The sequence below is a fragment of the Phyllobates terribilis genome, unplaced genomic scaffold, assembly GCF_046119375.1.
Source record: "Phyllobates terribilis strain yellow unplaced genomic scaffold, ASM4611937v1 Scaffold_1__5_contigs__length_1240528914, whole genome shotgun sequence".
NCBI classification, from domain to species: domain Eukaryota; kingdom Metazoa; phylum Chordata; class Amphibia; order Anura; family Dendrobatidae; genus Phyllobates; species Phyllobates terribilis.
Window position 1 is genome coordinate 1,170,987,278 of NW_027362761.1, and position 72,089 is coordinate 1,171,059,366.

Below are 72,089 nucleotides of genomic sequence, written 5' to 3' on the forward strand. Positions count from 1 at the left end.
GTGCGTCAATCCTCTTTATGTCAAAGTTCCTCCACTGCTTCTGCCTCCTCAACCTCCTCTCGGTCTTCCACCTGCACCCAAAGCCTGTCTGGTCATTCCACAAGCTTTCTAACTGCGCAGAAGGGATCCTGCACACCTCCTTACTATGCTGGCAGTAGGGCTCAACGTCATCAGGCGGTTTTTACATTGAAATGTCTGGGAAATGTGAGTCACACAGCTGAGGAGTTGTGGTCAGCTCTGGAGAACCAATTTCATGAATGGTTGTCTCCACTGGACCTGAAACCAGGGAAGGCCGTGTGCGACAATGCTGCAAACCTGGGTGCGGCCCTTCGCCGGGGCAATGTCACACACGTGCCTTGTATGGCTCACGTGTTGAACCTGGTTGTCCAGCAATTTTTAGCCCACTATCCCAGACTAGATGGCCTTCTGCAGAGGGCACGGTCGCTGTGTGCTCACTTCCGCCGTTCGCATCCCGCAGCTCAGCGACTTACATCTCTACAGAAGTCGTTGGGCCTGCCACTTCACCGGCTAAAATGCGATGTGCCTACCCGGTGGAATTCAACTCTGCACATGTTGCAGCGACTGTGGCAGCACCGACAAGCCCTGGTGCAATACGTTCTGACGTATAGCCTGGGCCATCGAGATTCAGAGGTGGGGCAAATCACGCTGGAGGAGTGGTCTCAGATCAGGGACCTATGCACCCTTCTGCACAGTTTTGAAATGGCGACGAAGATGTTTAGTGCTGACGATGCCATTATCAGCATGACTATTCCGGTGATTTACATGCTGGAGCACATGTTAAACAGAATTCGGAGTCAGGTGGTGGCACAAGAGGAGGTGGAGGAAGTAGAGGAGGAGGAGTTGTATGCGGAAGGGCTAACATCTGCAAGGTCCAGACGGTCGGCAGCACCAAGGCGGCAGGCATGTGAGGGTGGGGGAGATGGTTTTACCAGGGCGCATGGTAGCAGCCAAACTAGTGAGGAAGGTGCAGGAGCCCAGGAAGAAGTGGAGGACGAACTGATGGAAGACTCATCAGATGAGGGAGACCTTGATCACATTTCTGTTGTGCGAGGTTGGGGGGAGAGGACAGAGGAAGGAAGCATGATTGTTACCTCGCCACCAACACAACAGGGACTTGGTGCTCCTGGATGCGCAACACACATGAGTGCCTTCTTGCTGCACTACCTGCAACATGACCCTCGAATTGTGAGAATTAGAAATAATCCTGACTACTGGGTTGCCACACTGTTAGATCCCCGGTACAAAAGTAAATTTGCAGAAATTATTCCTGCCATAGAAAGGGATGCACGCATGCAGGAGTATCAGCAGAGACTGTTGCAGAATCTTACATGTGCTTTTCCACAAAATACCAGTGGTGCACGTAGTGAATCTCACAGTTCCAACTTGCCAACCGTGGGACCGTCAAGTGTTCAGCACTCAAACCGTAACAGAACCACAGTATCTGCTGGTAACATCAATTTTGCGGAATCATTTCACCACTTTTTTAGCCCATCCTTTGCAAGGCCACAGGAGACAAGAAGTCTGACACATAGTCAACGCCTAGAGACGATGGTACAGGAGTATCTCCAAGTAAACATTGAAGCCACGACTGTGTCACTGGACCCTTGCTCTTTTTGGGCTTCCAATCTGGATAAATGGCCGGAGCTAGCCACTTACGCCTTGGAGATCTTGTCATGCCCCGCAGCCAGCGTTCTGTCTGAACGTGTGTTCAGCGCTGCTGGTGGTGTGCTGACAGATAAGCGCACGCGGCTCTCCACTGATAATGTAGACAGACTCACGTTCATAAAGATGAACAAATCATGGATCCGAAACGACTTTTCTACCCCTGTGTCATCCTGGGGAGAGTAAAAGCTTGATGATTGGTTAAAATCACCCTACCAACCGTTTTAAGCTTTCAAATTACTAATCATGTTTATCTGTATCTTGACTGGAAAATAATTTGGGCTTTGTAGCAGTGTGCAGCACTGATCCTATTAGGCCATCTATACTAAAGCTTCACCAGATTTAAAATTAAAAATAATTTTTAGCTGCATCTAGCCCGGAAAATAATTTTGGGGCTCCGAGATGCGCAAGACACATAAGTGCCTTCTTGCTGCACTACCTGCAGCATGACCCTCATATTGTCAGAATTCGAAGTAATCATGACTACTGGGTTGCCACACTCTTAGATCCCCCAAACTTTTCGATCAACCTTTTCATTTTAATAAAGACCAAAAAAATGGTCATTTTTGAAATTATAAGCATTAGCAGGTTGTTAGAAACTGAAATCAAACAGTTTTCAACTCAAAACTTTATTCTAGGTGATGTTACATTTTCACATAGGACCCCTTGTTCGAAAGGAGCTTCTGAACTCTCTCGTCCATTGAATTTGTCAGGTTTTGGATGGTTTCTGCTTCAATTGTTATGCATGAGGACAGAATACCCTCCCAGAGCTGTTGCTTAGATGTGAACTGCCTCCCGCCATCATAGACACTCCTTTTAATGATGCTCCAAAGGTTCTGAATGGGGTAGAGGTCAGGGGAGCATGGGGGTCACACCATAAGTTTGTCCCCTTTTATGCCCATATCAGCCAGAGATGCAGATGTTTTATGTGCAGCATGAGATGGTGCATTATCATGCAGAAAAATGATCTTGCTGTGAAATACACGGTTCTTCTTCTTGAACCATGGCAGGAAGTGCTGTTTGAGAAAATCCACATACATTATGTAGTTCATCTTTAGCGCCTTCAGGGATCCTAAAGGGGCCGACAATCTCTCTCCCCATGATTCCAGCCCAAAACATTACTCCACCTCCTCCTTGTTGGCGCTGTAGCCGTGTTTGCGTGGGGTGTCCATCAACCAGCCATCCTCCACTCCATCCATCTGGACCATCGAGCGCTGCACGGCACTCATCCGTGAACAAAACTGTTTTGAAATCAGTCTTCATGTAATGTTTGGCCCACTGGAGCCGTTTCTGCTTGTGTGAAGTGGATAGAGGAGGTCGACAGGATGGCGTATGCACAGCTGCAAACCTCTGAAGGACCCTGCATCTTGTTGTTCGGGGGACGTTGGAGGCACAAGCAGCTTCAAAAACTTGTCTGCTGCTATGACAAGGCTTTTTGGCCGCTGCTCTTTCAACCTGACGTAATTGCCTGTAGGAAAGAGTCCTCAATTTGCCCTTATCAGCACGCACACGTGTGTACTGTGAATCAGCTACATACTTCTTGATTGCCAAGACACTTCATCCTGATCATCGCACAATGTTGATTGTAGTCATGCCTTGACCTAAACACTCCACAATTTGTTGCTTCTCAGCAGCCGACACATCCTTTTTCTTTCCCATTTTGGCAGAAAATGTAGGCTGCTTAATAATGTGAGAGAGCCTTCTTAAGTAGTCTTGCCTTTCATTGGACACACCTGCCAAACTAATTAGCACAGGTGTCTGCAATTGCTTACAGTGATATAAAGAGCCCTGACACACATCACCATCAATGAGTTTAACTGACAAACAAACAAATTCTTCCCTTATAACTCCTAAACACTTTTTGCATAATAATTTGGAACGCAGTGTACATGTGCTTTTCCACAAAACACCAGCGGTTCACGTAGTGAATCTTACAGTTCTAACTTGCCAACCGTGGTCTGTATGGAGTTGTTCAATAAAGGGCCCAAAATTAAGATAACATAGATGGGAGAGGTCTCTATGAATAGGAATTCCTAAGTATTTGATACCCTGTGAGGGACAGGCAAAGGGAAAGTTGGACTGGATGGAATCCTATATGGATTTGGGGAGGGAGACATCGAGGGCCTCAGACTTCGCTGCATTGATTTTAAAATTTGACCATGTAACAAAGTGATCTATTTCAGCCATAACAGCAGGGATGGATATATGTGATTGAGTGATATATACTAGGACATCATCAGCAAATAGAGAGCACTTGTACTCGGTGCCTCCCACCTCAATCCACCTAATATTGGGGTTATGGCGAATTGATGAGAGCAGGTGCTCCATCACTAGGATGTATAAGAGAGGGGACAGAGAAAATCCCTGCCTTGTCCCATTGGTGATTGTGAAAGGTGATGAAAATGTTCTGATGCGCCCCCTGGGCCTTGGGACACCCGGAGCCGGACCCTTTTTGGTGGATGCTGGTAGTTGTAGTCTCCGTGGTGGCAACCCGGTTCCGTGGCTCAGGGCGGTCAAACCAGTGGCGGAACTATTTATGTGGTTTTGATGTTTAAATGTCCGACTACGCCACCCGTGGATTGTGGTCAGAGTGAACCGCCGCTCCAGGGCAGACCGCTGAGGCTGGTGTTGTGGGTGCAGCAGAGCGTAGCATAACTCCCCACGGGAGGAGTATAGCCTCAGGGCAGTGTATGCGGAGGATGGGGGTGATGGTGCAGGGCAGCAGCAGTAACGACACGGAGTCAGTGATGCAGTCCAGGGCCTTTACTCACAGTTCTTATTATCCAGACCACGTCTGCAGGTAACGGCTGCCCACGTCGTACTGTGCTCACCAGGTGAGGGGCTCAGACAACTCCCAGATAACTTTGGAGCACTTCACAGGACCCCTTTTGTGTGTCCTTTGTCTGGCCTTTCTTACCAACACTTCTGTCCGGCTGACTCGGGCCTCCTCTTGGTAAACTTGGCGCCAGTTTCCCTGACCCTATGTGGTGCCTTCCTAGCGGGTGTAGCGAGGGGCTGCGCCAGATAAAATGTCAGAGCCTCCGGTTTCTAGCTGAGGGTCGTTTCCTGCCTCCACTAGTTCGGGGACCGGTCTCCCCTTTTGGCCTGACCCCTCCACGCAGGTGGATTCGGGCATGCGGTGGCGACTCGCCCGTCTGCACCCCTGGGATCCCTTCATTCCTCGTTCCTGGAGCCTTCTCCGCTCCTCTTCCTTCTTTCTCCCTCTTCCAGGCCTGGGCCTCTGTTACTAGGCCCGCCTCCGGAGAAGAGCTCATGCAGAGCCCCTGCTCCCTGCCACTTCTGCTCAGACTTCTCTGCACTGAACTAAGATGGTGCCCACCTTTTATACTCCCTTCTCAATGCACCCAGGAACTGCTTCCTCCCTGCTCCTGCACTACAGGGTTCCCCTTCCTCAGTGTTCCCTCCCCCCACTCCAGCCAGGGACAGGGACTGTCGTGCCCATCTCAGGGGCATATTGGTCGCCCTGCCCCACGGCAATGTGGTGTAATGCATGCAGGTGTCGGGTCCTGATCCACACTCCATCCTTACTTGAGAGTGAGATATCACACCTCTGGGTGAGGTGCAATACGTCTGTAGCAACCGAGCCCTCAGGGTGCTACAGTTCCATTTATCTTCAGCCTAGGTGACGTATTGCGATACAGGGCCGTGATTTTGGCTATAAAAGGGTCCCCTAGACCCCTACCCCAAGCTTTTTAAGAGAATCATATATGGCGTGCCAGGAGACTCTATGGAATGCTTTCTCAGCATCCAACGAGAGTATCTAATTACAAATTTTTAACTGCATCTAGCCCAGGAAATACTTTGTGCCTAGTAGCAGTGTCTGCTAGTCAGCGGATTATCCCGGCTGTTAAGCAAGCTACACCACCTGTAGTTTAGACACTTAATTTTTCAAAGGAAATGATTCGGGACCATGGGATACTTAGTGAAGAGCATCAGGAGGCACCCCAAGGCATAGGGGCAGGGACTGGCAGTAGGATGCCTTGCGGTGGACAGCCGAGCTCGATCCTTATAAAAGCTTTTTAACTGCAGCAGCTTTAGTGGACGCTACTGGAGCTGGAATTACGCGGCTGCTGGCATGAGACTTGCCCTCCAATAGATCCTTGTAAATGGATTTAAAGTGTATTCATTCAAATTAGAGAGACAATTTAAATTAAAAAGCTTAGAGCTGCCTCCACCACAGGGGGGCTCGCTCGACCCACCAGCGGACAGGCACCAGTATTGGGAGAGGGGGGCTGGCCGTCAGGGTTCACCGCGGCTCTGGCACAAACCCGGCGACACGGAGGTGGCACGGGCAGGAGCGGACTGGCCGTGTCGGCTTCTCACTTTTTGGATTTTAGAAGGGCATGACATGCCTATATCTGTGTCTCCCCCTCCCTTTACTCCTCCACCTCTTTTATTTTCGCATGACTATATGTACTTGTCACTTTTCCATGTGTTAGTTATGTCTTCTGAGCAGTTTGTCAGCTTTTGGACACCTTTGAAGGTGTTTTCTATGTGTTTCTATGTGTTTTTGTTTGCCTGCCATTGTTTTTAACGGTGTTCGAAGGTGTTCGACGAACAGTTCGACGAACAGTTCGGCGAACACACGGGTGTTCGACGAACCGAACCGAACTCGAACACTACGGGGGTGGCTCAACACTACTCAAGAGCCCCATAGCAGCTGCAAAGTTAGCACTATCATGAACTCTCCTGAGGTAGAAGCCAAGACACACCAGAGGATTCTCTGGTGGGACCGTCCAACCCTGCCAAGAAGCAGTCCTGGCTAAGAAAAGTGTGTGGAAAGGTTCCAGGACACTCTATGGTTGCATTTTTACTGAGGAGCAAACACGGGAGAACATACAAAGTCCTTGTAGATGTTGTCCTTGCTGGGATTTGAACCCAGGATCAAAGCGCTACACATCTTCAGTGCTAACCACTGATCCAATGTGCTGCCATTCACTCTCTAATATCTAACAGGCTGGAGAAACTTGCACCTACTGCCACTCTATCTTCAGCTCTTTTGTGAGAAAATGTATTTGGGCAGCCACTCAGTCTACCAAATAAAATTCCTGAGAAGGAAATTGGGGATGGCTTCGCTACTGGTACTGGGGGCAGTGCTAATACCATGGCATCGTACCATAGTTTGCTGGAAATATTCCAGGCTGGTAGGAGGCAAGCTCATTCCCACAGAAAAGTACCAGCAGTAATGGTCAGGGACCCGCGCTTGTAGAAGATGGAGACAACACGGGGAGAAATAGTGATGGCTGGGGACCGAGTATGGACACCTCCACAAGCCTAAAAGACCACATTTCAAGTGAAAGCAGCTTTACAAGACTTCCTGTGAGAAATGACAAGCAGGGTATATACGGTTTCCCTCTATGCCATTCCTTTCACTGAGCTAAATACAACTGTCAGCAAAAAATGTTGTGGACTGGCTCCGTACCGTCACTGGCCACATTCACCTGTCCACGTGTTTGTGGTTAGGCGGTCTGTGACGCCTCTACTTGTAAAGCCCGTGTTTTTACCCTGGGTGTTGGGGGACTCGGCCCTGTGATGGAGAGATGGATGTAGCCGTGGCCCGGGCCCGACCCGTGCTCAGGGCCGTCACAGTTAAAAAAAGATGGTGAGGGCTCGTCCGGGTTGAGTGGCTTATTAACGACTACCCCACCTGTGGTGCCTGGTGAAGGGCCACCAGCGCCGCCGCAGTCCGCTGAGGCATGTTGGTATGGCGGCCAGAGTTCTTTCTACTCCCCACAGGTGGAGCAAGGCCTCAGGGCAGAGGGACAGGATGGAGGGGGTAGTAGTTGAGGAGAAGGGATCCCGCATCCCGCGGTGTGGCGCAGAAATAATAGTCCGGAGGCCATAGGGGTGAACTTCCAAGGCTTTACTCACTTAGATGGCAGAGGAAGGTGACTCCCTGCTCCCCGCGGAGTCCTGCGCTCACCAGAGACGGGGGTCCGATAAACCTCCGAGTAAGTCCAGCATTCAGTCGCGACCCTACAGCAGAGTGTTCCTGAACTACAGACCGAATCCTTTCCTGTCCGTGTGTGAATAGGCCGGGACTCCCTCTGAACTCCTCTCAGAACAAGGGCACGGTTGGCAACTCCGCTCCGTCCGATACCCGATGGGATCCTCTGGGCCTACCGACAAGGACATAGAGTAGCAAGGTCGGGTGTCGGGGGCCAGTACCCCTTTTGCAGCCAGAGTCCCTCTGAATATATCAGCATGGCGAGGACAGGTGGCGTACACCACTCCGTCTGCATCCTGCCTGGGATCCATTTGCTGTGGAGCCACACTCTTAAGCTCCGGGCCTTCTTGATCCTGGTCATTGGCCGGGTTGAGACATTCCCCGTCTACAACCTGCCTCTCGTCCCAAGGCCGGGGTACGAGGGCCGCATCTTCCTCCCCTGCAGGTCCACACAGGATCCACGCTCAGGGTGGGAGGCCACAGTAACACACAGTAATTTGGCAGCACAAAGACAGCCGAATATGAAATTTAAAGTGTAACTAACTTGTAAGTCCTCCACCCTCACCCACTAACTGGTTCCCCTAACTCTTGGTTTCCAGTCTCCCTGTAACCAGGGGAGCAGCACCTAGTGCATACTAGCTCCCTCTGGTGGAGAAGTGTGGTGTTGGATGCAAAGGCTGGGTCACGACTATCACACTGGCCTTACCTCAGAGGAGGAACACTACACTCCATTAAAGAAGTGCAGCATCCCTGTGGCGGTCGAACCCTTAGGGGCGCCACAGGTCATTCCCAGAAAGTGCACTGGGAAGGGCACGGGTAATGTTGTGGGACCCGTGCACTTGCATTCGAAGTAAGAGAAAACTAAGCAGATGGTGGCCTGTATCATCATCATGGCCTTACCTCGGCACTAGGAACTCTCCTGAAGGAGAAGCCAGGGCCCGCCGGAGGAGTCTCCGGTTCTCTGGTGGGCCCGTCCAACCCTGCCGAAAAGCAGCCCTGGCTAAGAAAAGTGTGGGGGAAGGTTCCCGGACGCTCTATGGCTGCTTTTTTAATGTGGATCGGCCATGCTTATGCATGTTATTTCTCAAACTGCATTACAGATCAGGCCATTGTCCAACTCTGTATTCAAGAAATTAAATGCGCAAAGAAAGATGTGTGTGTGTCAAAGCACCACCGACAAGGGCGAGTTGATGTTGGACGGGCAGCCATTGCTTCTGCAACAAGCTGCTTTACAGGACTTCCTGTGATAAATGACATGCAGGGTAGATAGGGTTTCCCTCTATGCCAGTCTTTTCACCGAGCTAAATACAACTGTCAGCAAAAAAAGTTGTGGACTGGCTCCGTACCGTCTCTGGCCACATTCACTTGTCCACCTGTTTGTGGTTAGGCGGTCCTTCCCAGTAAGTGCCCTGGGGAGGGCACGGGTAATGTTGTTGGACCCATGCTTGTGGAGGGCGGAAGCGATACCGGGAAATATAGTGGCAGCTGGGGACCGAGTATGGGCACCCGGCCGCCGCCGGCATGAGGTTGTGAAAAGCTTCCACCTCCACGAGCTTTAAAGGCCATATTTCAAGTGCAAAAAGCTGCCCAGAAATCTGGCAGTTTAGTGTTGCGGCCTGTGGGTGGGTGGGTGGCTGGCTGGCTGGCTGCATACTTGCGCTTGCATTCCAAGGAACATCAAACTAAGCAGATGGTGGCCTCTATCATCATCATGGCCTCACATCAGCACTAAGAACTCTCCTGAAGGAGAAGCCAGGGCCCGCCGGAGGAGTCTCCGGTTCTCTGGTGGGCCCGTCCAACCCTGCCGAAAAGCAGCCCTGGCTAAGAAAAATGTGGGGGAAGGTTCCCGGACACTCTATGGCTGCTTTTTTAATGAGGATCGGCCATGCTAATGCATGTTATTTCTCAAACCGCATTACAGATCAGGCCACTGTCCAACTCTGTATTCAAGAAATTAAATGCGCAAAGAAATATGTGTGTGTCAAAGCACCACCGACAAGGGCGAGTTGATGCTGGATGGGCAGCCATTGTTTCTGCACCAAGCTGCATTACAGGACTTCCTGTGAGAAATGACATGCAGGGTAGATAGGGTTTCCCTCTAAGCCAGTCTTTTCACCGAGCTAAATATAACTGTCAGCAAAAAAAGTTGTGGACTGGCTCCGTACCGTCCCTGGCCACATTCACTTGTCCACCTGTTTGTCGTTAAGCAGTCCTTCCCAGTAAGTGCACTGGGGAGGGCACGGGTAATGTTGTGGGACCCGTGCTTGTGGAAGGCGGAGGCAATACCAGGAAATATAGTGGCAGCTGGGGACCGAGTATGGACACCAGCTGACGCCGGCATGAGGTTATGAAAAGCTTCCGCCTACACGAGCCTAAAAGGCCACATTTCAAGTGCAAGAAGTTGTCAAAAATTTGACAGTATAGTATTGCAGCCTGTGGGTGGGTGGGTGGCTGGCTGCCTGCATACTTACACTTGCATTCCAAGGAATGGGGTAGGGACAACTGAACCCTGCAGTGGGACAAGGACGTGGACGGTGATTGTTGCAAGTCTGCAACGACAGGTTCATGGCAGGAGGCATCTTCGCATGCGCCAAGGATCACTTATGATGGGCACACTTTTAGGCAGTGACCTTGGAAACAGAGATGCTTCCAGAGGTCTTCCCCATGCTGTTCCCATGTCTTTTCAGCACTGTATGCATGTGTCTGATGATGTGTCACACACCACATGGCCAGATAAGGTTGTAAAATGTTAAAATGAAATTTCCTGGTGAATGCATTTGTCTTGGTTGAAAGCAATGCAAAAGTGAAAAAATGCATCAAAAACGCTACGTGTGAACATAGCCCAAGGTGTGGAGGAGTATTTTTGTTTTTGGCTATTTATTTTGCTTTATATACATTGTACATGTCATGGAAAGGATGTTCCTTAACATACAGTATTTCCCAGGAAAATCCATTTTGGTTTCGTTTTGGTATATTTTATTGTGAGTCCGTAAAAGTGGCGTAATACCTCTGACAATGTTGTTGACAGAAGTGACCTGGGAGTCATAAATGCTTCCAGGGGTCTTCCCCATGCTGTCCCATGTTATTTGAGCACTGTTCCCATCGATTTGGGCAATTTTTAGGCCCTCTGCAGACCACCAGGGGGAGCCGCCTGAAAAATGCTCGAGTTTCCCATAGACTTACATTGGGCTCGTTGCTCTGGTCGAGCACCCGAGCATTCCAATTTGCTCGACCCGAGCAATGAGTACCCGAGCATTTTAGTACTCGCTCATCACTAATCAGAGGGAGAACAGAATTGGGCTTTGCCAAGCTGCCAGATTGGTCTTAAGTCTTATAGATTGCTGTAGGCAGTCTACAGTAAAAAAACAGCCATAGAATGTCCGGGAACCTTCATATAGACTTTTCTTAACCAGGGCTGCATCTCAGTGAGAGTTGTATTTCACCACAGCCATATTCTTTAGGTTGGTAAAAAGACTGGCATAGAGGAAAACCGTATCTACTCTGGCTGTCATTTCTCAGCTACCAGGTTCCGGCCATTGTCACACACGTCCATGCCTGGTGAGAGCCACAGATCTGCCTACTCTGCTACAGCTTTCAACAACTTTACAGCGGTGAGTGGTTTGTCACCTAAGCATATTATCTTCAGCACAGCCTGTTGTCACTTGGCCGAGGCAGTGCTTCCAGATTGCGACTGATGATGTCATTTCGGAGATGGAGGCGGAAGAGGAGGAGAAGGTGCAGGAGCTGTACAATGTGATTACATTGAGGTTACACTGGTTAGTCTGGTTTCTATACTAAAGATCCTGCTGTGTTTTTTTTTTTTTTTACGTCTTTTCAAATGTTTATTGGAGGACGTCCTAAGTTTTGGCAGCCCTTGAAATTGCTGCATAATCAATAACAGTATAGGAGACCCACTCCTTAATAATGGGAAGGACAATTCAAATAGATTCTATATTCTAGAATATTACTTGTTTTATCTGAAATTCATTTACAAGTGAGCTATCACAGTATGAATAGCGTATTACACCGATACAGCTGGGTATTATAGCCTTATACACCGTGCTTCTGGTGCTGCAGAAAAAAAATACAAATCTATTCTAATCAGTATCAATACCGCTGTTAGATGCACTTACGATAGGGACAGGTGATGCTGGGTGGTATCATCAGCTCGAGATGAGTGTTCATTCTGGTCGCATCTTTTCCACAGTCCATTTTTTTTTTGTTATTTATTTGTCCTTATATACAAGTCATGACAATGCAAAGAATGTTTCTTAACAGTTCTTCCAGAAAAATCCATTTTAGCTTTGTTTTTGTATGTTTCATTGTCAGTCTGAAAAAGTGGCGTAATACTCTGACAACATTGTTCCCAGGTATGCAATTGGTCAGCAATCAACTGTAAATATGTGGCACCCCAGGGATCTGGTTTCCACAGTAACAGCAATGTTATGTCTGAGAGCAGGTGGGAGGTCTCTTGGTCAGGAATCCTATGCATGCCACACCTCCTGCCCAGTCCTGGGAGGGGAAGAACTTCCCCTATATAAACCTAGGGCTGAGTCAGGGTTAGTGAGTAGAGAAGAAGTAGAGACAGAGAAAAGAAGCAAATATAGGAACAGAACATCAGGAGCTCTGTGGGAGCAGTGTTACAAGGAGTCAGGGGCTGGCAGCTGCAGAGCTCGCCCTGACTGAGAAGATTTCTTACCGGACCCGGAGTCCGAGGCTGTGGGGACTAACTCCTACCCAGCAGCAGAATCCGTCAGGCAGGGGATTCCAGGTCCTCTGGCCAAGAAACCCGAAGGCACGGTCACACGCATGGGACCAGCACCGCCGTCGTGGAGCGGAAGCTACTAGAAGGCCCCGAGTCACCGGCCATACGGGTGAGCACCACACGGTACACTCAGGGACGTGGGCTACTTATACCCGCCTCTAGCAAAGTAGCCAGAAGAGTACAGTTAGTTTGGGAGGCCTACAACTCCGCCTGGCCAGGGGAGATCCCATCTGCTCAAGGACTGACCAGGCCCCAATCGCTAGCCAGTACTCCGGGAGGGTCTATCTTTGTCACCAGTAAAGACCCTGAACTACACCGTACCGTCTCCGAGTGGTTCCTGCTACCCCCATCATCCACGTCGGCTGCCCTGAGGCCATACTCCTCCCGTTGGGGGTTATACTATCACGCTGCACAATCCTACCACCGGCCTCAGCGGTCTGCCCTGCAGCAGCAGCTCCTTAGCTGTACTCAACGGGTGGCGTAGTCGTCCAACATCTACCGCTGATACATCGCCGCTCAGTTTGACTCCCTGGGCACGGACCGGGTCACCGCCACGAGACTACAACCCTCAACAGATCCGGCTCCGGGTAAGCTCCCGCGTGCGCAACGCAGCGCGACACAGGCCCAGGGGCGCGTCAACCTTTGGCGTAGTCGGCAGGATTTCGTGCCCGCAACCACCGGGTACTGCGTGCCTGAAAGAGACTGTTCAAACTTACCTGTGGTGAAGATTCCCGCCATCCGGCGCCATTTTCAGCCTTCTTCCCGCCTTCCGTGGAGTTTTCCCGCCGTTGGACGCCATCTTGAAGACATCGCGCGGGAAGAAGAGGGGCGTGGACTCCGAAAGCGCGCGAGAACTGAAGCCCCGCCTCACATCCGGACGTCACGTAAGGTCCTGGAAGGAGCCCAGCAGACGCCGACGTCACAGGAGCGCGACGGAAGGTCCTCAACCCTGACGATCTACTGCGGAGCCGCGGCCTACGGAAGAGGATCATCGCAAGGTAGGCCACGGTCCACTAGGGGGAGGAGGATGTCGGATACGGAGGAGAGCTTCACTGCCTCAACCCCCGCCAGCGCCATCGCTGCTGCAGTCATGCCTTTCACCATGCCCTATATCCCGGGAGCGGCCTGGCTACCCCAGTACTCAGGGGAGTCACATACCCTGCATGACTTTAGAGAAAAGCTGGATAGCCTCTTCCAGGTGTACCCCCTCACAGAAGAGCAAAAAGTGAGCATCCTGGTGGCCCAATTAACTGGGGCAGCCCGAAGGGAGGTAAAGTCCTGGCCACCTGGGGGGAGGACTGTCGCAGGGATACTAACCCGGCTGAGGGACACCTTTGATACCCGCACCTCAGCCGAGATCAAGCTTAGATTCTACGGGTGCAAACAGCGGGCACATGAGAGTATAAGGGACTATGCCCTGAACCTACAAGAGGCCCTGAGAGCCATTAAGCAGACCGACCCTGACGGCGTGGGAGACGAGGACAGGCTGTTGACTGAACAATTTATAGAGGGTTTATATTGCAATGCCCACCGAATCCAGTTGCGGGCAATGGCCTTACAGGACCCTCATCTGGGATTTGCACAGTTCAAGGACAGAGCCATCCGGGTGCTCCGAGAACCGGCACCAGGTGGCGTTGTGACCCACAGACGCCCCACTACTACTTACCACCAGGAGGCGGCGCCCTTGTCGGCAGGGCCTGTGGGAGCTGATGCGCAGGCTTTGAGCAATGACCCGGCTCCAGACCTGCACCATCAGGTCCAAGAGCTAGCTAAAAGCGTTGCTGCGCTAACCCGAACTGTGCAGTCTTTACAGGTTTCTACTCCAGGGAAGATCCAGCTGGCATCCGGACCGGAGGACATCCCGTGGCGTCGACCAAGGAGGACCCCACCGGCCAGAGGAAGACCCAGCGACCGATACAACGAGGACGGACGACCCATCTGCCGCCGCTGTAATCAACCCGGACATATGGCAAGGTACTGTCCTTTAAACTGGCACAACCTAGGGTAGAGGGCCAACCCCTAGGAAAAAGATCATCAGGCCCATCGAACTGGCACGACAAATATGTGGGAGGACGTCCAGTCTTGCCTGTGGTACTGGATGGCATTCCTATGAGTGCCCTACTGGACACCGGTCACAGGTCACCACCATCCCGTACGTGCTCTTCAAGCAGTACTGGAATGACTCGGATATTACCCGCTACCCTGACGACGACTTGAGTATCATCGCCAGCAATGGTCAGCCCGTGCCACAGATCGGATTTAAAGAGGTGACCATTAAAATTGGTAGAGTTGAACTGGCAGCACAGGGACTGATCATTGTAGACATTGACAAACACGAGAGTCACCCAAAGATAACTCTAGGAACTAATGTAATTGAAAATTGTCTTGCAGAGGTGATTTTCCTTTTACAGCAGGTTGCCAAGAACGCCAGCTCCGGCGAGCAGCGAGTGCTCCAAAAAGAGATCCGGGCACTGATGCAACGGCAACAGGTGGAACTCTCCGGCGGTGAGATTGGTAGCGTGAGAATGTGTGACCCTTTCCCTATTGCCATGCCCCCAAAAAGTGAAATGATGATTTGGTGCCGGGCAGCTATTGGTCTGAGAGGTAGAGATTACCAGGCAATGGTAGAACCAGTTTACTCAGACAGTAGGCCCACCATCTTGACAGCACGGGGGGTGGTTAATGTACGCCATGGGAGGGTGCCCGTTCGCATAATAAATATCGGGAAGAGGGAAGTGTACCTGCCCCGGTATGCCACGCTAGCCAAATTATATACCATTAACCAAAATGCTATACAATCTGTGGAACCCTTGCCTCCATCTCACCCGGAGGAAGGTAACGGCTCTAAGAAAACAATGGAGGACTGGTGTCAGCAACTACATTTGGGTACTGACTCCACTCCCTCACACCAGAAACAGGGAGTCTATCGGGTGGTTCAAGAGTACGAGAGAGTGTTTAGTAAACACCCGTTAGACTTCGGGCGAGTCAAGGGGGTAGAACACCACATCCCCACGGGAGACCATCCTCCCATAAAAGAGAGGTATCGACCCGTACCACCTGCACACTACCAACACGCCAAGGGGATGCTTAGAGACATGAAGGAGGCTGGGGTGATCAGGGATAGCTGTAGCCCCTGGGCAGCTCCACTAGTCTTAGTCAAAAAGAAAGACAACACCATGAGGATGTGTGTAGATTACCGGAAAATCAACCGTATCACACACAAGGATGCGTACCCCTTACCAAGGATAGAGGAGTCTTTGGCTGCTTTAAGATCTGCTAACTTCTTCTCTACCTTGGATCTCACTAGTGGGTACTGGCAGGTTCCTGTAGCAGAGGCGGACCGGGAGAAGACCGCATTCACCACCCCGATGGGACTTAGCGAGTTTACCTGCATGCCGTTCGGACTCTGCAACGCACCAGGAACCTTCCAACGATTAATGGAGTGCTGTCTGGGCCACAGAAACTTCGAGACGGTCCTGTTGTACCTGGACGATGTCATCGTATATTCTAAGACTTATGAGGACCACCTGAAACACCTGGCGGAAGTGTTCGAAGCTCTGGCAAGCTACGGCCTAAAGGTGAAACCCTCCAAGTGTCACCTCCTGAAACCAAAGGTGCAGTACCTGGGACACGTGGTGAGCGCTGATGGAGTGGCTCCCGACCCTGATAAGATCACCGCAATTAAGGAATGGCCAAGTCCCTCCAGTGTAAAGGAAGTGCGGCAGTTCCTCGGGTTGGTAGGCTACAACCGCAGGTTCATCCCCGGTTTCACCAAAAAGGCAGCTCCTATGCAGGACCTCCTGATAGGCCAGTCCCGGAAGGCCAAGAACCAGAAGCCGCCCTTCAGATGGGAGAAGTTGGAAGAAGAGTCCTTCCGCCAGCTGAAGATGGCCCTCACGGGGGATGAAATCCCTGCGTACCCGGATTACAGCCAGCCCTTTATCCTCTACACCGACGCAAGTAACATCGGGCTAGGAGCCATGCTGTCCCAGATCCAGCAGGGGAAAGAGCGAGTAATCGCTTACGCCAGCCGAAAACTGCGACCCACCGAAAGAAACCCTGAGAATTACAGCTCATTTAAGCTAGAGTTCCTGGCAGTGGTGTGGGCAGTCACCGAACGCTTTAAGCACTACCTCGCTTCTTCCCGGTTCGTCGTGTACACGGATAACAACCCGTTGACACACCTGGACACGGCAAGACTCGGTGCCCTAGAGCAGAGATGGATGGCCCGCCTGTCCAACTACGAGTTCACCATCAAATACCGGGCAGGACGCTCCAATACCAACGCGGACGCCCTGTCCAGGATGCCAAACCTACCGGACGTAGGAGAAGATCCAGAGGGACTGGAAGAAGTCGAACTCCCCGCGTTTCACCGTCATGGGACTATCCAGTATTCCCATCGGGTAAGGAGTAAGCAAGGCGCTACGCTTAACCCCTTACCTCACTACAACTGGGCGGAAACGCAAGACAGTGACCCTGCTGTCCGGCTGGTGAAGGAGATGCTGACTCAGCCAGAGGCTCGCCTTGACCCAGACGCTCCGGAGGAAGCCAAGCAACTGTGGGCAGAAAAGAGTAGACTGTTCCTTTACAAGGGGAAGTTGTGCCGCAGGATGGTTAACTCCCGGACGCATGAACTAATCTGGCAAGTAGTGGTGCCACGACGAGACGCAGCCATGGTGATGGAGGCATACCACGATGGAGCTGGGCATTTCGGATGGAAGAAGCTGGAGTTCCTGCTGCGCGGGCGGTTCCATTGGATAGGCATGAGGGGAACCATCGAGAGGTGGTGCAGAGACTGTGGCCCGTGCAACCTGAGGAGGAAGGACCGTGCCAGCCAGAAGACTCCCCTGCAGTCCATCGTCACCCGGCAGCCGTTGGAACTGGTAGCCTTGGATCATGTAAAACTGACCCCAAGCAGAAGTGGCTACGTCTACGCGTTAACCATCGTGGATCATTACTCCCGGTTCTTGGTTGTCATCCCCGTCAAGGACTTAACGGCTCAAACAGCAGCTAGAGCCTTCCAGCAGCACTTCTGCCGTCCACACGGGTACCCGGACCAAGTGCTGACGGACCAGGGACCTGCCTTTGAAGCGGAGGTCTTCCAGGAATTCTGCAATCTGTATGGCTGCCGAAAGATAAGGACGACACCCTATCATCCGCAAACTAATGGACTTTGTGAGAAAATGAACCAGGTGGTAATGGATCTTCTGAAAACGTTGCCCCTGGAAGAACGCAGTCTGTGGCCTGAGAAGCTGCCCGATCTGGTGGACCTATACAACCACATCCCGGTAGGTTCCACCAACTGTACCCCGGCTTACCTAATGAGGGCGAGACCTGGTAAGTTACCTGTTGACCTGGAAATGGGAGTCCTGACACCCGAGGACACTTCACCAGAAGCAGACTGGGACACAGAGAGGCAGCAGCAGTACCGGAAAGTACAGGAGAGCGTGGAGCGAAGTCTCTGTCAGGCTAGGGAGAGACAAGAGAAAACTTACAACCAGTATGCTCCCGCTGTTCCCCTGGTGCCCGGAGAGCAGGTCTTGAAGAGGAAAAGATGGCTCCACAAGTTGGACGACCAGTGGGAGAAGGACCCGTACACCATACTGCCCTCAAGCCACGAGAACCCGAAGGTCTGTACCATCAGTAAAGACGGAGGGGAGACCACAGCCATTGTATCCCGGGATCACCTGAAGAAGTGTCCTGAACAGCTACGGAACCCTGAAGAGGAACAAGAAGACCATCGACCCGTAGAGGAAAGGGAAGATATGGTTAGTACTGTGCTCGGAGACTTCCCTCGGTCTTGGACTCAAGTCAATGGTGCAGTTGTGGTACCCGTACTCACCTTCCTCCAACCAGTATCCCAAGCACCTACGGAGCAACAGGTAGAGCTGGTAGAACAGCCGGTCCAGGAGGCAGAAGACTCCACACCAGCAGACCCGGAGGATCAACCCTCTGCTTGCAGTGAGCCTGCCATATCCCTAGTGAGCCAAAGGTCCCGTAGACCGCTGCCCAGTTTACCCTTAACAGCTCCTACACCCTGTAGTTCAGGGCCAGACAGTCAGCTCCGTAGGTCGACTAGGGCCACTAGAGGCCAGTTACCCGCACGTTGGAGGATTTGAAGTGTATAAATTGTTTTATTTGTGGTTACCTGTTTTTCTTGTTGCTTGTGTATAATTATGTGTTTCTAGTTGTTTATAGGAGTCTTTGGTGGATTTACCGGGAATCCTGTGTACATAGTTGGAGCGTAACCCAGGACGGACTAAAGACTGTTAAGGACTCGGGGCAGGACAGACCCCTACCTGGTTACGTCTCCCTGTTTTGGTGAAATGGACACCTTGCTTTCTTCAAAGACTGCACCCGGTTACGGACATGCCGTGACCACCTTTATGTGTTTCTTTATTGTATTGTTATTGTTATATCTTGTTATGTTCTTGTAAAATATGTTTAGTCCCGGAGTACTAAATTTCACTAGGGGGGAATGTGGCACCCCAGGGATCTGGTTTCCACAGTAACAGCAATGTTATGTCTGAGAGCAGGTGGGAGGTCTCTTGGTCAGGAATCCTATGCATGCCACACCTCCTGCCCAGTCCTGGGAGGGGAAGAACTTCCCCTATATAAACCTAGGGCTGAGTCAGGGTTAGTGAGTAGAGAAGAAGTAGAGACAGAGAAAAGAAGCAAATATAGGAACAGAACATCAGGAGCTCTGTGGGAGCAGTGTTACAAGGAGTCAGGGGCTGGCAGCTGCAGAGCTCGCCCTGACTGAGAAGATTTCTTACCGGACCCGGAGTCCGAGGCTGTGGGGACTAACTCCTACCCAGCAGCAGAATCCGTCAGGCAGGGGATTCCAGGTCCTCTGGCCAAGAAACCCGAAGGCACGGTCACACGCATGGGACCAGCACCGCCGTCGTGGAGCGGAAGCTACTAGAAGGCCCCGAGTCACCGGCCATACGGGTGAGCACCACACGGTACACTCAGGGACGTGGGCTACTTATACCCGCCTCTAGCAAGGTAGCCAGAAGAGTACAGTTAGTTTGGGAGGCCTACAACTCCGCCTGGCCAGGGGAGATCCCATCTGCTCAAGGACTGACCAGGCCCCAATCGCTAGCCAGTACTCCGGGAGGGTCTATCTTTGTCACCAGTAAAGACCCTGAACTACACCGTACCGTCTCCGAGTGGTTCCTGCTACCCCCATCATCCACGTCGGCTGCCCTGAGGCCATACCCCTCCCGTTGGGGGTTATACTATCACGCTGCACAATCCTACCACCGGCCTCAGCGGTCTGCCCTGCAGCAGCAGCTCCTTAGCTGTACTCAACGGGTGGCGTAGTCGTCCAACATCTACCGCTGATACATCGCCGCTCAGTTTGACTCCCTGGGCACGGACCGGGTCACCGCCACGAGACTACAACCCTCAACAGATCCGGCTCCGGGTAAGCTCCCGCGTGCGCAACGCAGCGCGACACAGGCCCAGGGGTGCGTCAAATAGGCTTTAACAACACACAACTGGCAGACTTTAAATGGAGAATTTATCTGGCACGCTCCCCAAAAAATCTGGATTATTAGCTGGATCTTGATTGATATTGGATCACGTCTGATGACCACGGTTTTAGGAAGTGGCCTTTTAGATGTGGTATTGGTCAACGACCAAGTGTGAATAGGACTAGCAACATCCAAGTGGCAGATTTTATATGGAGGGTAATATTTTACATGCTCCAAAAAATGTCACGGTTATAACCACAGTAATGTGGGATCATGTCTGATGATGGAAAAGTTTCTCTGCTTCCACAATACAACAATGCAAATAAAAAATATATATATCTGGCTGAATGCTACTAACATGCAAATGGAGCAGAAAAATTGAGTACTGCATTGATTTTTAAGCAAATAATCAGGATTAAGAGTCAAAAAAAATATCAGCCCTGATATCTAGGGCTATGGATATCTGAAACAGCAGCAGCAAACAGAACGTGCAATGGACCCTATTCTGCTGTATTCAGTGTCCACAACTCTGCCTGCCTAACTCCTGCTATCACAAGTAATATATGCAGCTGGATTAGTCCTTAGAAGGACTGTTAGTTCATATGGATATATATTTTGCTGTGAAATACCTATACCTAACTAATAAACCGCAAATTCTGTCCCTCACTCAACAGCACCTCTCCCTACTCTGTCAGTTTCTGGGGTAGAGTGTGATGAGCATAGGGTCACCAGGTCTTATATATACCCGATGACGCTATGCAGCCAGCTAATCACTGTGATGCCAGAACCAGCATGGCTACGGCATTACGGTGAATGACAGGCAATCCCTGCATGTTAACTGACTGTCTAAAGAGCACCAAACATTTGGGGAGGGGATCCATGTGCCTGCCCGAGCATCCCGGAAGTACTCACCGAGCATCTCGAGCATCACTAGTGGTCAGCTATGTGGGAAACCTTTAACCCTGCACTCCATTTCAAGTAATAGTCTTTTGCCTATGGATACTACTTTCAACAGATACTTCAACTGATCCTAGCCAAATGGTGGCGCAGCGATTTTAATGAGCTCCATGCAGTATTTAATTTCGCCTTCGGAGGCACTGTTGGGAAATTGAACAGTTAAGCCACTATGCTCATAAATTACAGGTGATCAGTGGACACTCTTGTAAAAGGACCCACTTGAATTTCTAAAACAAAGTCTTTCTAGGAAGGTTTTTTTTCTCAATATCAATTAACCATTGCAAATGTAATTGAATCTGCCAACTAAATGGTTTAGTGGGCGGAGTTCAAAACACATTTTGTATTCAGGTAGATGAATTCACTATACATATACATTGCTTCTAGTTAGTTTCCGATTTTTTTTTTTACAGAGACTTCCTGCACATCAGGGGTTTGTATCTGTATTTTCTTACAGGCTGCCATTGTTTTTATATGTAGAGTCCAATTACATATGAAAAGGATTGTTCAGATGGACAGGCCTTCTGTGTTGATACACAACATTGACATTCATTTACAGGAGCATGCCGTCATCAAGATAACAAAACCCCAAAATTACTCTGGAAAAAAATGTCAAAATATCAAGATCAAAAGCAAATTCTTTTACTGAATTGCTCCCTTTTATGTTTTCCCCATTTTGTTACATATGCAATTCCACTTATTAAAAAAATGTTCTAGTTACTAGAAGACACCTGGAATGCATCAAGACATGTAATTAAATGACTGCAAAATCATTAGCACAACTGTATTGAAATTTACCCAGAGGTAAAAAAGAAAACTACGGACAATTAAGAATTCATGCCACACCTGACTGCTTCCCTGTAGCCGGCCCTGGTCTTTCAACTATCTCATGTTGGGTTGAAGGCCACGAATATGCATGTGAGAAGTTGGGGTTTAAAAGGTAACGTTTCTCCTTTTGTAGAGTGACAAGCCAAGCTTGGCATGTCAGAGTGAGGAGACTTATAAGCCATGCATGGTCCTCTGGGAAATTAAATATTCAAATTGTCTCTTCAGAGAAGAAGAGGACTAGAACTCTCACGGCTTGCAATCCTCTTCCTCCTCTTCCTCTCTGAAGTGACAATTTTCACATGTGAGAAGTTGAGCATAGAGACATTTGAAATAAATGAATAGAGAATTTATTTAACGCTAAGACATAAATACAGTTGAAACCAGAAGTTTCCATACACTATATAAAAAGACATATACGCATGTTTTTCTCAGAATCTGACATGAAATCTGCATAAACCTTTCCCATTTTAGGTCAATTAGGATTACCATAATTTTTAATTTTTGCCAAATGCCAGAATAATGATAGAGAGAGAATGTTTAATGTTTTAAGGCATTTTTATCACATGTATATGTGTATTTTTTATATAGTGTATGTAAACTTCTGGTTTCAACTATATATATATATATACAGTAGAGACCAAAAGTTTGGACACACCTTCTCATTTAAAGATTTTTCTGTATTTTCATGACTATGAAAATAGTACATTCACACTGAAGGCATCAAAACTATGAATTTACACATGTGGAGTTATATACTTAAAAAAAAAGTGTGAAAAAACTAAAAATATGTCTCATATTCTAGGTAGCCACCTTTTGCTTTGATGACTGCTTTGCACACTCTTGGCATTCTCTTGATGAGCTTCAAGTTGTAGTCACCGGAAATGGTTTTAACTTCACAGGTGTGCCCTGTCAGGTTTATTAAGTGGGATTTTTTGCCTTATAAATGGGGTTGGGACCATCAGTTGTGTTGCGTAGAAGTCTGGTGGATACACAGCTGATAGTCCTACTTAATAAACTGTTAGAATTTGTATTATGGCAAGAAAAAAGCAGCTAAGTAAAGAAAAATGAGTGGCTATCATTACTTTAAGAAATGAAAGTCAGTCAGTACGAAAAATTGGGAAAACTTTGAAAGTGTCCCCAAGTGCAGATGCAAAAACCATCAAGCGCTACAAAGAAACTGGCTCACATGAGAACCGCCCAAGGAAAGGAAGACCAAGAGTCACTTCTGCTTCTGAGGATAAGTTTATCCAAGTTACCAGCCTCAGAAATCGCATGTTAACAGCAGCTCAAATTAGAGACCAGGACAATGCCACACAGAGTTCTAGCAGCAGACACAACTTTTCAACAACTGTTAAGAGGAGACTTTGTGCAGCAGGCCTTCATGGTAAAATAGCTGCTAGGAAACCACTGCCAAGGACAGGCAACAAGCAGTAGAGACTTGTTTGGCCTAAGGAACACAAGGAATGGACATTAGACCAGTGGAAATCTGTGCTTTTGTCTGATGAGTCCAAACTTGAGATCTTTGGTTCAAGTCACCGTGTCTTTGTGCGATGCAGAAAAGGTGAACGGATGGACTCTACATGCCTGGTTCCCACCGTGATGCATGGAGGAGGAGGTGTGATGGTGTGGGGGTGCTTTGCTGGTGACACTGTTGGGGATTTATTCAAAATTGAAGGCATACTGAACCACCATGGCTGCCACAGCATCTTGCAGCGGCATGCTATTCCATCCGATTTGCGTTTAGCTGGACCATCATTTATTTTTCAACAGGACAATGACCCCAAACACACCTCCAGGCTGTGTAAGGGCAATTTGACCAAGAAGGAGAGTGATGGGGTGCTACACCAGAAGACCTGAACTCCACAGTCACCAGACCTGAACCCAATCAAGATGGTTTGGGGTGAGCAGGACCGCAGAGTGAAGGCAAAAAGGCCAACAAGTGCTAAGCATCTCTGGGAACTCCTTCAAGATTGTTGGAAGACCATTTCCGGTGACTACCACTTGAAGCTCATCAAGAGAATGTCAAGAGTGTGCAAAGCACTCATGAAAGCAAAAGGTGGCTACTTTGAAGAACCTAGAATATAAGACATATTTTCAGTTGTTTCACACTTTTTTGTTAAGTATATAATTCCACATGTGTTAATTCATAGTTTTGATGCCTTCAGTGTGAATGTACAATTTTCAAAGTCATGAAAATACAGAAAAATCTTTAAATGAGAAGGTGTGTCCAAACTTTTGGTCTGTACTGTATATATATATATATATATATATATATATATATATATACACTGCTCAAAAAAATAAAGGGAACACTTAAACAACACAATATAGCTCCAAGTCAATAACACTTCTGTGAAATCTACCTGTCCAGCTATGAAGCAACACTGATTGTGAATCAATCTCTCCTGCTGTTGTGTAAATGGAACAGACAACTGGTAGAAATGATAGGCAATTAGCAAGATACCCCCTATAAAGGAGAGGTTCTGCAGGTGGAGACCACAGACCATTTCTCTGTTCTCATCCTTTTGGCTGTTGTTTAAGTCACTTTTTCATTTTGCCATTGATCTCACCCCTAGAGGTGCAGTAGCATGAGGCGGTGTCTACAGTACAACCCACAGAAGTTGCTCAGGTAGTGCAGTTCATCCAGGAGTGCACATCAGTGCGAGCTGTGGCAAGAAGGGTAGCTTTGTCTGTCATCACAGTGTCCAGAGCATGGATCAGATACCAGGAGATGTGGAGGGAGCCATATGAGGGCAACAACCCAGAAGCAGGACCGTTACCTCCTCCTGTGTGCAATGAGGAACAGGAGGAGCAATGCCAGAGCCCTGCAAAATGACCTCCAGCAGGCCACAAATGTGCATGTGTCTGCACAAACCGTTAGAAACCGACTCCTTGAGGGTGGAATGAGGGCCCGACGTCCACAGATGGGCGTTGTACTCACAGCATAACACCGTGCAGGACGCTTGGCATTTGCCAAAGAACACCAGGATTGGCAAAGTCGCCACTGGCGCCCTGTGCTCTTCACAGATGAAAGCAGGTTCACACTGAGCACATGTGACAGACGTGACAGAGTATGGAAACACTGTGGAGAGCGATCTGCTGCCTGCAGCATCCTTCAGCATGACCGGTTTCACAGTGGGTCAGTAATGGTTGTAACATACCTGGTGGCGTCCTTGCATAGTGGTCCATCTCCCAATGTGCAAGAGCGCGCACTTGATCTCCAGTCCAGAATGTCTCTCTGGCTTCCCTCCATGCTGTCTGTTTGTGTCTGTTTCTGCTGCTTAAGGGCGGCGCCCGATAACTTCCTGCTTTTTGTACCTGCTGCAGGCACACCCCTTGTGCGTCCTCAGCCTATTGCTGTCTGTCACCTGGTATTTAACCCAGCTGCTCCAATCAATCCCTGCCTGAGCATTGTGTTTCATTTAGTGTGCTCTTGCACTCTGAATGTGCCAGGTCCCTTCTGTGTTCTCTTGTCTGCCTATCCTGGAGGCTGTATTTCCAGGCCAGTCTGAACATGCTCCTAGCCTGTTCCTCCCGCCCTCTAGGGGCTGCATTCCTAGACCCGCTCCTGTATCTAGTCTGTCCTGTCTGAACACGCTCCTAGCCTGTTCCTCCTGCCTTCTAGGGGCCGATTACCTAGACCCGCTCCTGTTTCTTGTCTGTCCTGTCTGAACACGCTCCTAGCCTGTTCCTCCCGCCTTCTAGGGGCTGCTACCTAGACCCGCTCCTGTATCTTGCTACTGTGTCTGTTCTTGTCTGTATACTCTTTTAGCCTGTTTCCCATGTTTCTCTATGTCCGTACCTTTCCTTTTTCTGCAGAGTCTGAACTCGTACCTAACTCCTGCTTGTTGTCACTGTACTCCCGTTTGTGAGTTTGTGGTCCACTCGCTACTTCACTGCAAGTACCCTGTGTGTATCTGGTTCTGCCTTTCCCTTCCTGTCTGTTCCGTGTGAACAGAGCCCTGTCCCCCTTATTCTGCCTTTGCTCACCGCTCCGGCGGTTCTAGCCTTTGCTCATCGCTCCGGCGGTTCTAGCCTGCTCGGCCTTTGCTCACCGCTCCGGCGGTTCTAGCCTGCTCTGCCTTTGCTCACCGCTCCGGCGGTTCTAGCCTGCTCTGCCTTTGCTCACCGCTCCGGCGGTTCTAGCCTGCTCTGCCTTTGCTCACCGCTCCGGCGGTTCTAGCCTGCTCTGCCTTTGCTCACCGCTCCCGCAGTTCTAGCCTGCTCTGACTCCTTGCTCACTGCTCCGGCAGTCTCGCTCAGCTCTGCCTTTGCTCACTGCTCCGGCAGTCTCGCTCTGCTCTGACTCCTTGCTCACTGCTCCGGCAGTCTCGCTCAGCTCTGCCTTTGCTCACTGCTCCGGCAGTCTCGCTCTGCTCTGACTCCTTGCTCACTGCTCCGGCAGTCTCGCTCAGCTCTGACCCTTTGCTCACAGCTACAGGCGGCCTTGTCCTGCTCTACTCTTGCTCACCGCTCCAGGCGGCCTCGTCCTGCTCTACTCTTGCTCACCGCTCCTGGCGGTCTCGTCCTGCCCTGCTCTCGCTCACCTCTCTGGGCGGCCTCACTCTGCTGTGTTTGTCCGCCACATCTGTGGTTCTGTTCCTGAGTCCCAGTGTGTACTGGGTCCTATCCCGCCTGTGTTCCTACCTGCTAGTGCCTCCCTGTCTGCACTCTAGCCGTGCTTGCCTGTACCCCCCTGCCTGCATACCAGTCGTGCCTGCCTATTCCCACCAGTCTGTGTGCCAGCCTAACCAGTCTGTTCCTGTATTCCCCTGTGTGGGTCAACAGCCGTGTCCGGGGTCTGTCCAGGAGTAGCACCTGGTCCCTCTGCTCGGTTCCTCCTTGGTGCACTGGCGTCGTATGCCGTCGTGCGACCCTGGTCGGATCGGGTGAATACCTAGTTACGCCCCTCCAGGCATTCACTCTCCGGCACGGTCCAGTGGAATCACACGCACACGCCGCTCAGCCCCGGCGTGTGCATTACAGCATGCTCAGGCCATGGTTCCCGTTGAGCCCCACGGCCTTTGCTCTCTGAGACGTTTTCCAGCGAATACATGCATTAAAAATAAATAAATAAATTTTTTTTCCTTAGCTGAGTTCCAGGCGAATTGCGCACCCGTCCAGATGGATCTATCAGCTCTCGTTCCTGCGGATCCGCCACGCTACTATGGGGATCCAAGACAGAGTCGTGCATTTGTGGAGCAATGCATGCTACACTTCAAGTTCTACCCTCTATGTTTTCCCACAGATCGGGCTAAGGTGGGATTCTTGATGTCTTACCTAGCGGGTGATGCCTTGAATTGGATCACCCCCCTATGGGACGCACAGGATCCTATCGTCCTGGACATAATGGCCTTCCTGGTGGCCTTTCTAATGGTCTTCAATGATCCTAACCCGGAGGCTCCTGCTGAAGCTTCACTTCCCAATATCCTGGAGCAGCCCCGATGGGTAATGTGTGTGGGTAGCGCAATAGTCCTCCAGCCCAATGAGACTACTGCCCACCCAGAATCCTCACAGGGTGACTACGCTCTCCGGAATACTTCTCCCAACCTCAAGAGGCAGTCCAGACGTGCTAGACGTAGAGGCAAGCCGTCACGCCAGGGTCTGTCCTCCCTGAGACCTCCTGACCCCAACCTTGAAGTCCCTACTGAAGCTTCATCTCCCTGTATCCCGGAGAAGCCCCAACGGGTAATGTACGTGGGTAGTGCACCAGTTCTCCTGCCCGAAGAGACTGCTGCCCACCCAGAATCCACACCGGAGGACCCCCTGTTGCCTCCTGAATCCCCCGGGATACCACTTGATGACAATTGGAGAGAGACTTCCCTATACTCTGCACCTGATACCTTGCCCGCTTCGTCCAGTGAGTCCGACCTAGTGTTCCCCGAAGCAGAGGTTACCCCCGAGTCTCTACACCCCTCCGATCAGGCGGAGGATCTCCAGTTGTCTCCTGAACCCTTCGGGGTGCTACCTGGTAGCGAATGGACAGAGACTTTCCTTTACTCGGTACCTGATACCTCGGCTGCTTCATCCAGTGAGTCCGACCTAGTGTACTCCGAAGCAGAGGTTACCCATGAGTCTCTTCACCCCTCCGACCTGGCGGAGGACCTCCAGTTGTCTCCTGAGCCCTTCGGGGTGCCACCTGGTAGCGAAAGGACAGAGACTCTCCTATACTCTGTATCTGATACCTTGCTCGCTTCGTCCAGTGAGTCCAACCTAGTGTACTCCGAAGCAGAGGTTACCCATGAGTCTCTACACCGCTCCGACCAGGCGGAGGACCTCCAGTTGTCTCCAGAACCCTTCAGGGTGCCACCTGGTGGTGAATGGACAGAGACTCTCCTATACTCTGTACCTGATACCTCGCTCGCTTCGCCTAGTGAGTCTAACCTAGTGTACTCCGAAGCAGAGGTTATTCCCGAGTCTCTACACCCCTCCGACCAGACGGAGGACCTCCAGTTGTCTCCAGAACCCTTCGGGGTGCCACCTGGTGGTGAATGGACAGAGACTTTCCTATACTCGGCACCCGATACCTCGCCTGCTTCGTCCATTGAGTCCGACCTAGTGTACTCTGAAGCAGATGTTTGCCCCGAGCCTCTTAACTCTTCTGACCCGGCGGAGGACCTCCAGTTGTTTCCTGAATCCTCCAGGGTACCACCAGATAACAAACAGACAGTGACTTTTCCTCACCCTGTACCTGATAACCCGTCTATTTCTTCCTGTGAGTTTGACAAGATGTACCTCGAAGCAGAGATTACCCCCAAGTCTCTGCTCCCCTCCAACCCGGTGGAGGACTTCCAGTTGTCTCCTGTACCCTCTGGGGTGCCACCTGAAAATATATGGAGAGAGACTTCCTTGTGTGCTGTTCCTGGTACTCCACCCATTTCGTCTGTTGCTGAGGATGGCTGTATAGGAGGTAGCATCCTAGCTACCCAGAGGAGACCATTTTTTCCGGTGGACAGTGGAAGTGATCTCCTTGAAGTGAAGGATTGGCCCTCGAATTCCCTGCGGAACATTCTGGCAGGCCTGAAGAAGAGGGGGCGTAAGGGGGGGTACTGTAACATACCTGGTGGCATCTTTGCTTAGTGGTCCATCTCCCACTGTGCAAGAGCGCGCACTTGATCTCCAGTCCAGAATGTCTCTCTGGCTTCCCTCCATGCTGTCTGTTTGAGTCTGTTTCTGCTGCTTAAGGGCGGCGCCCGATCGCTTCCTGCTTTTTGTACCTGCTGCAGGCACACCCCTTGTGCGTCCTCAGCCTATTGCTGTCTGTCACCTGGTATTTAACCCAGCTGCTCCAATCAATCCCTGCCTGAGCATTTTGTTTCATTTAGTGTGCTCTTGCACTCTGAATGTGCCAGGTCCCTTCTGTGTTCTCTTGTCTGCCTATCCTGGAGGCTGTATTTCCAGGCCAGTCTGAACATGCTCCTAGCCTGTTCCTCCCGCCCTCTAGGGGCTGCATTCCTAGACCCGCTCCTGTATCTAGTCTGTCCTGTCTGAACACGCTCCTAGCCTGTTCCTCCCGCCCTCTAGGGGCCGATTACCTAGACCCGCTCCTGTATCTTGTCTGTCCTGTCTGAACATGCTCCTAGCCTGTTCCTCCCGCCTTCTAGGGGCTGCTACCTAGACCCGCTCCTGTATCTTGCTACTGTGTCTGTTCTTGTCTGTATACTCTTTTAGCCTGTTTCCCATGTTTCTCTATGTCCGTACCTTTCCTTTTTCTGCAGAGTCTGAACTCGTACCTAACTCCTGTTCGTTGTCACTGTACTCCCGTTTGTGAGTTTGTGGTCCACTCGCTACTTCACTGCAAGTACCCTGTGTGTATCTGGTTCTGCCTTTCCCTTCCTGTCTGTTCCGTGTGAACAGAGCCCTGTCCCCCCTGCTCTGCCTTTGCTCACCGTTCCGGCGGTTCTAGCCTTTGCTCACCGCTCCGGCGGTTCTAGCCTGCTCGGCCTTTGCTCACCGCTCCGGCGGTTCTAGCCTGCTCTGCCTTTGCTCACCGCTCCGGCGGTTCTAGCCTGCTCTGCCTTTGCTCACCGCTCTGGCGGTTCTAGCCTGCTCTGCCTTTGCTCACCGCTCCGGCGGTTCTAGCCTGCTCTGACTCCTTGCTCACTGCTCCGGCAGTCTCGCTCAGCTCTGCCTTTGCTCACTGCTCCGGCAGTCTCGCTCTGCTCTGACTCCTTGCTCACTGCCCTGTCAGTCTCGCTCAGCTCTGACCCTTTGCTCACCGCTCCAGGCGGCCTTGTCCTGCTCTACTCTTGCTCACCGCTCCTGGCAGTCTCGTCCTGCCCTGCTCTCGCTCACCTCTCTGGGCGGCCTCACTCTGCTGTGTTTGTCCGCCACATCTGTGGTTCTGTTCCTGAGTCCCAGTGTGTACTGGGTCCTATCCCGCCTGTGTTCCTACCTGCTAGTGCCTCCCTGTCTGCACTCTAGCCGTGCTTGCCTGTACCCCCCTGCCTGCATACCAGTCGTGCCTGCCTATTCCCACCAGTCTGTGTGCCAGCCTAACCAGTCTGTTCCTGTATTCCCCTGTGTGGGTCAACAGCCGTGTCCGGGGTCTGTCCAGGAGTAGCACCTGGTCCCTCTGCTCGGTTCCTCCTTGGTGCACTGGCGTCGTATGCCGTCGTGCGACCCTGGTCGGATCGGGTGAATACCTAGTTACGCCCCTCCAGGCATTCACTCTCCGGCACGGTCCAGCGGAATCACACGCACACGCCGCTCAGCCCCGGCGTGTCATGCCCTTCTAAAATCCAAAAAGTGAGAAGCCGACACGGCCAGTCCGTTCCTGCCCGTGCCACCTCCGTGTCGCCGGGTTTGAGCCGCGGTGGACCCTGACGGCCAGCCCCCCTCTCCCAATACTGGTGCCTGTCCGCTGGTGGGTCGAGCGAGCCCCCTTGTGGTGGAGGCAGCTCTAAGCTTTTTAATTTAAATTGTCTCTCTAATTTGAATGAATACACTTTAAATCCTTTTACAAGGATCTATTGGAGGGCAAGTCTCATGCCAGCAGCCGCGTAATTCCAGCTCCAGTAGCGTCCACTAAGGCTGCTGCAGTTAAAAAGCTTTTATAAGGATCGAGCTCGGCTGTCCACCGCAAGGCATCCTACCCCCAGTCCCAGCCCATATGCCTTGGGGTGCTTCCTGATGCTCTTCACTGAGTATCCCGTGGTCCCGAAGCATTTCCTTTGAAAAAAATTAAGTGTCCAAACTACAGGTGGTGTAGCTTGCTTAACAGCCGGGATAATCCGCTGACTAGCAGACACTGCTACTAGGCACAAAGTATTTCCTGGGCTCGATGCAGTTAAAAATTTGTAATTAGATACTCTCGTTGGATGCTGAGAAAGCATTCCATAGAGTCTCCTGGCACGCCATATATTATTCTCTTAAAAAGCTTGGGGTAGGGGTCTAGGGGACCCTTTTATAGCCAAAATCACGGCCCTGTATCGCAATACGTCACCTAGGCTGAAGATAAATGGAACTGTAGCACCCTGAGGGCTCGGTTGCTACAGAGGTATTGCACCTCACCCAGAGGTGTGATATCTCACTCTCAGGTAAGGATGGAGTGTGGATCAGGACCCGATACCTACATGCATTACACCACATTGCCGTGGGGCAGGGCGACCAATATGCCCCTGAGATGGGCACGACAGTCCCTGTCCCTGGCTGGAGTGGGGGGAGGGAACACTGAGGAAGGGGAACCCTGTAGTGCAGGAGCAGGGAGGAAGCAGTTCCTGGGTGCATTGAGAAGGGAGTATAAAAGGTGGGCACCATCTTAGTTCAGTGCAGAGAAGTCTGAGCAGAAGTGACAGGGAGCAGGGGCTCTGCATGAGCTCTGCTCTGGAGGCGGGCTTAGTAACAGAGGCCCAGGCCTGGAAGAGGGAGAAGGAAGGAAGAGGAGTGGAGAAGGCTCCAGGAACGAGGAACGAAGGGATCCCAGGGGTGCGGACGGGGGAGTCGCCACCGCACGCCTGAATCCACCTGCGTGGAGGGGTCAGGCCAAAGGGGGAGACCGGTCCCCGAAACTAGTGGAGGTGGGAAACGACCCTCAGCTAGATACCGGAGGCTGTGACATTTTATGTGGCTAGGAAGGCACCACATAGGGTCAGGGAAACTGGCGCCAAGTTTATCAAGAGGAGGCCCGAGGCAGCCGGACAGAAGGGTTGGTAAGAAAGGCCAGACAAAGGACACACAAAGGGGGTCCTGTGAAGAGCTCCAAAGTTATCTGGGAGTTGTCTGAGCCCCTCACCTGGTGAGCACAGTACGACGTGGGCAGTCGTTACCTGCAGAAGTGGTCTGGATAATAAGAACTGTGAGTAAAGGCCCTGGACTGCATCACTGACTCCGTGTCGTTACTGCTGCTGCCCTGCACCATCACCCCCATCCTCCGCATACACTGCCCTGAGGCTATACTCCTCCCGTGTGGAGTTATGCTACGCTCTGCTGCACCCACAACACCAGCCTCAGCGGTCTGCCCTGCAGCGGCGGTTCGCTCTGACCGCAATCCACGGGTGGCGTAGTCGGACATTTAAACATCAAAACCACATAAATAGTTCCGCCACTGGTTTGACCGCCCTGAGCCACGGAACCGAGTCGCCGCCACGGAGACTACAACCACCAGCATCCACCAAAAAGGGTCCGGCTCCGGGTGTCCCAAGGCCCAGGGGGCGCGTCAGAACATTTTCATCACCTTTCATAATCACCAATGGGACAAGGCAGGGATGTCCTCTGTCCCCTCTCTTATACATCCTAGTGACGGAGCACCTGCTCTCATCAATTCGCCATAACCCAAATATTAGGTGGATTGAGGTGGGAGGCACCGAGTACAAGTGCTCTCTATTTGCTGATGATGTCCTAGTATATATCACTCAATCACATATATCCATCCCTGCTGTTATGGCTGAAATAGATCACTTTGTTACATGGTCAAATTTTAAAATCAATGCAGCGAAGTCTGAGGCCCTCGATGTCTCCCTCCCCAAATCCATACAGGATTCCATCCAGTCCAACTTTCCCTTTGCCTGGCCTTCACAGGGTATCAAATACTTAGGAATTCCTATTCATAGAGACCTCTCCCGTCTATGTTATCTTAATTTTGGGCCCTTTATTGAACAACTCCATACAGACCACGGTTGGAAAGTTAGAACTGTAAGATTCACTACGTGAACCACTGGTATTTTGTGGAAAAGCACATGTACACTGTGTTCCAAATTATTATGCAAAAAGTGTTTAGGAGTGATAAGGGAAGAATTTGTTTGTCAGTTAAACTCATTGATGGTGATGTGTGTCAGGGCACTTTATGTCACTGTAAGCAATTGCAGACACCTGTGCTAATTAGTTTGGCAGGTGTGTCCAATAAAAGGCAAGACTACTTAAGAAGGCTGTCCCACATTATTAAGCAGCCTACATTTTCTGCCAAAATGGGAAAGAAAAAGGATGTGTCGGCTGCTGAGAAGCAACAAATTGTGGAGTGTTTAGGTCAAGGCATGACTACAATCAACATTGTGCGATGATCAGGATGAAGTGTCTTGGCAATCAAGAAGTATGTAGCTGATTCACAGTACTCACGTGTGTGTGCTGATAAGGGCAAATTGAGGACTCTTTCCTACAGGCAATTACGTCAGGTTAAAAGAGCAGCGGCAAAAAAGCCTTGTCATAGCAGCAGACAAGTTTTTAAAGCTGCTGGTGCCTCCAACGTCCCCCGAACAACAAGATGCAGGGTCCTTCAGAGGTTTGCAGCTGTGCGTACGCCATCCTGTCAACCTCCTCTATCCACTTCACACAAGCAGAAACGGCTCCAGTGTCCCAAACATTACATGAAGACTGATTTCAAAACTGTTTTGTTCACGGATGAGTGCCGTGCAACGCTCGATGGTCCAGATGGATGGAGTGGAGGATGGCTGGTTGATGGACACCCCACGCAAACACGGCTACAGCGCCAACAAGGAGGAGGTGGAGTAATGTTTTGGGCTGGAATCATGGGGAGAGAGATTGTCGGCCCCTTTAGGATCCCTGAAGGGGTAAAGATGAACTCCATAATGTATGTGGAGTTTCTCAAACAGCACTTCCTGCCATGGTTCAAGAAGAAGAACCGTGTATTCCACAGCAAGATCATTTTTATGCATGATAATGCACCGTCTCATGCTGCACATAACACATCTGCATCTCTGTCAGATATGGGCATAAAAGGGGACTGTAACGGGTCTGGGAGGCGGAACCTCTGAGCTACTATACAAAGGGAGCGGGTGGCAGTCTCTGGATGAACGGACAGGGAGATACGGCAAGTGATCAGGGCAGTCTCTGGGTAAAGGGTAGGTACGACCTGTGATGGCAGAGCCTCCGGGTAGGCTAGCAGGCAGATGGTAGATGTGTGCTCCCAGGTGAGCAAGCGAGAGTCTCTGGAATAACAGGTGGTCACGGCACGTGACGGCGGAACCTCCGGGCTGGCAAGCAGGTAGGTAACGGAGAAGCGCTCCCAGGTGAGCGGGCAAGAGTCTCTGGAATAGCTGATGGTCACCGCACGTGACAACGGGACCTCCGGGCTGGCAAGCAGGCAGGTAACGGAGATGCGCTCCCAGGTGAGCGGGCAAGAGTCTCTGAGATAGCTGGTGGTCACAGCACGTGACAACGGAGCCTCCAGGCTGGCAAGCAGGCAGATAACGGAGAAGCGCTCCCAGGTGAGCGGGCAAGCTGGTCCATAGACAGACTGACCGGAGTAGTAAGGCAGACCGTCGGACCTCAGGCAAGCAGGCAGGTAGCTGATATGCGCTCCCAGGTGAGCGGGCAGGCTGGTCCTTTAGACAGACTGACAGGAGTAGTAAGGCAGACCGTCGGACCTCAGACTGGCAGACAGGTAACAAGTATTCAGGCAGGAATCAGGCAGGTAACTGGCAGGTAACTGGCAGGAAACTGGCAGGTAACTGGCAACGGGACCTGAGGGCTGAAGCACAGGTGAGACACAGGTGCAAACAACATTGCTCGGGCACCTCCATTTTGGAGGAGGTGCCTTATATATGATGAAGTCCTCCGGCCATTGGCCGGGGACTCTTTAGGGCGGCGCGCGCGGCCCCTTTAAGAGGAGGGAAGCGCGCGCGCGCCCTAAGCACAGGGGCCGGGAAGGAGCGCGCGCTGAAAGCAGAGCAGGAGGAGGACGCCGGGACGGAGCGCGCGCTGACAGCAGAGCGGGGAGAGGGCGCCGGGACGGAGCGCGCGCTGACAGCAGAGCGGGGAGAGGACGCCGGGACGGAGCGCGCGCTGACAGCAGAGCGGTGAGGGGAGCAGCGTCCCTGCCTAGCAGAGGGCAGGGACGCCAGCGCTACAGTACCCACCCCTTTAGGCCCCCCCTTTTTTAGGCCAGACAGAAATTTAGCTAGGATGAGAGGGGCATGGATATTCTCCCGGGGCTCCCACGTTCTCTCCTCAGGACCAAACCCCCTCCAATCTACCAAGAAAAAGGTCTTTCCTCTTACCCTTTTGGTGGCAAGAATGTTCTCTACCTCAAACTCGTCCTCAGCAGAAACCGGAGCAAGAGGCGTACCTGTAGACTTAGGAAAAGAGTTAAGTACCACAGGTTTGAGGAGAGATACATGGAAGGAGTTAGGGATCCGTAAGTTGACCGGGAGTTTCAATTTATAGGCCACCGGGTTGATCTGACTGATAACCTCCAGTGGGCCGATGAACCGAGGCCCCAACTTATAGGAAGGGATCTTGAGCCGGACATATTTGGACGAGAGCCAGACTTTATCCCCAGGACGGAATTGAGGAGGATCCAGACGTCCTTTGTCAGCGTGCCTTTTCATACGCTCGGATGACAGAAGGAGTGCGGACCGGGTACTCTCCCATATGGAGGAAGACTCGCTCTCGTGATTGTTGTACGAGAATTCGGCCCATGGCAGGAGATCCACCCAGTCAGAATGGTGAGCATTAACGAAGTGCCGGAGGTAACTGGTCAGGTTCTGATTGATCCGCTCCACTTGACCATTAGACTGTGGGTGGTAAGCGGAGGAGAAGTCCCGAGTGACGTCTAGCAATTTACAAGTGGCTCTCCAGAAACGAGAAGTGAACTGTACTCCTCGATCTGACACGATGTGACGGGGCAGGCCATGAAGACGGAAGATGTGGCGGATAAAGACTCTAGCCAGCTCGGGTGCAGACGGAAGACCTGGCAGGGGAATGAAGTGAGCCATCTTGGAAAAGCGGTCAGCGACCACCCAAATGACCGTACAACCGGCAGAGACGGGCAGATCAGTTACGAAGTCCATCGCTATATGCTGCCAGGGGGCAGCAGGTGCTGGCAGAGGAAGAAGGCGGCCGGCCGACAGGTGTCTCGGAACCTTGTTGCGGGCGCAGGACACACAGGCAGAAACAAAGTCCATAACATCCTTGTGCAGGTTAGGCCACCAGTAGTGCCGGGTAATAAGCTGGAGGGTCTTTTTCTGACCGGCGTGGCCAGCTAGTTTAGACGAATGACCCCAGTGTAGGATCCTCCCCCGATCAGGTACCGATACGAACGTCTTACCAGGAGGGAGACAATTTAGACTCACGGGAGCCACCTGCATTACTCTGGCGGGATCGATGGGGCAGTCACATGGTCTATGAGGTGGTAATGTCTCTGCCTCCTCCATATCAAAGACATCAGCACGAGACCAATAAGGAATCGGAAGTCCAGGTAGATTAGCTGGGATAGGAGAGGGACGGACGGAATGGACGGGAACCAGACAGGTTTTATGACAGTCTTGTCCCCAGCGAAGGACTTCTCCGGTTTGCCAGTCAAGCACGGGTGCATGTCTCTGGAGCCAAGGCAGACCTAGCAAGAGGGCGTGAGAGAGTCCGGGCAGAACGTGAAGGGAGATACTCTCTGAATGCAGCATACCCACTTGCAGAGTAATGGATTCGGTGATGAATTGGATGGGGCGAGATAAGAGGCCCCCATCCACGGCAACAACAGACAAGGGTACAGCCAGAGGTTTGGTGGGGATGCGGTATTTCTCCACCAGGGACAGTGAAATAAGATTTCCGGCTGCTCCAGAGTCAAGTTGGGCTAGTTCGGAATAACGATTCTCCCCGCAGATGATTGAGACAGACAGCAGCAGGGATGGAGAGGATTTATTTTTGTCTAGATCAAGTCCTCTGAGCGAACCTAGACACAGGCGTTCTCCCGACCTCTCCGGGCAGGCACGGATCCGATGCTCCTTACTGCCACAGTAGAAGCAGCTCCCCTCGGCACGGCGAAAGTCCTGACGGGATTTGACCATCTTGGTCTGGTCGACCTGCATAGGCTCAGGAGTGTGTACCTGGGGAGAAACGGAAGGAGTGACGGGTTTCAGAAAAGTAGGAACCAGACGTGGAAGCCCCTTTTCACGGGTGACCTCTTTGGCACGTTCCAGGAACCGTAGGTCAATCCGGGTGGCAAGAGTTATTAGGTCATCGAGAGTGGTAGGAATGTCCCGACCAGCAAGTTCATCTTTAATACGGCCGGACAGACCCTCCCAGAAGACGGATACCAGAGCTTCGTTATCCCAGGCCAGCTCCGAGGCAAGGGTACGGAACCGTATGGCATATTGACCCACGGTGAGGCTTCCCTGACGGAGGCGTAGCAGAGATGATGCGGATCAGGTCCTCCGTCCGGGTTCGTCGAAGGCTTTCCGGAAAGCCGTGAGAAAAGCAGGCAAGTTGGACACCAGGGGGTCTCCTCTCTCCCATAGAGGATTTAGCCAGGCCAGAGCCTCCCCGGTGAGATGGGACATGATGAATGCAATTTTGGCTCGGTCGGAGTTAAACTGGTGGGACAATAGTTCAAAATGCAGGGTGCACTGATTTATGAAGCCCCGAGCCAGGACGGAGTCGCCTCCGAAGCGAGGAGGTGCAGAGAGCCGGGGTCCGGAAAAGGATACCATGGTACTGGCCGTAGTTGCAGGTGATGTTGTCAGAGTATCCAGGCGAGTTTTGACATTCCGCAGGTGACCCAGGATGGACTCCTGTTGGGACCTTTGACGGGACAGTTCATGACACAGGTCCGTGAGCGAGGGAGCTTGGGTGCCACCGGGTTCCATGGCCCGAGCAAACTGTAACGGGTCTGGGAGGCGGAACCTCTGAGCTACTATACAAGGGGGCGGCCCTTGTAAGGGAGCGGGTGGCAGTCTCTGGATGAACGGACAGGGAGATACGGCAAGTGATCAGGGCAGTCTCTGGGTAAAGGGTAGGTACGACCTGTGATGGCAGAGCCTCCGGGTAGGCTAGCAGGCAGATGGTAGATGTGTGCTCCCAGGTGAGCAAGCGAGAGTCTCTGGAATAACAGGTGGTCACGGCACGTGACGGCGGAACCTCCGGGCTGGCAAGCAGGTAGGTAACGGAGAAGCGCTCCCAGGTGAGCGGGCAAGAGTCTCTGGAATAGCTGATGGTCACCGCACGTGACAACGGGACCTCCGGGCTGGCAAGCAGGCAGGTAACGGAGATGCGCTCCCAGGTGAGCGGGCAAGAGTCTCTGAGATAGCTGGTGGTCACAGCACGTGACAACGAAGCCTCCAGGCTGGCAAGCAGGCAGCTAACGGAGAAGCGCTCCCAGGTGAGCGGGCAAGCTGGTCCATAGACAGACTGACCGGAGTAGTAAGGCAGACCGTCGGACCTCAGGCAAGCAGGCAGGTAGCTGATATGCGCTCCCAGGTGAGCGGGCAGGCTGGTCCTTTAGACAGACTGACAGGAGTAGTAAGGCAGACCGTCGGACCTCAGACTGGCAGACAGGTAACAAGTATTCAGGCAGGAATCAGGCAGGTAACTGGCAGGTAACTGGCAGGAAACTGGCAGGTAACTGGCAACGGGACCTGAGGGCTGAAGCACAGGTGAGACACAGGTGCAAACAACATTGCTCGGGCACCTCCATTTTGGAGGAGGTGCCTTATATATGATGAAGTCCTCCGGCCATTGGCCGGGGACTCTTTAGGGCGGCGCGCGCGGCCCCTTTAAGAGGAGGGAAGCGCGCGCGCGCCCTAAGCACAGGGGCCGGGAAGGAGCGCGCGCTGAAAGCAGAGCAGGAGGAGGACGCCGGGACGGAGCGCGCGCTGACAGCAGAGCGGGGAGAGGGCGCCGGGACGGAGCGCGCGCTGACAGCAGAGCGGGGAGAGGACGCCGGGACGGAGCGCGCGCTGACAGCAGAGCGGTGAGGGGAGCAGCGTCCCTGCCTAGCAGAGGGCAGGGACGCCAGCGCTACAGGGACAAACTTATGGTGTGACCCCCATGCTCCCCTGACGTCTACCCCATTCAGAACCTCTGGAGCATCATCAAAAGGAGTGTCTATGATGGCGGGAGGCAGTTCACATCTAAGCAACAGCTCTGGGAGGGTATTCTGTCCTCATGCAAAACAATTGAAGGAGAAACCATCCAAAACCTGACAAATTCAATGGACGAGAGAGTTCAGAAGCTCCTTTCGAACAAGGGGTCCTATGTGCAAATGTAACATCACCTAGAATAAAGTTTTGAGTTGAAAACTGTTTGATTTCAGTTTCTAATAACCTGCTAATGCTTATAATTTCAAAAAATTACCATTTTTTTGGTCTTTATTAAAATGAAAAGGTTGATCGAAGAGTGTGGTGGATCTAAGAGTGTGGCAACCCAGTAGTCAGGATTACTTCGAATTCTGACAATCTGAGGGTCATGTTGCAGGTAGTGCCGCAAGAAGGCACTTATGTGTCTTGCGCATCTCGGAGCCCCAAAATTATTTTCAGGGCTAGATGCAGCTAAAAATTATTATTAATTTTAAATCTGGTGGAGCTTAGTATAGATGGCCTAATAAAATCAGTACTGCACACTGCTACAAAGCCAAAATTATTTTCCAGCCAAGATACATATAACCATGATTACTAATTTTAAATCTGGTGGAGCTTAGTATAGATGGCCTAATAGAATCAGTGCTGCACACTGCTACAAAGCCCAAATTATTTTCCAGCCAAGATACCGATAAACATGATTAGTAATTTTAAATCTGGTGGAGCTTAGTATAGATGGCCTAAAAGAATCAATACTGCACACTGCTACAAAGCCCAAATTATTTTCCAGCCAAGATACAGATAAACATGACTAGTAATTTTAAATCTGGTGGAGCTTAGTATAGATGGCCTAATAGAATCAGTGCTGCACACTGCTACAAAGCCCAAATTATTTTCCAGCCAAGATACAGATAAACATGATTAGTAATTTTAAATCTGGTGGAGCTTAGTATAGATGGCCTAATAGAATCAGTACTGCACACTGCTACAAAGCCCAAATTATTTTCCAGCCAAGATACAGATAAACATGATTAGTAATTTTAAATCTGGAGGAGCTTAGTATAGATGGCCTAATAGAATCAGTACTGCACACTGCTACAAAGCCCAAATTATTTTCCCGCCAAGATACAGATAAACATGATTAGTAATTTTAAATCTGGTGGAGCTTAGTATAGATAGCCTATTAGAATCAGTGCTGCACACTGCTACAAAGCCCAAATTATTTTCCAGCCAAGATGCAGATAAACATGATTAGTAATTTGAAAGCTTAAAACGGTTGGTGAGGTGATTTTAACCAATCATCAAGTTGTTACTCTCCCCAGGATGACACAGGGGTAGAATAGTCGTTTCAGATCCATGATTTGTTCATCTTTATGAACGTGAGTCTGTCTACATTATCAGTGGAGTGCCATACAAGGCACGTGTGTGACATTGCCCCGGCGAAGGGCCGCACCCAGGTTTGCAGCATTGTCACACACGGCCTTCCCTGGTTTCAAGTCCAGTGGAGACAACCATTCATGAAATTGGTTCTCCAGAGCTGACCATAACTCCTCAGCTGTGTGACTCACATTTCCCAGACATTTAAAAAAAAAAACGCCTGATGACGTTGAGCCCTACTGCCAGCATAGTATGGAGGTGTGCAGGATCCCTTCTGCGCAGTTAGAAAGCTTTTGGCATGACCAGACAGGCTTTGGGTGCAGGTGGAGGACCGAGAGGAGGTTGAGGAGGCAGAAGCAGTGGAGGAACTTTGAGATAAAGAGGATTGACGCACAACTCGTGGGGACAGCAAGACTTTGACAGCAGCCCCTTGTCCTGCTGTCACCATAGTTACCCAGTGCCCAGTCAGCGACATGTAACGCCCCTGTCCATGCCTACTCGTCCAAGTGTCTGTGGTGAAATGCACCCTGTCACACACAGAGTTTCTCAAAGAAGCGGCGATGTTGTGTGCGACATGCTGGTGGAGTGCAGGCACACCTTTCTTTGAGAAGTAGTGCCGACTGGGCATCTGGTACTGGGGCACTGCGACGGACATAAGGTCTCGAAAATCCTCTGTGTCCACCAGGTGTAAAGGCAGCATTTCTGTAGCCAAGAGCTAACAGATGGTGAAATTCAACCTCTTAGCTTTCTCATGGCTAGGAGGAAATGGTCTTTTACTTGTCCACATCTGAGGGACCGAGGGATGGCTATTGTGCTTAGACGGGGTTGATAAGGGTGTCCCCGGCAAACTGCCGGTGTGTGAGGAAGATGTAAGCGCACATGTTAGGTTGCCTTGATCCAAAGGTGGTGCTATCGATGTCGGACAGCGCTCAACACCAGCTGGTGTTACCACTCGATGAGCGTTGTTTGACTCGAATTGTTCGCCAATCTCAAATTCGAGCTGTTTTGGGCGGTGTTCGAACCGTTCGGCGAAGACGAACGATTTGAAAAAAATTCGGCTGTTCGAGGTTATGTTCGATAACTGTTCGTGCACCAAAATCATAACTGGATTTTTTCTCAGTAATGATGAAAATGAATGTTAATATGCAGTTTGAGTGTACAACGGGGCGGGGGGAGGGGCAGGGGATGGATCTCTGCAGGAATAATGAAGATCTCCATTTTTTTTTCTCTTTCCCACATTTACAGTGGGGAGGTGCAATCTGTCAGCCTATCAGCAGCGCACACACGGAGCGAAGTGCTTTTTTTCACACAAGCAAGGGCATGTGTCATTGGCAGTGTATGTCACATGTCCTTACCCTATAAGACCCAGCCATTTTCCCCATCGCCACCATTTTCTCACTGCTGCAGCTGCGTGTTAGATGGCACCGCTGTTGCTGTGTGCGCTATACCTTGTTAATTTCAAGCCAATTTTCGCACAAATCTACAGATAGCTTGGGAGTAGGGAATAGTTGTGATTGCAGTCCTTTTAAGGACTAGGTTACAGCATTTCCTACAACTTTTATAAGGCAGGTCTGTGCTCTTAAATAGATAAGTTGGGAGTAAAGACTAATATTGCAGTCCTTTTCAGGACTAAGTTACATCAGTTCCTATCAGTTTTTGCCAGGCAGGTCTGTGCAAGTTTTTTTCACAGCATTTGGCTAAATCTAGCAAAGCTAATCCTTTTTGGCCTATTGCAGAGTGTGTTAGTCAGTGGAGTAGCCTATCTGTGTTGCAAGCTACACCACCTCTGTATAGAATACCAATTTTTTTACTGCACCTAGTGAAGTAAAACCTTTTGGCATAGTATCATTCTATTAGTCCATCTATACTGACCTCCATCAGGTTGCAAACTGAATATAATTTTTTTCTGCATCTAGCTCTGAAAAAATATTTGGCCTTCTAGCAGTGTGTGGGACTTGTTCTATTAGTCCATCTATACTGACCTCCATCAGGTTGCAAATTGAATATAATTTTTTTCTGCATCTAGCTCTGAAAAAATATTTGGGCTTCTAGCAGTGTGTGGGACTTGGTCTATTAGTCGATCTATCCTGACCTCCATCAGGTTGCAAATTGAATATAATTTTTTTCTGCATCTAGCTCTGAAAAAATATTTGGACTTCTAGCAGTGTGTGGGACTTGGTCTATTAGTCCATCTATAATGACCTCCATCAGGTTGCAAATTGAATATAATTTTTTTCTGCTTCTAGCTCTGAAAAAATATTTGGGATTCTAGCAGTGTGTGGGACTTGGTCTATTAGTCCATCTATACTGACCTCCATCAGGTTGCAAATTGAATATAATTTTTTTCTGCATCTAACCCAGCCAATAGTTTTTGCCTAATACCACAGTTTGGCCACTCAGCTCTGCTCGGTTCCCATCCATTGTTTTTTTGTGCAAACAACTCCAGAGATGTGAATTAGTTAACCACCAAAATGAGTGGAAAAAGGCCTGCTGCTGGTGGAAAGGGGAATAGGCGTGTTGGGAAGGGGAAAAAAGGTTGTGTCCGTGGGGTAGGTGTTAAAGCAACAGTAACATCTGCAGAAGAAAGACCATCTTCTAGCCAAACTAAAATGTCTACTTCTTTTAGCGGACAATGTGATAAGATCCCTTTCTTACGGCCACGCCAATCGCTACAAATTCCAGATGAGGCACAAAAACAGCAGGTGCTTCAACGGAAATCAAGTGCTCCTTTAAGTGGGCTCTCCTCCACATCAACTTCAACATCACAAATACTCCAGTCCTCAAAGGTGTCACCCCAATCGCACTTGCTTCCTCACAGCTCCCAAATCTCCAGCTGCCCGTCTGAGTATGAGGTAGAACAGATGGTTGAGTGTGCAGAACTGCTTACTCATACTATATCCTGGGAATCAGAGGTCGGCTCCAGAGCTTCTGTGAATCCAGACGTGGAAATGATCTGCACTGATGCCCAGAATCTTTATGAGTCGGATCCAGGACCAGACGCTGAAGTTTCTGACCATAATGTAGACCCTCATTCCCAAACTGTAACTCCTGTTGGTGGAGTCAATGAGGAAGACGATGATGAGACTCAAATACCTGATTGGAGCGACAACTTTAGCTTTTTGTCAGGGCAGGAACAGGTTGGCTCTGAGGACGACGGGTGTGATAACGCACAGGGTGATGATGATGAGGTTGGAGATCCCACTTACTGTCAACCCACAGTCAGCCAAGAGATGGGGTCAGCAGAGGAGATGGAGGAGAATGCTAGTGACGACGAGGTCAGGTGGCGCCTTCCTGGACAGAGACGTAGTACTGGAAGCACGTCAACAACTGCATCCTCAAACACAACTCTGCCTCTCACCACAAGTCGTGGTGGCTCTTCAGGTCGCATGGGTGCTAAGCCTTGCATAGCCTGGGCATTTTTTCAGATCGATAAAGATGACCCAACTCGTGTCATCTGTAACATTTGTCAGCAAAAGCTAAGTAGAGGCCAAAAAATACATAGTTTGAGTACTTCATGCATGAACCGGCACATGGACATGAAGCATAAGTTGCAGTGGGAAGCTCACTGTGCTACAATGCGGCCTAGCCGGCCGGGCCAACCATCGTCTGCCATATCTTGGGCATCCACGGCCTCTTCATCCTCTGTGACTGGGGGGACAATAGTCACACCTGTTTTGGGACGCAGACCTGCCACCTCTTTACCCGCAACAGCCTGCGTGATTGGCAGGTCATCATTTTCTTTGGAGGTGGTAACACCAGCTGGTGTTGAGCGCTGTCCGACATCGATAGCACCACCTTTGGATCAAGGCAACCTAACATGTCCGCCTGCATCTTCCTCACAGACCGGCAGTTTGCCGGGGACACCCTTATCAACCCCGTCTAAGCACAATAGCCAGCCCTCGGTCCCTCAGATGTGGACAAGTAAAAGACCATTTCCTCCTAGCCACCATCTGCAAGCTCTTGGCTACAGAAATGCTGCCTTTCCGCCTGGTGGACACAGAGGATTTTCGAGACCTTATGTCCGTCGCAGTGCCCCAGTACCAAATGCCCAGTCGGCACTACTTCTCAAAGAAAGGTGTGCCTGCGCTCCACCAGCATGTCGCACACAACATCACCGCTTCTTTGAGAAACTCTGTGTGTGACAGGGTGCATTTCACCACAGTCACTTGGATGAGTAGGCATGGACAGGGGCGTTACATGTCGCTGACTGGGCACTGGGTAACTATGGTAACAGCAGGACAAGGGGCTGCTGTCCAAGTCTTGCCGTCCCCACGAGTTGTACGTCAATCCTCTTTATCTTAAAGTTCCTCCACTGCTTCTGCCTCCTCAACCTCCTCTCGGTCCTCCACCTGCACCCAAAGCCTGTCTGGTCATGCCACAAGCTATCTAACTGCGCAGAAGGGATCCTGCACACCTCCTTACTATGCTGGCAGTAGGGCTCAACGTCATCAGGCGGTTTTTACTTTGAAATGTCTGGGAAATGTGAGTCACACAGCTGAGGAGTTGTGGTCAGCTCTGGAGAACCAATTTCAAGAATGGTTGTCTCCACTGGACCTGAAACCAGGGAAGGCCGTGTGCGACAATGCTGCAAACCTGGGTGCGGCCCTTCGCCGGGGCAATGTCAGGCATGTGCCTTGTATGGCTCACGTGTTGAACCTGGTTGTCCAGCAATTTTTAGCCCACTATCCCGGACTAGATGGCCTTCTGCAGAGGGCACTGTCGCTGTGTGCTCACTTCCGCCATTCGCATCCCGCAGCTCAGCGACTTACATCTCTACAGAAGTCGTTGGGCCTGCCACTTCACCGGCTAAAATGCGATGTGCCTACCCGGTGGAATTCAACTCTGCACATGTTGCAGCGACTGTGGCAGCACCGACAAGCCCTGGTGCAATATGTTCTTACGTATAGCCTGGGCCAACGAGATCCAGAGGTGGGGCAAATCACGCTGGAGTAGTGGTCTCAGATCAGGGACTTATGCACCCTTTTGCTTAGTTTTGAAATGGCGACGAAGATGTTTAGTGCTGACGATGCCATTATCAGCATGACTATTCCGGTGATTTACGTGCTGGAGCACATGTTAAACAGAATTCGGAGTCAGGTGGTGGCACAAGAGGAGGTGGAGGAAGTAGAGGAGGAGGAGTTGTATGCGGAAGGGCTAACATCTGCAAGGTCCAGACGGTCGGCAGCACCAAGGCGGCAGGCATGTGAGGGTGGGGGAGATGGTTTTACCAGGGCGCATGGTAGAAGCCAAACTAGTGAGGAAGGTGCAGGAGCCCAGGAAGAAGTGGAGGACGAACTGATGGAAGACTCATCAGATGAGAGAGACCTTGATCACATTTCTGTTGTGCGAGGTTGGGGGGAGAGGACAGAGGAAGGAAGCATGATTGTTACCTCGCCACCAACACAACAGGGACTTGGTGCTCCTGGATGCGCAAGACACATGAGTGCCTTCTTGCTGCACTACCTGCAACATGACCCTCGAATTGTGAGAATTAGAAATAATCCTGACTACTGGGTTGTCACACTGTTAGATCCCCGGTACAAAAGTAAATTTGCAGAAATTATTCCTGCCATAGAAAGGGATGCACGCATGCAGGAGTATCAGCAGAAACTGTTGCAGAATCTTACATGTGCTTTTCCACAAAACACCAGTGGTGCACGTAGTGAATCTCACAGTTCCAACTTGCCAACCGTGGGACCGTCGAGTGTTCAGCACTCAAACCGTAACAGAACCACAGTATCTGCTGGTAACATCAATTTTGCGGAATCATTTCACCACTTTTTTAGCCCATCCTTTGCAAGGCCACAGGAGACAAGAAGTCTGACACATAGTCAACGCCTAGAGACGATGGTACAGGAGTGTCTCCAAGTAAACATTGAAGCCATGACTGTGTCACTGGACCCTTGCTCTTTTTGGGCTTCCAATCTGGATAAATGGCCGGAGCTAGCCACTTACGCCTTGGAGATCTTGTCATGAACGTGTGTTCAGTGTTGCTGGTGGTGTGCTGACAGATAAGCGCACGACCAACAACCAATGATAATGTAGACAGACTCACGTTCATAAAGATGAACAAATCATGGATCCGAAACGACTTTTCTACCACTGTGTCATCCTGGGGAGAGTAAAAGCTTGATGTTTGGTTAAAATCACCTCACCAACCGTTTTAAGCTTTCAAATTACTAATCATGTTTATCTGTATCTTGGCTGGAAAATAATTTGGGCTTTGTAGCAGTGTGCAGCACTGATTCTATTAGGCCGTCTATACTAAGCTCCACCAGATTTAAAATTACTAATCATGTTTATCTGTATCTTGGCTGGAAAATAATTTGGGCTTTGTAGCAGTGTGCAGTACTGATTCTATTAGGCCATCTATACTAAGCTCCACCAGATTTAAAATTAATAATAATTTTTAGCTGCATCTAGCCCGGAAAATAATTTTGGGGCTCCGAGATGCGCAAGACACATAAGTGCCTTCTTGCTGCACTACCTGCAACATGACCCTCAGATTGTCAGAATTTGAAGTAATCCTGACTACTGGGTTGCCTCACTCTTAGATCCCCACACTCTTCGATCAACCTTTTCATTTTAATAAAGACCAAAAAAATGGTCATTTTTGAAATTATAAGCATTAGCAGGTTATTACAAACTGAAATCAAACAGTTTTCAACTCAAAACTTTATTCTAGGTGATGTTACATTTGCACATAGGACCCCTTGTTCGAAAGGAGCTTCTGAACTCTCTCGTCCATTGAATTTGTCAGGTTTTGGATGATTTCTGCTTCAATTGTTTTGCATGAGGACAGAATACCCTCCCAGAGCTGTTGCTTTGATGTGAACTGCCTCCCGCCATCATAGACACTCCTTTTGATGATGCTCCAGAGGTTCTGAATGGGGTAGAGTTCAGGGGAGCATGGGGGTCACACCATAAGTTTGTCCCCTTTTATGCCCATATCAGCCAGAGATGCAGATGTGTTATGTGCAGCATGAGACTGTGCATTATCATGCATAAAAATGATCTTGCTGTGGAATACACGGTTCTTCTTCTTGAACCATGGCAGGAAGTGCTGTTTGAGAAACTCCACATACATTATGGAGTTCATCTTTACCCCTTCAGGGATCCTAAAGGGGCCGAAAATCTCTCTCCCCATAATTCCAGCCCAAAACATTACTCCACCTCCTCCTTGTTGGCGCTGTAGCCATGTTTGCGTGGGGTGTCCATCAACCAGCCATCCTCCACTCCATCCATCTGGACCATCGAGCGTTGCACGGCACTCATCCGTGAACAAAACAGTTTTGAAATCAGTCTTCATGTAATGTTTGGCCCACTGGAGCCGTTTCTGCTTGTGTGAAGTGGATAGAGGAGGTCGACAGGATGGCGTATGCACAGCTGCAAACCTCTGAAGGACCCTGCATCTTGTTGTTCGGGGGACGTTGGAGGCACCAACAGCTTCAAAAACTTGTCTGCTGCTATGACAAGGCTTTTTTGCCGCTGCTCTTTTAACCTGATGTAATTGCCTATAGGAAAGAGTCCTCAATTTGCCCTTATCAGCACACACACGTGTGTACTGTGAATCAGCAACATACTTCTTGATTGCCAAGACACTTCATCCTGATCATCGCACAATGTTGATTGTAGTCATGCCTTGACCTAAACACTCCACAATTTGTTGCTTCTCAGCAGCCGACACATCCTTTTTCTTTCCCATTTTGGCAGAAAATGTAGGCTGCTTAATAATGTGGGACAGCCTTCTTAAGTAGTCTTGCCTTTCATTGGACACACCTGCCAAACTAATTAGCACAGGTGTCTGCAATTGCTTACAGTGATATAAAGAGCCCTGACACACATCACCATCAATGAGTTTAACTGACAAACAAACAAATTCTTCCCTTATCACTCCTAAACACTTTTTGCATAATAATTTGGAACACAGTGTACATGTGCTTTTCCACAAAACACCAGTGGCTCACGTAGTGAATCTTACAGTTCTAACTTGCCAACCGTGGTCTGTATGGAGTTGTTCAATAAAGGGCCCAAAATTAAGATAACATAGACGGGAGAGGTCTCTATGAATAGGAATTACTAAGTATTTGATACCCTGTGAGGGCCAGGCAAAGGGAAAGTTGGACTGGGTGGAATCCTATATGGATTTGGGGAGGGAGACATCGAGGGCCTCAGACTTCGCTGCATTGATTTTAAAATTTGACCATGTAACAAAGTGATCTATTTCAGCCAAAACAGCAGGGATGGATATATGTGATTGAGTGATATATACTAGGACATCGTCAGCAAATAGAGAGCACTTGTACTCGGTGCCTCCCACCTCAATCCACCTAATATTGGGGTTATGGCGAATTGATGAGAGCAGGTGCTCCGTCACTAGGATGTATAAGAGAGGGGACAGAGGACATCCCTGCCTTGTCCCATTGGTGATTATGAAAGGTGATGAAAATGTTCTAACTAGTGTTGAGCCACCCCCGTAGTGTTCGAGTTCGGTTTGGTTCGTCGAACACCCGTGTGTTCGCCGAACTGTTCGTCGAACTGTTCGTCGAACACCTTCGAACACCGTTAAAACCAATGGCAGGCAAACAAAAACACATAGAAACACATAGAAAACACCTTCAAAGGTGTCCAAAAGCTGACAAACTGCTCAGAAGACACAACTAACACATGGAAAAGTGACAAGTGCATATAGTCATGCGAAAAGAAAAGAGGTGGAGGAGTAAAAGGAGGGGGAGACACAGATATAGGCATGTCATGCCCTTCTAAAATCCAAAAAGTGAGAAGCCGACACGTTCAGTCCGCTCCTGCCCGTGCCACCTCCGCGTCGCCGGGTTTGTGCCAGAGCCGCGGTGAACCCTGACGGCCAGCCCCCCTCTCCCAATACTGGTGCCTGTCCGCTGGTGGGTCAAGCGAGCCCCCCTGTGGTGGAGGCAGCTCTAAGCTTTTTAATTTAAATTGTCTCTCTAATTTGAATGAATACACTTTAAATCCATTTACAAGGATCTATTGGAGGGCAAGTCTCATGCCAGCAGCCGCGTAATTCCAGCTCCAGTAGCGTCCACTAAAGCTGCTGCAGTTAAAAAGCTTTTATAAGGATCGAGCTCGGCTGTCCACCGCAAGGCATCCTATTGCCAGTCCCAGCCCCTATGCCTTGGGGTGCCTCCTGATGCTCTTCACTGAGTATCCCGTGGTCCCGAAGCATTTCCTTTGAAAAAATTAAGTGTCCAAACTACAGGTGGTGTAGCTTGCTTAACAGCCGGGATAATCCGCTGACTAGCAGACACTGCTACTAGGCACAAAGTATTTCCTGGGCTAGATGCAGTTAAAAATTTGTAATTAGATACTCTCGTTGGATGCTGAGAAAGCATTCCATAGAGTCTCCTGGCACGCCATATATGATTCTCTTAAAAAGCTTGGGGTAGGGGTCTAGGGGACCCTTTTATAGCCAAAATCACGGCCCTGTATCGCAATACGTCACCTAGGCTGAAGATAAATGGAACTGTAGCACCCTGAGGGCTCGGTTGCTACAGAGGTATTGCACCTCACCCAGAGGTATGATATCTCACTCTCAGGTAAGGATGTAGTGTGGATCAGGACCCGACACCTGCATGCATTACACCACATTGCCGTGGCGCAGGGCGACCAATATGCCCCTGAGATGGGCACGACAGTCCCTGTCCCTGGCTGGAGTGGGGGGAGGGAACACTGAGGAAGGGGAACCCTGTAGTGCAGGAGCAGGGAGGAAGCAGTTCCTGGGTGCATTGAGAAGGGAGTATAAAAGCTGGGCACCATCTTAGTTCAGTGCAGAGAAGTCTAAGCAGAAGTGGCAGGGAGCAGGGGCTCTGCATGAGCTCTGCTCCGGAGTCGGGCCTAGTAACAGAGGCCCAAGCCTGGAAGAGGGAGAAGGAAGGAAGAGGAGCGGAGAAGGCTCCAGGTACGAGGAACGAAGGGATCCCAGGGGTGCGGACGGGCGAGTCGCCACCGCACGCCCGAATCCACCTGGGTGGAGGGGTCAGGCCAAAGGGGGAGACCGGTCCCCGAAACTAGTGGAGGCAGGAAACGACCCTCAGCTAGAAACAGGAGGCTGTGACATTTTATGTGGCGCAGCCCCTCGCTACACCCGCTAGGAAGGCACCACATAGGGTCAGGGAAACTGGCGCCAAGTTTACCAAGAGGAAGCCCGAGGCAGCCGGACAGAAGGGTTGGTAAGAAAGGCCAGACAAAGGACACACAAAGGGGGTCCTGTGAAGCGCTCCAAAGTTATCTGGGAGTTGTCTGAGCCCCTCACCTGGTGACCACAGTACGACGTGGGCAGCCGTTACCTGCAGACGTGGTTTGGATAATAAGAACTGTGAGTAAAGGCCCTGGACTGCATCACTGACTCCGTGTCGTTACTGCTGCTGCCCTGCACCATCACCCCCATCCTCCGCATACACTGCCCTGAGGCTATACTCCTCCCGTGGGGAGTTATGCTACGCTCTGCTGCACCCACAACACCAGCCTCAGCGGTCTGCCCTGGAGCGGCGGTTCACTCTGACCGCAATCCACGGGTGGTGTAGTCGGACATTTAAACATCAAAACCACATAAATAGTTCCGCCACTGGTTTGACCGCCCTGAGCCACGGAACCGGGTCGCCGCCACGGAGACTACAACCACCAGCATCCACCAAAAAGTGTCCGGCTCCGGGTGTCCCAAGGCCCAGGGGGCGCGTCAGAACATTTTCATCACCTTTCACAATCACCAATGGGACAAGGCAGGGATGTTCTCTGTCTCCTCTCTTATACATCCTAGTGACGGAGCACCTGCTCTCATCAATTCGCCATAACCCCAATATTAGGTGGATTGAGGTGGGAGGCACCGAGTACAAGTGCTCTCTATTTGCTGATGATGTCCTAGTATATATCACTCAATCACATATATCCATCCCTGCTGTTATGGCTGAAATAGATCACTTTGTTACATGGTCAAATTTTAAAATCAATGCAGCGAAGTCTGAGGCCCTCGATGTCTCCCTCCCCAAATCCATATAGGATTCCATCCAGTCCAACTTTCCCTTTGCCTGGCCCTCACAGGGTATCAAATACTTAGGAATTCCTATTCATAGAGACCTCTCCCATCTATGTTATCTTAATTTTGGGCCCTTTATTGAACAACTCCATACAGACCACGGTTGGCACGTTAGAACTGTAAGATTCACTACGTGAACCACTGGTGTTTTGTGGAAAAGCACATGTACACTGTGTTCCAAATTATTATGCAAAAAGTGTTTAGGAGTGATAAGGGAAGAATTTGTTTGTTTGTCAGTTAAACTCATTGATGGTGATGTGTGTCAGGGCTCTTTATATCACTGTAAGCAATTGCAGACACCTGTGCTAATTAGTTTGGCAGGTGTGTCCAATGAAAGGCAAGACTACTTAAGAAGGCTGTCTCACATTATTAAGCAGCCTACATTTTCTGCCAAAATGGGAAAGAAAAAGGATGTGTCGGCTGCTGAGAAGCAACAAATTGTGGAGTGTTTAGGTCAAGGCATGACTACAATCAACATTGTGCGATGATCAGGATGAAGTGTCTTGGCAATCAAGAAGTATGTAGCTGATTCACAGTACACACGTGTGTGTGCTGATAAGGGCAAATTGAGGACTCTTTCCTACAGGCAATTACGTCAGGTTGAAAGAGCAGCGGCAAAAAAGCCTTGTCATAGCAGCAGACAAGTTTTTGAAGCTGCTGGTGCCTCCAACGTCCCCCGAACAACAAGATGCAGGGTCCTTCAGAGGTTTGCAGCTGTGCATACGCCATCCTGTCGACCTCCTCTATCCACTTCACACAAGCAGAAACGGCTCCAGTGGGCCAAACATTACATGAAGACTGATTTCAAAACTGTTTTGTTCACGGATGAGTGCCGTGCAGCGCTCGATGGTCCAGATGGATGGAGTGGAGGATGGCTGGTTGATGGACACCCCACGCAAACACGGCTACAGCGCCAACAAGGAGGAGGTGGAGTAATGTTTTGGGCTGGAATCATGGGGAGAGAGATTGTCGGCCCCTTTAGGATCCCTGAAGGCGCAAAAGGTGAACTCCATAATGTATGTGGATTTTCTCAAACAGCACTTCCTGCCATTGTTCAAGAAGAAGAACCGTGTATTTCACAGCAAGATCATTTTTTTGCATGATAATGCACCATCTCATGCTGCACATAAAACATCTGCATCTCTGGCTGATATGGGCATAAAAGGGGACAAACTTATGGTGTGACCCCCATGCTCCCCTGACCTCTACCCCATTCAGAACCTTTGGAGCATCATTAAAAGGAGTGTCTATGATGGCGGGAGGCAGTTCACATCTAAGCAACAGCTCTGGGAGGGTATTCTGTCCTCATGCAAAACAATTGAAGCAGAAACCATCCAAAACCTGACAAATTCAATGGACGAGAGAGTTCAGAAGCTCCTTTCGAACAAGGGGTCCTATGTGAAAATGTAACATCACCTAGAATAAAGTTTTGAGTTGAAAACTGTTTGATTTCAGTTTCTAACAACCTGCTAATGCTTATAATTTCAAAAATGACCATTTTTTTGGTCTTTATTAAAATGAAAAGGTTGATCGAAAAGTTTGGGGGATCTAAGAGTGTGGCAACCCAGTAGTCATGATTACTTCGAATTCTGACAATATGAGGGTCATGCTGCAGGTAGTGCAGCAAGAAGGCACTTATGTGTCTTGCGCATCTCGGAGCCCCAAAATTATTTTCCGGGCTAGATGCAGCTAAAAATTATTATTAATTTTAAATCTGGTGAAGCTTTAGTATAGATGGCCTAACAGGATCAGTGCTGCACACTGCTACAAAGCCCAAATTATTTTCCAGTCAAGATACAGATAAACATGATTAGTAATTTTAAATCTGGTGGAGCTTATTATAGATGGCCTAATAGAATCAGTGCTGCACACTGCTACAAAGCCCAAATTATTTTCCAGCCAAGATAGAGATAAACATGATTAGTAATTTGAAAGCTTAAAACGGTTGGTAGGGTGATTTTAACCAATCATCAAGCTTTTACTCTCCCCAGGATGACACAGGGGTAGAAAAGTCGTTTCGAATCCATGATTTGTTCATCTTTATGAACGTGAGTCTGTCTACATTATCAGTGGAGAGCCGCGTGCGCTTATCTGTCAGCACTAGAGATGAGCGGTGTTCGACTAGAACTGTTCGCCAATCTCAAATTCGAGCTGTTTTGGGTGGTGTTCGAGTTGTTCGACGAACCCGAACGATTTGCAAAAAATTCGGCTGTTCGAGGTTATGTTCGATAACTGTTCGTGCACCAAAAGCGTGTCCTGCATGTCTGGCGCTATTTAGAGCACCAATCATGCAGGGATTGTCTGCCACTCACTGTAATGCCACAGCCATGGTGGTTGTGGCATTACAGTGATTGCCCAAATCGATGGGAACAGTGCCAACAGTGAAACATGAAAAGCCGGTAATTCAGCAGCGGCATACACCGGTACCCGACAATTTATAACAGAAAGAATAGAGCTTCACACATAGATTAGATAGATAGAAACATGTCAGTCACACATATAAGAAGCACAGTGACAGTGTTGCTTACTGTACTTGTCATTTAGTGTAAAGGATTTATCAAAAAAAATAATAGTGTTTTCATGCACCGTCTCTTTAAAAAAGCCGGCCGGCAATTCATCAGCGGTACCCGACAATTTATAACAGACAGAATAGAGCTTCACACATAGATTAGATAGATAGAAACATGTCAGTCACATATATATGAAGTACAGTGACAGTGTTGATTACTGTACTTGTCATTTAGTGTAAAGGATTTATTAAAAAAAATAATAGTGTTTTCATGCACCGTCTCTTTAAAAAAGCCAGCCGGCAATTCAGCATCTGTACCCAACAATTTAGAATAGAAGGAATAGAGAATCACACATAGATTAGGTAGATAGAAACATGTCAGTCACATATATATGAAGTACAGTGACAGTGTTGCTTACTGTACTTGTCATTTAGTATAAAGGATTTATTAAAAAAAAGAATAGTGTTTTCATGCACTGTCTCTTTAAAAAAGCCGGCCGGCAATTCAGCATCTGTACCCGACAATTTAGAATAGAAGGAATAGAGAATCACACATAGATTAGATAGATAGAAACATGTCAGTCACATATATATGAAGTACAGTGACAGTGTTGATTACTGTACTTGTCATTTAGTGTTAAAATAAAGGATTTATTTAAAAAAAAATTGGCTTGGGGATCCCCATAATTTTAGGCTCTAGCGGAGGTTAACCAGACGGCTGGGGCAGATGTTTGAAGCCTGGGAAGGGGGTAATACCCACGGAGCTTCCCAGGCTACTAATATCAGCCCCCAGCGGAATACCTAGCCTTTACTAGCTATTAAAATGGAGGACCCCCCAAAAAAATGACGTGGGGTCCCCCCTATTTTAATAGCTAGCAAAGGCTAGGCAGACAGCTGGGGGCTGATATTAATAGCCCAGGAAGGGTTCCATGAATATTGGCCCCCTCCCAGGCTAGAAACACCAGCCGTCAGCCGCCCCAGAAATGGCGCATCCTTAGGATGCGCCAATTCTGGCACTTAGCCTCGCTCTTCCCACTGCCCTGTAGCGGTGGCAGGAGGTAATAGGGTTGGGGTTGATGTCAGCTTATAATGCCAGCTGACATCAAGCCCAGGTTAGTAATGGAGAGGCGTCTATAAGACACCCCCATTACTAACCCCATAGTCAAAGTTAAAAGAAAACACAAACAACCAGAATAAAGTCCTTTAATTGAAATAAAGACACATTCCTTTATTGTTCTAAATTAAACCATACTTACCGTCACGCCCATTCCAGCTGAAGCCAACGATCTCCTGCAATAAAAGAAAAATAATAAAGCAACCTCATCCTTACCTTTCCATGGTTCCCACGACAGCTTCAGCTCTGCTACATCGAGATAACAGGCTGGACCGCAGCAGAACGTTGCCATCCAGCCTGTCATCTCGCAGACACTGAGAAGTGCAGGCATGCTTGCGCTCTGCAGTGTCTGGCTGTGACGGCATAAAGATGAGCCGAGGTCATGTCCAATGAACTCAGCTCACCTCATGCACGTCACTGACAGCGTGGGAGAATTCTCCTGCACTCAGCACTTCAGCGTGAGAATTCTCCCACGCTGTCAGTGACGTACATGAGGTCAGCTGAATTCATTGGACATGAATGAGCTCACCTCATGCACGTCACTGACAGCGTGGGAGAATTCTCACGCTGTAGCGCTGAGTGCAGGAGAATTTTCCCACGCACGTCACTGACAGCGTGGGAAAATTCTCCTGCACTCAGCGCTTCAGCGTGAGAATTTTCCCACGCTGTCAGTGACGTGCATGAGGTGAGCTCATTCATGTCCAATGAACTCAGCTGACCTCATGTACGTCACTGACAGCGTGGGAGAATTTTCACACTGAAGTGCTGAGTGCAGGAGAATTCTCCCACGCTGTCAGTGACGTGCATGAGGTGCGCCGAGTTCATTGGACATGAACTTGTCTCATCTTTATGCCGTCACAGCGAGACACTGAGGAGCGCAAGCATGCCTGCGCTTCTCAGTGTCCGCGGGATGACAGGCTGGATGGCAGCTTTCTGCTGCGGTCCAACCTGTCATCTCGATGTAGCAGAGCTGAAGCTGTCGTGGGAACCATGGAAAGGTAAGGATGAGGTTGCTTAATTATTTTACTTTTATTGCAGAAGACATTGGCTTCAGCTGGAATGGGCGTGACGGTAAGTATGGTTTAATTTAGAACAATAAAGAATTGTGTGTTTATTTCAATTAAAGGACTTTATTCTGGGTGTTGTGTTTTTTTAAATACTTTACTAGAAAGTCATGTCTAATATTGGCGTGACCCCATGAATTTCGGGCTTAGGGCCAGCTGATAATGCCAAGCTGGCCTTAACCCCTTTATTACCCAGTGAGCCACCGCACCAGGGCCCTGGATGAGTTGGGTACAGCGCCAGAAGATGGCGCTTCTATGAACGCGCCATTTTCTGGGGCGGCTGCGGACTGCAATTTGCAGCGGGTGGGGCCCAGAAAGCTTGGGCCTCCCTGCGCTGCGGATTCCAGCTCCCAGCTGCCTAGTTGTACCTGGCTGGGCACAAAAATAGGGCGAAGCCCCACGCATTTTTTTTTTAAATTATTTCATGAAATTCATGGAATAATTAAGAAAAAAAAAGGGCTTCCCTATATTGTTGTGTCCGGCTAGGTACAAATAGGCAGCTGGTGGTTGGGGGCAGCCCGTTCCTGCCTGCTGAACCTGACTGGACACAAATATAGGGCGAAGCCCCACGTCAATTTTTTTTAAATTATTTCAGGAAATTCATGAAATAATGAAAAAAAAATTGATGTGGGGCTTCGCCCTATATTTGTGTCCAGTCAGGTACAGCAGGCAGGAACGGGCTGCTCCCAACCACCAGCTGCCTATTTGTACCTAGCCGGACACAACAATATAGGGAAGCCCTTTTTTTCTTAATTATTCCATGAATTTCATGAATTTAAAAAAAAAATACGTGGAGCTTCGCCCTATTTTTGTGTCCAGCCAGGTACAACTAGGCAGCTGGGGGCTGGAATCTGCAGCGCAGGGAGGCCCAAGCTTTCTGGGCCCCACCCGCTGCAAATTGCAGTCCGCAGCCGCCCCGGAAAATGGCGCGTTCATAGAAGCGCCATCTTCTGGCGCTGTACCCAACTCATCCAGGGCCCTGGTGCGGTGGCTCACTGGGTAATAAAGGGGTTAAGGCCAGCTTGGCATTATCAGCTGGCCCTAAGCCAGAAATTCATGGGGTCACGCCAATATTAGACATGACCACTATGAATTTCTAGTAAAGTATTTAAAAAAAACACAACACCCAGAAAAAAGTCCTTTAATTGAAATATACACACAATTCTTTATTGTTCTAAATTAAACCATACTTACCATCACGCCCATTCCAGCTGAAGCCAATGATCTCCTGCAATAAAAGTAAAATAATAAAGCAACATCATCCTTACCTTTCCATGGCTCCCAGGACAGCTTCAGCTCTTCTACATCGAGATGACAGGCTGGACCGCAGCAGAACGCTGCCATCCAGCCTGTCATCCCGCAGACACTGAGAAGCGCAGGCATGCTTGCGCTCCTCAGTGTCTGACTGTGATGGCATCCAGATGAGCCGACAATGAACTCGGCTCACCTCATGCACGTCACTGACAGCGTGGGAAAATTCTCACGCTGAAGCGCTGAGTGCAGGAGAATTTTCCCACGCTGTCAGTGACGTACATGAGGTGAGCCGAGTTCATTGTCGGCTCATCTGGATGCCGTCACAGTCAGACACTGAGGAGCGCAAGCATGCCTGCGCTTCTCAGTGTCTGCGGGATGACAGGCTGGATGGCAGCGTTCTGCAGGTCCAGCCTGTCATCTCGATGTAGCAGAGCTGAAGCCGTCCTGGGAACCATGGAAAGGTAAGGATGAGGTTGCTTTATTATTTTTCTTTTATTGCAGGAGATCGTTGGCTTCAGCTGGAATGGGCGTGATGGTAAGTATGGTTTAATTTAGAACAATAAAGAATTGTGTCTTTATTTCAATTAAAGGACTTTATTCTTGGTGTTTGTGTTTTTTTTTTAACTTTGACTATGGGGTTAGTAATGGGGGTGTCTTATAGACGCCTCTCCATTACTAACCTGGGCTTGATGTCAGCTGGCATTATAAGCTGACATCAACCCCAACCCTATTACCCCCTGCCACCGCACCAGGGCAGCGTGGAAGAGCGAGGCTAAGTGCCAGAATTGGCGCATCCTATGGATGCGCCATTTCTGGGGCGGCTGACGGCTGGTGTTTCTAGCCTGGGAGGGGGCCAATATTCATGGCTCCCTTCCTGGGCTATTAATATCAGCCCCCAGCGGTCTGCCTAGCCTTTGCTAGCTATTAAATTAGGGGGGACCCCACGTCATTTTTTTTGGGGGGGTCCTCCATTTTAATAGCTAGTAAAGGCTAGGTATTCAGCTGGGGGCTGATATTAGTAGCCTGGGAAGCTCCGTGGGTATTACCCCCTTCCCAGGCTTCAAACATCTGCCCCAGCTGTCTGCTTAACCTCCGCTAGAGACTAAAATTACGGGGAACCCCACGCCAATTTTTTTTAATAATAAATCCTTTATTTTAATACTAAATGACAAGTACAGTAACCAACACTATCACTGTACTTATTATATATGTGACTGACATGTTTCTATCTATCTAATCTATGTGTGAAGCTCTATTCTGTCTGTTATAAATTGTCGGGTACAGATGCTGAATTGCCGGCCGGCTTTTTTAAAGAGACGGTGCATGAAAACACTATTATTTTTTTTGATAAATCCATTACACTAAATGACAATTACAGTAAGCAACACTGTCACTGTACTTCATATATATGTGGCTGACATGTTTCTATCTATCTAATCTATGTGTGATTCTCTATTCCTTCTATTCTAAATTGTCGGGTACAGATGCTGAATTGCCAGCCGGCTTTTTTAAAGAGACGGTGCATGAAAACACTATTATTTTTTTTAATAAATCCTTTGCAGTAAATGACAAGTACAGTAAGCAACACTGTCACAGTACTTCATATATATGTGACTGACATGTTTCTATCTATCTAATCTATGTGTGAAGCTCTATTCTGTCTGTTATAAATTGTCGGGTACCGCTGCTGAATTGCCGGCCGGCTTTTTTAAAGAGACGGTGCACGAAAACACTATTATATTTTTTAATAAATCCTTTACACTAAATGACAAGTACAGTAAGCAACACTGTCACTGTACTTCATATATATGTGACTGACATGTTTCTATCTATCTAATCTATGTGTGATGCTCTATTCCTTCATGTCTAAATTGTCGGGTACCGGTGTATGCCGCTGCTGAATTGCCGGCCGGCTTTTTTAAAGAAAGCGTCTTCTGAGCAGTTTGTGAGCTTTTGGACACCTTTGAAGGTGTTTTCTATGTGTTCCTATGTGTTTTTGTTTGCCTGCCATTGGTTTTAACGGTGTTCGACGGTGTTCTAAGGTGTTCGACGAACAGTTTGACGAACAGTTCCTCGAACATCCCGGTGTTCGACGAACCGAACCGAACCCGAACACTACGGGGGTGGCTCAACACTAGTCAGCACACCACCAGCAGCGCTGAACACACGTTCAGACAGAACGCTGGCTGCGGGGCATGACAAGATCTCCAAGGCGTAAGTGGCTAGCTCCGGCCATTTATCCAGATTGGAAGCCCAAAAAGAGCAAGGGTCCAGTGACACAGTCATGGCTTCAATGTTTACTTGGAGATACTCCTGTACCATCGTCTCTAGGCGTTGACTATGTGTCAGACTTCTTGTCTCCTGTGGCCTTGCAAAGGATGGGCTAAAAAAGTGGTGAAATGATTCCGCAAAATTGATGTTACCAGCAGATACTGTGGTTCTGTTACGGTTTGAGTGCTGAACACTTGACGGTTCCACGGTTGGCAAGTTGGAACTGTGAGATTCACTACGTGCACCACTGGTATTTTGTGGAAAAGCACATGTAAGATTCTGCAACAGTCTCTGCTGATACTCCTGCAAGCGTGCATCCCTTTCTATGGCAGGAATAATTTCTGCAAATTTACTTTTGTACCGGGGATCTAACAGTGTGGCAACCCAGTAGTCAGGATTATTTCTAATTCTCACAATTCGAGGGTCATGTTGCAGGTAGTGCAGCAAGAAGGCACTCATGTGTGTTGCGCATCCAGGAGCACCAAGTCCCTGTTGTGTTGGTGGCGAGGTAACAATCATGCTTCCTTCCTCTGTCCTCTCCCCCCAACCTCGCACAACAGAAATGTCATCAAGGTCTCCCTCATCTGATGAGTCTTCCATCAGTTCGTCCTCCACTTCTTCCTGGGCTCCTGCACCTTCCTCACTAGTTTGGCTGCTACCATGTGCCCTGGTAAAACCATCTCCCCCACCCTCACATGCCTGCCGCCTTGGTGCTGCCGACCGTCTGGACCTTGCAGATGTTAGCCCTTCCGCATACAACTCCTCCTCCTCTACTTCCTCCACCTCCTCTTGTGCCACCACCTGACTCCGAATTCTGTTTAACATGTGCTCCAGCATGTAAATCACCGGAATAGTCATGTTGATAATGGCATCGTCAGCACTAAACATCTTCGTCGCCATTTCAAAACTGTGCAGAAGGGTGCATAGGTCCCTGATCTGAGACCACTCCTCCAGCGTGATTTGACCCACCTCTGGATCTCGTTGGCCCAGGCTATATGTCAGAACGTATTGCACCAGGGCTTGTCGGTGCTGCCACAGTCGCTGCAACATGTGCAGAGTTGAATTCCACCGGGTAGGCACATCGCATTTTAGCCGGTGAAGTGGCAGGCCCAACGACTTCTGTAGAGATGCAAGTCGCTGAGCTGCGGGATGCGAACGGCGGAAGTGAGCACACAGCGACCGTGCCCTCTGCAGAAGGCCATCTAGTCTGGGATAGTGGGCTAAAAATTGCTGGACAACCAGGTTAAACACGTGAGCCATACAAGGCACGTGTGTGACATTGCCCCGGCGAAGGGCCGCACCCAGGTTTGCAGCATTGTCGCACACGGCCTTCCCTGGTTTCAGGTCCAGTGGAGACAACCATTCATGAAATTGGTTCTCCAGAGCTGACCACAGCTCCTCAGCTGTGTGACTCACATTTCCCAGACATTTCAATGTAAAAACTGAATGATGACGTTGAGCCCTACTGCCAGCATAGTAAGGAGGTGTGCAGGATCCCTTCTGCGCAGTTAGAAAGCTTGTGGCATGACCAGACAGGCTTTGGGTGCAGGTGGAAGACCGAGAGGAGGTTGAGGAGGCAGAAGCAGTGGAGGAACTTTGACATAAAGAGGATTGACGCACAACTCGTGGGGACGGCAAGACTTGGACAGCAGCCCCTTGTACTGCTGTCACCATAGTTACCCAGTGCCCAGTCAGCGACATGTAACGCCCCTGTCCATGCCTACTCATCCAAGTATGTGTGGTGAAATGCACCCTGTCACACACAGAGTTTCTCAAAGAAGCGGTGATGTTGTGTGCGACATGCTGGTGGAGCGCAGGCACACCTTTCTTTGAGAAGTAGTGCCGACTGGGCATCTGGTACTGGGGCACTGCGACGGACATAAGGTCTCGAAAATCCTCTGTGTCCACCAGGCGGAAAGGCAGCATTTCTGTAGCCAAGAGCTTGCAGATGGTGAAATTCAACCTCTTAGCTTTCTCATGGCTAGGAGGAAATGGTCTTTTACTTGTCCACATCTAAGGGACCGAGGGCTGGCTATTGTGCTTAGACGGGGTTGATAAGGGTGTCCCCGGCAAACTGCCGGTCTGTGAGGAAGATGCAGGCGGACATGTTAGGTTGCCTTGATCCAAAGGTGGTGCTATCGATGTCGGACAGTGCTCAACAACAGCTGGTGTTACCACCTCCAAAGAAAATGATGACCTGCCAATCACGCTGGCTGTTGCGGGTAAAGAGGTGGCAGGTCTGCGCCCCAAAACAGGTGTGACTGCTGTCCCCCCAGTCACAGAGGATGAAGAGGCCGCGGATGCACAAGATATGGCAGACGGTGGTTGGCCCGGCCGGCTAGGCCGCATTGTAGCACACTGAGCTTCCCACTGCAACTTATGCTTCATGCCCATGTGCCGGTTCATGCATGAAGTACTCAAACTATGTATTTTTTGGCCTCTACTTAGCTTTTGCTGACAAATGTTACAGATAACACGAGTTGGGTCATCTTTATCGATCTGAAAAAATGCCCAGGCTATGCAAGGCTTAGCACCCATGCGACCTGAAGAGCCACCACGACTTGTGGTGAGAGGCAGAGTTGTGTTTGAGGATGCAGTTGTTGACGTGCTTCCAGTACTACGTCTCTGTCCAGGAAGGCGCAACCTGACCTCGTCGTCACTAGCATCTTCCTCCACCTCCTCTGCTGACCTCATCTCTTGGCTGACTGTGGGTTGACAGTAAGTGGGATCTCCAACCTCATCATCATCACCCTGTGCGTTATCACACCCGTCGTCCTCAGAGCCAACCTGTTCCTGCCCTGACAAAAAACTAAAGTTGTCGCTCCAATCAGGTATTTGAGTCTTATCATCGTCTTCCTCATTGTCTCCACCAACAGGAGTTACAGTTTGGGAATGAGGGTCTACATTATGGTCAGAACCTTCTGCGTCTGGTCCTGGATCCGACTCATAAAGATTCTGGGCATCAGTGCAGATCATTTCCTCGTCTGGATTCACAGAAGCGCTGGAGTCGACCTCTGATTCCCAGGCTATAGTATGAGTAAACAGCTGTGCAGACTCAACCATCTGTTCTACCTCATACTCAGACGGGCAGCTGGAGATTTGGGAGCTGTGAGGAAGCAAGTGCGATTGGGGTGACACCTTTGAGGACTGGAGTATTTGTGATGTTGAAGTTGATGTGGAGGAGAGCCCACTTAAAGGAGCACTTGATATCCGTTGAAGCACCTGCTGTTTTTGTGCCTCATCTGCAATTTGTAGCGATTGGCGTGGCCGTAAGAAAGGGATCTTATCACATTGTCCGCTAAAAGAAGTAGACATTTTAGTTTGGCTGGAAGATGGTCTTTCTTCTGCAGATGTTACTGTTGCTTTAACACCTACCCCACGGACACAACCTTTTTTCCCCTTCCCAACATGCCTATTCCCCTTTCCACCAGCAGCAGGCCTTTTTCCACTCATTTTGGTGGTTAACTAATTCACAACTCTGGAGTTGTTTGCACAAAAAAACAATGGATGGTAACCGAGCAGAGCTGAGTGGCCAAACTGTGGTATTAGGCCAAAACTATTGGCTGGGTTAGATGCAGAAAAAAATTATATTCAATTTGCAACCTGATGGAGGTCAGTATAGATGGACTAATAGAGAAAGTCCCACACACTGCTAGAAGGCCAAATATTTTTTCAGAGCTAGATGCAGAAAAAAATTATATTCAATTTGCAACCTGATGGAGGTCAGTATAGATGGACTAATAGACCAAGTCCCACACACTGCTAGAAGCCCAAATATTTTTTCAGCGCTAGATGCAGAAAAAAATTATATTGAATTTGCAACCTGATGGAGGTCAGTATAGATAAACTAATAGACCAAGTCCCACACACTGCTAGAAGCCCAAATATTTTTTCAGAGCTAGATGCAGAAAAAAAATATTTTTAATTTGCAACCTGATGGAGGTCAGTATAGATGGACTAATAGACCAAGTCCCATACACTGCTAGAAGCCCAAATATTTTTTCAGAGCTAGATGCAGAAAAAAATTATATTCAATTTGCAACCTGATGGAGGTCAGTATAGATGGACTAATAGAACAAGTCCCACACACTGCTAGAAGCCCAAATATTTTTTCAGAGCTAGATGCAGAAAAAAAATATTTTTAATTTGCAACCTGATGGAGGTCAGTATAGATGGACTAATAGACCAAGTCCCACACACTGCTAGAAGCCCAAATATTTTTTCAGAGCTAGATGCAGAAAAAAATTATTTTTAATTTGCAACCTGATGGAGGTCAGTATAGATGGACTAATAGTCCAAGTCCCACACACTGCTAGAAGCCCAAATATTTTTTCAGAGCTAGATGCAGAAAAAAATTATATTCAATTTGCAAACCTGATGGAGGTCAGTAGGTCAGTATAGATGGACTAATAGAACAAGTCCCACACACTGCTATAAGCCCAAATATTTTTTCAGAGCTAGATGCAGAAAAAAATTATATTCAATTTGCAACCTGATGGAGGTCAGTATAGATGGACTAATACAGTGATTTTCAACCAGTGTTCCGCGGCACACTAGTGTGCCGCGACACATGGTCGGGTGTGCCGCGGGGAAAGTTCCCCAAACTATGGTGCCCCCTGTGTTTTGTTTCCCGGCAATGCGCTCGATGCGCAGTCACGCCTTCTTACAATGTAGGAGACGTGTACAATAACACATGCGCAAGCTTTGAACCTCGCGCGACTTAATGACGTCACCGAGGCCGGCGCGTCATCCTGAGAGCGGAGAGACTCTCGCATTTGCCCGCCGCCAAGGTAATGCCCGCCAATAATGCTGACTATATGAGCTTTTGCCTGAGTATATGAACTGTTGGCAGAATACTCAGCATATGAGCTGGTACTTTTAGTACTCCAGCAGTATACTGCATATAACAATGAGAAATGTAAAATGAGAAATACTATAGTCATGAGGCTGGAGTACTACAAGTACCAGCTCATATGCTGAGTATATGAGCAGGCACTTGTACTCTGGCCTCATGGCCATAGTACTTCTCATTGTACCCCTTTATATTGCAGTACATGAGCCACAAAATAATCAGCACCATATACTGTGGCGCTGTACAGTGCACATCACCACAGTATATGATGCTGATAATCATGTGCTCATATACGTGGGACTGTATTTATGAGGTTACATGGGATTGAATATATGAGGGGGTTATCCTTTTTTATTTCACTTTTTTAAAATAAATAATTTATTGAAAGGACCTCTGCCAGGCATATTTCACTCTTGAGGGCTAAAAAAGTTGCTCTTGTGGTGGTAAGAAGCTGATTTAAAACCCCCAAGAGTGAACTCCATGAGAGTTGTATGTATGGAATAATAAATGATATTAGTACCGTTCTTCAGCAGTCATGTCCTGCTTGAATTGACTCTAGTGGCGTAGCACTTGGCAGCCGGCTCTATTCTACTTATAGAGAAAGCTGAGTGCTACGTCACTAGTGTCAATTCAAGCAGGAAATGCAGACCGTAGTAATATAAGTTATTATCACACACATACAGCTCTCGCGAAGTTCAATCTTGGGGGGTTTAAATCAGCTTCTTGTCACCACGAGAGCTGCTTTTTAAGCCCTCAGGAATGAAATATGCCTAGCAGAGGTCCTTTAAGTGTGGCAGATAATGTAATACTCTTCTATTTTAGTGTATGGCTGCGCACACTATCTCAGCAGTGATGGAGAAGTATTTGAGAATGGAAAAGGCAAATGCCGAACAGGACCCTGGACACAATTCTAACCCAAATGAAGGCCCTAGTATGAGAGTTCGACAAAAGAAAAAAGACTAGACGGTGAGCTCAAGGCAATACAGTGAAAGCTATCTTTCATTTGGATTTACTTCCACTGGGGATGCGACAGCACCAACACCACTGTGCTTGGTGTGTGGTGAGAAGCTTTCCAATAGCGCTATGGTGCCAAGCAAACTTAAACGCCATCTCCAAACGAAACACCCTTCCGTTCAAAATAAACCGATGGAGTATTTTGTACGCTTACGTACAAACAATGAGAAAGGGGCAACTTTTTTGAGAAAAAGCACAAAGGTAAATGAGAGAGCCCTCAAAGCTAGCTACCTTGTTGCTGAACTCATAGCTAAATCAAAAAAGTCCCACACTGTGGCAGAAACATTAATACTACCAGCTTGTAAAGCTATTGTAAATGAGATGCTTGGCCCTGAAGCAGCTAAAGAGGTAGCTAAAGTGCCTCTCTCTGATAACACAATTGCCAGACGGATTGATGACTTGTCTGCGGACATTGAAACAGTTGTTTTGGAAAAGGTGCGCATCAGTAAGATATTTGCCTTGCAACTTGATGAGTCGACGGATATCAGTGGACATTGTCAGTTGTTGGCCAATGTGCGTTTTGTGGATGGTGAAGCCATTAGAGAAAACTTCCTATTTTGCAATGCACTGACAGAAAAATCAACAGGAGAGGCAATATTCCAAGTCACATCGGAATATCTTGATAAAAGTGGACTTACATGGGAAAACTGCACAGGCGTCTGCACTGATGGAGCCGCAGCCATGGTCGGGCGCATCAAAGGCTTTGTAAGTAGGGTTAAAGAAAGAAACCCAGATGTTCTTGCTACCCACTGTTTCTTGCACCGTGAGGCCCTCGTTGCAAAGACCTTACCAGCAGATCTAGCTCCTGTGTTGGATGATGTTGTGCGCATAGTGAACTTTGTGAAGACGCGACCTTTGAGATGTCGCTTATTTGCGTCTTTGTGTACAGAAATGGGAGCGGAACATAAAATCTTATTGCTCCACACGGAGGTCAGGTGGCTGTCACGCGGCAAAGTGCTGGCCCGTGTGTATGAGTTGCGAGAGGAACTTAAAATATTTCTTACAAATGAGAGGTCCGATTATTCAAAGCTGCTTGCAAGTGATGAGTGGTGTGCAAAGCTGGCATACCTGGCTGATATATTTCAATATCTGAATGAACTAAACACACGGATGCAAGGTCGAAATGAAAACCTGCTTACAAGCACTGATAAAATGAACGGATTCCGCTTAAAGGTGCAGCTCTGGCAACAACATGTGCAGGGTGGCAACCTTCAGATGTTCCCACTCACCGAGAAACTGCATGATGACAATACTGCTGCAATGTGCGAAGCGATTGGCAGACATTTGAAAACTCTTGAGGAGAAGTTATCGTTCTATTTCTCTTCAGCCTTCACAGAATGCCTTGACTGGGTTAGGGACCCATACAGCTCATTATCCGTTGCTGGAAAGGACGACTTTAAAAGAGCAAGAGGAACTCGTTGAACTGAAGCAAGATCGCGGTTTAAAGCTAAAGTTTGCTGATCTTCCTTTGGACAGTTTTTGGTTATCTGTTGCCAAGGAGTTCCCCATTCTGGCCAACAAATCTATTTTGACATTGCTCCCATTTTCAACCACATATCTATGTGAGCTGGGCTTCTCAAGCTTGACTGCGATAAAAACTAAAAACAGGGAGAAACTGAGAACTGTTGAGGAAGAGCTTCGTGTGTGTCTTTCCACCATTCCTGCCAGGATATCCCTTTTGTGTTTATCAAAACAGGCCCAGGTTTCACACTGAGTGAGTAAAATAAATTTAGAATCTATATTATTAACTATATGTATAATATGACTGTTTTAGTGTCATTTTGTGCTATTTTGGTTGGTGGTGTGCCCCAGGATTTTCTAAGTATAAAAAGTGTGCCGCGGCTCAAAAAAGGTTGAAAATCACTGGACTAATAGAATGATGCTATGCCCAAAAGGTTTTACTTCACTAGGTGCAGTAAAAATATTGGTATTCTATACATAGGTGGTGTAGCTTGCAACACAGATAGGCTACTCCTCTGACTAACACACTCTGCAATAGGCCAAAAAGGATTAGCTTTGCTAGATTTAGCCAAATGCTGTGAAAAAAACTTGCACAGCACTGGCACAGACCTGCCTGGCAAAAACTGATAGGAACTGATGTAACTTAGTCCTGAAAAGGACTGCAATTACAATTAGTCTTTACTCCCAACCTATCTATTTAAGAGCACAGACCTGCCTGATAAAAGTCGTAGGAAATGCTGTAACCTAGTCCTTAAAAGGACTGCAATCACAACTATTCCCTACTCCCAAGCTATCTGTAGATTTGTGCGAAAATTGGCTTGAAATTAACAAGGTATAGCGCACACAGCAACAGCGGTGCCGTCTAACACGCAGCTGCAGCAGTGAGAAAATGGTGGCGACGGGGAAAATGGCTTGGTCTTATAGGGCAAGGACATGTGACATACACTGTCAATGACACATGCCCTTGCTTGTGTGAAAAAAAGCACTTCGCTCCGTGTGTGCGCTGCTGATAGGCTGACAGATTTCACCTCCCCACTGTAAATGCGGGAAAGAGAAAAAAAAAATGGAGATCTTCATTATTCCTGCAGAGATCCATCCCCTGCCCCTCCCCCCGCCCCGCTGTACACTCAAACTGCGTATTAACATTAATTTTCATCATTACTGAGAAAAAATCCAGTTATGATTTTGGTGCACGAACAGTTATCGAACATAATCTCGAACAGCCAAATTTTTTTCAAATCGTTTGTGTTCGCCGAACGGCTCGAACACCGCCCAAAACAGCTCGAATTTGAGATTGGCGAACAGTTCGAGTCGAACAACGCTCATCTCTAGTCCTGACAAGTGCTCCTGAACTACCTGGAGTGTGCTGAACCCCACCCTGGCGACAGCAGAGAGAAGCTCTGAGCTGAGAAAACACTACCGTGAGTAAAAGACTTAGATGACTTCAAATACTGCCTCTGTCTGTTCTATCCTCCGCGGTTCTGCACCCGCCAACGCTCTACTCTGTCTCCCTCTCTATGCTGCCCTGAGGCCCTGCTCCACCTGTGGGGAGCGGCACCAACCAAGCTGCCTGAACACCGGCCTTGGAGGACTGTTACAGAACTGGTGATCCTCACCAGACACCACGGGTGGCATCACGAACATTCCCCTTTCCCATACACCTTTTCCCCCTTTTCCTTCCTTGCTTTTAAGAGTGACCCCAGGGTACGGGCCCAGGAGCCGGCCACCGCGACATCCCCAAAACCAACAACAACACCCTGGGCGCGTCATAGGTATTTCTGCTGTTTCCTATTTTTTGAACACTGAGGGAAATCAATTTGTAGCGTCCCTCTGATGTTTTTGTTATAAGCCACAATTACTTCACTTTTATTGGTCACATTTATCACTAATTAAGAGGGACCTCCATATGCAAGAGTTTGCTAATCTTTTTTAGGATGGTAGGAGGATTTATTTTTGATAAAGAATTGGGAAGGGGAGCCACAATTATTTTTAGATTTTGTCACTGTCCTAAATGATAACAAGATTGGGAGGCTTTTCATTCGTGAATTAGGGGGCTGAAATATTAACTTTCTGTATTTAAAAATTTCTATTGGTATTGATGTCAGTGAGCAGATGGAGCCACTAATAATTTTCTTCATTGGGAGAGTTGGCATCCATTCTCCTTCAAAAATGGCATTCGGACAGGACAATTTCAGAGAGCCAGATGTAATTGTTCACAGGAGACAACTGTCACGCAAGGTGTGGGAAAGATTAAGTACAGCACAAAGGGAAGAGGGAAAGGGATCACAGACTCTAGGGAAAGGGGGGAGTGGAGATATCCTTGGCTGATCTAGTGTCACCCTGTCTCCACTAACATCCTTATATTGGTTCTTCATGAATCGCCGCACGCGTACCTCTCCCTGTCTTTCCCTGGCGTTAGGCTCAGGCTAGGGAGGGAGGGGATGAGCACTAGTTGATCCCCACTGAACACTAAAGACAGCAAGGGGGGACAAACAAGGGAAAATTGCTTAACTTTAGTCGACTCCAGACAAAATGCGCATAAGTCCTCTAGCACCAGAGATGAAGAAGTACTTCTCTTGCTCAAGCCTTCACAAGGAGTAATGGATATCGCCGGCACCTCCCTCTGGCATACAGCAGGTATTTATACATCCAGGCCAGGGTGTTAATTAGCCAGAGGAAGGTAGCTGCTTCTAAGAAGTTGTCTGTAATGCCAAACGAAGAGCTCTCCTGCAACCAACTGCAGGGTTACTGTCTGTCACTTCTGACCCAACTGTGGCAACAACCTTCTTATCAGAATGTGGAACATTATACTAATGTTTACAAGCTACGGGCTACCTCAGGAAGGTCATGCATATGACCTTTCCTATGGCTAAATATAGTGATAGCCATACCCTATTAAATAAGGGATCGATGTCCCCCCAAGAAAAAAATGATCAGGTATAGTGAGGAAAATAAGTATTTGATCCACTGCCGCTTTTGCAAGTTTTCCCACATACAAAGAATGGAGAAGTCTGTAATTTTTATCACAGGTACACTTCAGCTGTGATAGAATCTAAAAATTAAAACTACTGAAAATCACATTGTATGATGTTTACATAATTCATTTGCATTTTATTGCATGAAAAAAATATTTGATACAATAGAAAAACAGAACTTAAAATTTGGTACAGAAACCTTTGTTTGCAATTACAGAGATCAGATGTTTCCTGAAGTTCTTGACCAAGTTTACAGCAGGGATTTTAGACCACTCCTCCATACAGATCTTCTCCAGATCTTTCAGATTTCAGGGTTGTCGCTGGGCAAAGTTGAGTTTCAGCTCCCTCCAAAGATTTTCTATTGGGTTCAGGTCTGGAGACTGGCTAGGCCACTCCAGGGCCTTGAAATGTTTCTTATGGAGCCACTCCTTTGTTGCCCTGGCTCTGTATTTCGGGACATTGTCATGCTGGAAGACACAGCCTCGACCCATCTTCAAGGCTCTTACTGAGGGAAGGAGGTTGTGGGCCAAAATCTCCCAATACATGACCCTATCCATCCTCCCTTCAATATGGTGTAGTAGTCCTGTCCTTTTTGCAGAAAAACACTCTCAAAGTATGATGTTTCCATCTTCCTGTTTCACAGTTGGAATGGTGTTTTTGATGTTATACTCATTCTTTTTCTTCCTCCAAACAGAGGAAGTGCAGTTAATAACAAAAGTTCTATTTTGGTCTCATCTGACCACATGACCACTTTCCATGCCTCCTCTCGATCATCCAGATGATCATTGGCGAGCTTCAAACAGGCCTGGGGGACATTTCAGGCCCTGCAGGATTTTAATCCATGATGTTGTAGTGTGTTACTATCGCTAATGTTTGAGACAGTGATCCCAGCTCCCTTCAGGTCATTGAACAGATCCATCCATGTAGTTCTGGGCTAATTCCTGACCTTTCTCAGAATCATCCTTTCCCTATGAGGTGAGATCTTGCATGGAGCCTCAGACCGAGGAAGATTAATAGTCATCTTGTGTTTTTTCCATTTTCTAATAATTGCACCAACAGTTGTTGCCTTCTCACCAAGATGCTTGCCTATTGTCCTGTAGCCCATCCCAGCCTTGTGCAGGTATACAACTTTGTTCCTGGTGTCCTTAGACAGCTCTTTGGTCTTGGCCATGGTGGAGAGGTTGGTGTGTGATTGATTATGTGGAAAGGTAGCATGGTGGCTCAGTGGTTAGCACTGCAGCCTTGCAGCATTGGGGTCCTGGGTTCAAATCCCACCAAGGACAACATCTGCAAGGAGTTTGTATGTTCTCCCCATGTTAGCTTGGGTTTCCTCCGGGTTCTCAGATTTCCTCCCACACTCCAAAGACATACTGATAGGGAATTTAGATTGTGAGCCCCAATGGGAACAGTGCTCATAATGTTTGTAAAGCTCTGTGGAACTAACGGCGCTATATAAGTGAGTAAAATAAATAAATAAATAAGGGTGTCTATTATACAGGTAATGAGTGCAGAGTAGGAGGGCTTCTTAAAGAAAACCTAACAGGTCTGAGAGAGCCAGAATTCTTGCTGGTTGGTAGGTGAGCAAATACTTATTTCATGCAATAAAATGCAGTCTAATCATTTAAAAATCACACAAAGTGATTTTCTGTTTTTTATTTTTAGATTTTTTTCTCTCACAGATGAAGTGAACCTACCATAAAAATTACAGACCTCTCCATTCTTTGTAGATGGGAAAACTTGCAAAATCGGCAGTGTATCAATTACTTATTTTTCGCACTCTGTATAGGGACTTTTGATTGCCATGCCACAGATATTTCTAAGTTCCTGCGTAAGTATTGGACCATTTTAAGGGCTAATCTAGATATGAGGGATTGGATTAGTGAACTTCCAGTTATTACCAAACGTAGAGGTTAAAACCTTTGAAATATACTGACACACAGTCATCTGGTACCATCTCATGGGGTCTATGGCTCCGATGACTGGTCTGCATCATGAAGGGGCTCATTTTCAAGTGGCAATTGTTCTTTGTTGATTTCTACCTTCAATCCAGCAATTTGTTAATCCAATAGGTAGACACTCTTGCACTATCTCCCAGTTTATAAATTGTAAAACTAAGGATGTTGCTAAGTGCCCCTGTCCTAACCTATATGTGGGTCAAGCGTTTCTAGAATTTAATAGACAGATTTCATAACAACAAAGCTCAATAAA